Source organism: Brachycentrus maculatus, unplaced genomic scaffold, assembly GCF_059751285.1.
Source record: "Brachycentrus maculatus isolate JH-2025_06_01 unplaced genomic scaffold, ASM5975128v1 h1tg000199l, whole genome shotgun sequence".
In the NCBI taxonomy this organism is placed as follows: Eukaryota; Metazoa; Arthropoda; class Insecta; order Trichoptera; family Brachycentridae; genus Brachycentrus; species Brachycentrus maculatus.
Genome location: NW_028280950.1, coordinates 2204372 through 2276460, shown reverse-complemented (window position 1 = coordinate 2276460; position 72089 = coordinate 2204372). Strand labels below are relative to the sequence as shown.

The window sequence follows — 72089 nt, the reverse complement described above, 5'->3', positions numbered from 1 at the left end:
CGTTTTGAAATATCTATTATTATTTCTTTATCTTATTCGATGCGTTAAATATATTGCCCTATAGGAAATATTCCACACTTACAAACCAGTACTAAAATATTTGTGATGTTAATATGCTGATACTTTTAAGATCTTCAACACGTACTCGATAAAGCATAAAATAAAGTGGAGTATTTCAGATAGAGTTTTGTTTTATTATTTATTTGTTAAACAAATTAGCCCCACGGGTTTGCTTGACCCCTCTAACTGAAATAGACAGGTTTTGTGCATCATTAATGCTTATATGTAGAGGTGAACGTAGAAAACTTGCGAGGAAAAGCAATGACCAATATTTGGCCTTAATATTTGGTTGTACATATTATAAGCTCTATTTATGTTTTAGATTTGCTTTAGCAGTTTAGATTAAAATGTAATATTTTTATAGGACATATTATTAAACAAACGGTTAATAAGGTATACAAAAGGTTACTTAAATATTTTTTAAGTGAAGCATTACTATGCACAAAATTATACTAACACAAAAAAAAGGTTTGGTAATATTTATAGGATTTCAAGATTTTCCCAGATCTGATTCGGAAAAGTACATTTACATGTATGGAAGAAATGATTCTCATTGACTGTTAGAAATTGTGCCTTTTCAAAATCATTAGACAAGAAATACATATATTTTTTAAAATAAACGAATCTCGATTAAGGCATGTGAATTTACATGATTGCTTGTCAGATTCTACATATGTAAAAGCGTTTTCACAGTTTCATACTTTATTAAAGGGAGAGAATATTTTTTATAGCAGCAACCTGATAAATTACACAGGTTGAATATTTTTATTTAAATCGATTCATGTATTTTGTAATACTTATTTGGAATAACATTATTATTAAAATTAGATACCTTTATTAAATATTTTGTATTGGAAATAAAACATTCAAAGCAGAATAAAAAAAGTAAACTTTTGGACAGTTAGAGGTGTTTATTCATTTGTTGTAACGGAAATAAATTTACTCCATTATAATGGATAGGTGTAGTAAATAATGGTGAGTTTGCAATTCATATTTATAATTTTTAAACATGTTTGGTCATTATGCATATGCTTTAGTTGTTAGCTTTATCTGTGATTGTTCACAATGTAATAAAAACATATTGAAATATTGTTGTTTTAATTTACCTATGCACCATTTTCCTTTATATCTGAAGAACTCCACTAAACAATGGCAAAATAAAAGTAGCACTTCATGAAATGTTTGCAAATTTATAAAGTTTAATCTTTGGAGTAAACATGGATCTTCGTACTAGTATTTGTACTAGATAGAGGTTCATAACAATAGTTTACATATAAAAACTCAATTTTATGATTCTGCCCCTTACCATCCCTTAAATTTGTACCTCTTGTTTCCTATGAGGTTCAAGATAAAATATATAATTTTGAGAAGAACCAATTTGAAGATCTGAATCTTTTAATTCTTTGAATTACTGTACAAAATAAATTTTAAAAGCTGATTAACCGCCCTACCCATACGAACATAGGTAATATGTCCACTTTATTATCGTCCGAATGCAACAAGCCGTATCCCGTACGTACGGGAACGTTCAGTAACAAAAAGTATACCCCCAACCATACCAACGTTCGTCATACATCAAATTGTTTCTATTCACCCTACGCTTACGAATACGGCATATGGCATATTTACCATTTCGAGGTTAATATCACTGGCTACCTATTTTCCCAATGTTTGCAGAATATGCCGAGATTATGTTGGTTGGTAGATTACATTCAATACAAAATATATTTCTAAGACAAAACAAAAAAAAATCCAGTGACATCTTATGCTGAGAACCTGTGACTCGCAAAGGCTCTGTGGTGTCAACGACGTTCCTGTATACTCTACATATATTTGAAAATTTTAAGCACAATTAATTCAAAATATAAAACAAATTCAAAATCGACAAATCATATAAAATTAGTCCCAAAGGAACATATGCAAAATGTTGCATATTATAGTAAAATTGCTTTTTCATTCAAAATAGGATAAGTTTTGCATATTAACATTTTGAAGTTTATGTAAGTACCTACTCTGATACTGAAAAAATAAATGATACATAGTAGTATTCAGTTTCCATTTTCATAATTTTAAAAAAGGTTTGAAAAAATAAAAGAAAGTACATTTTTAAATTTTGTGTTTGGCCTGCACCAAAATAGGGTTTTAGTAAAGTTACAAAAAAATGGTAGAAAATTAACAAATTTCAGTAAAAACTTTTGATGATATTAAATTCAAGTTTTCAAAATTTAAAAAAATGTAAGTAATCTTAGTTTGTTGAGTAAGTTTTGATTACCTACCTAATAGATTTTTGATTATTCAAGAATGTTTTAGTTATTTTACAATATTTTTTGTTTTTAGACTTCATAAATAGTTCTTATACCAATCACTCAAAATGGAACAAGGGGACAGAAAATCTATTACAAACATCAAGTCAGTGGGTCCTTCAAGGTAATACGTTTGATTTTATTACTACACACACAATTTTTATATTTATATTCAATGCCCAGATCTAATGAGTCACTGAGCTCAATGCTGCAATTATTGTTTTTCTCATAAAATAGTATTTCTATTTTCAATTTTCTTGGGTTTTGATTATATTAGTTGGTTATAAACTTTGTGTAATTGTAGAAGGTGTTCTTGCGAGCATGTGGACAAGATTTTAAGGATCAAACATACCATCATGACGCGGTCTACAGACATCAACCCATTAGCATTACCAGGCAAGAGATATGCTATGAATAGTTGGAGACAAAACAACAACATGCTGGCTCCGGAAATGGTATATAAAATAAAATACGAATTCACTAGAAAACGTAAAAATCAACATGCACTTCTGCTATTTTAAACATAGCAATGTCCTACAAAGAGATAATACGGGAGTGATCAGATGTGTTCATTCTTAGTACTCGCGGATATAACATGTTCAACTTGTCCTCAACCCTGCCCCTTGCTGGAACATTATTTTCTTATAGTTGTTCTTTTTTTGGTGTAGAAAATTACCCGTTCCTTGTCACCTTTTCCATATTTATTTAATTTCTGTTTGTATGACATTTTGACTATTTATCTCCAATGATAAATTTAATCTCCATTGTGAAGAATGCAGGGACTGAAAATAAAAGGTCATAAATTTTGCTTTTCTATTTGCCATCTAACTCTTGCGCATGCCGCAAAGGCAATGCGGGGTGAGCGAAACAGAAAGCAACATGGCATGAGTCAGGTCCGTTTAGTTTACTGTGTACTGGAAAATTACACATTTTTGCTTTACTTCATTGAGATTTGTGAATAAATAAAGAAAAATGCCATTATATACAACACTTTACTGGCTATAAGTCTAGGTTGTTATTTCACATCTGGGGCAATGCGTTCCTCACTGGGCAGTGGAGATGATAATAAGGAGGGAAAATAATGGAGGTAATAATAGAGGCTCTAGGAAACAGAAAAAAGAGGGCTGGTAGGTGGGTGATTTTTTATCTCTCCTTCCTGTGAAGGAAAATTCTGTCTATTTCCTTTCCCCTGACAGTGAATTTTTACCTTAATTGACTGAATGGGATATGTTCATGGTTGTTAGAACACCAATGTCCCGACATATTGGGACGAATGGCAATCCTTGTGAAGATTAACAAAACGTAATTTGCTCTGTGGTTTTCACTTCTAGTCAATTTTTGACTTATATGGATAAGGTGTTCACTGTGTTTAATGTTTAAAGTGAGGTAAATATTTGAGTTATGTCCATTAATTAATCCTGCATTCCATCAAGCATTTTAGAGTGCGCAACAATCTTTTATATATTGTGCATAAAATAAAATTGTACTATGATTAATTAAATAGAATGATGTAGTAAATAATTATATCCTTAGGTTGAACACTTGAAAGGGATTCTTCATGGTGAGTACATGGGAGTCAATGTCACGAATTGCAAAAAGTCAAACAAGAAAAAGACCCCAAAAAAAAGGTACTTCGTTTTTTTCACCTTAATTGGTTATTTCATTCAATGTGAAAAAAGAACTTAATAAAAAATACTAGTCAATGTCCTAATAAATAAATAAAAATATTTTTTCATTATGAATAAATAATGTTTAATTATTGTTCTGTAGTAAATGTCCACCTAATCCCAAAATCAAGGAAGAAAAAAAATGTTGCCAAAATGAGGGTGGAAAAAATTCATGTTCACTAATATCAGCACTATTGAAAAAAATCAATACATATGACATGAAAAGGTATGTACTAGATTTAATACGAAATTAAAGTAAGATCAGCTGAAAATTACATTTGTCCATTTTCATATGTAGCGTATTTGGCTCATGTGCATCCCGGGTTCGACTCGAAGAGAGGCCAAAATAATATTTCATGTGGTTTTACAATATTTTTATAAAAAAATAATACTTGGTATAAAAATTAATTCAAAGTAAGCATAAAAAATACAGAACAAACTGACATCTGAGATCTGACAAAACTAAAGTATTTGCAAATATGTATACTTATACATAAACATGGTGTTGACAGTTGGTTATATTTCTTCTTCTCCATAGATGGCAGTCTATCAATGTTGTCATGCACTTTCATACGAAACTGTCACATTTTAAAATAATATACTTAATAACAATTAAAGTAGTTAATAGTATTTTATTTGTTTAATTTTTGTAGGGGATCCAGTTTGACATGTATTATTTACAATGAGTTATGCTGTATATCTAATGTGGATCCCAATAAACCCAAGGAACCAAAACAAAATTCTCTTATTCTTATGGCAAAAAAGGTATGTTATTTTAATATTATAATATTAAGTTTTGTAAGTATAGTAAAATTTAACATTTTTTCCTGAAGGAATTAGCAAACTAGCAAATTTGATTAAATGGGTTGGCATGAAATGGTTCCTTTACATTAATGTTCCTTGGCATTAATGGTTTAAACTACATCTCCCAGCCACATTTTTCGAATTGAGTTATTTAGAAAAATATCAGCATGCCAAAGTTTCACCTGAAATATTATAAATTGTTGAAAATAGAAATGGAACTAAAAAATCATCATCATCTTCTAAAGGCAGCGCCTTGTTGTGTCAGCCACTTGTCTCTGTCAGTCGCCATCCTCTTGAGCTGCGAATAGGAGGAGACGTCCATGAGCCGCTTCAAATCCTGGAAGTATGAAGTTCTTGGGCGGCCTCTTGTTCGTTTTCCCAAGATTCTTCCTTCGAAGATGTTGAAAAAATCATATATTTCAAAATTAAATTAAACATGTCTGAAAAGGGGAAAAATCTTATTTTTCTTACTCCTAAAATTTTAAGAAAATGGTTTTACTGTAGACAATTGAAAATTCCTGATAATTCACAGTTTCAAGTCACAATGCGAAAAAGAAGGTGATGTATTTATGAGATAAAATATACGATCGAACCACTTTTTTGTAATTTTGTGAATCAGTTTTTATTTTATAAGACGTAGAAAAACGTTAATAAATTCCATTCTATACAAAGTTAGTGAGGTGCCTGTAAACACACTTTAAGATGTTAAAAAAATTGTTACGATTGTAGCTAAGCACCTGGGTCCATGAGATGATGGAGAAGAAGGGATCAATTCAGTGTGACGAGAAGGCTTTGGCAGGTAATATTACATCGATTCCCAATGTGGTTATAACGATGAACTACTTTATGTTTAATTTATACAATTCCCAACATTTTCAGAAATCGAGAATAGCATAAAGTAATCCAATTTTGTATGAAAATACTTAGAAAATTGTAATAAAATTTACAGAAGCGGATGATAAAGACTTGAGAGATCAATTGGAATGCATTTGTAATAAAGAAAAGGTAAAATTATTGATAACCCGTTTCTATACAATTTAAAACCATTTATGCATGCAGTAATTATGAATGTTTACTTATTTTTAGACTCCCAAATTTCCACAAAATAAGCCAACAAGTAAGTACAGTTTTATTTTCATTAGCTAAAAATCATTGTTTATTAACATATTTGCATAATTACTTACAGGCAGTGAATTATTAGCGAGATTATTGGCAGGGCAGAGAAGTAATTTACAGCAGCATAATTTATGTAAATTATTTCAGAAAACACAATTGCATTGTTCTCGCAATCCTCGCCAATATGTATGAATAATATATTTTAATTATGTACCTTTGTCATTTTTTCAATAATATTGCGAATAAATATTATATTTTAGGAAAAAAAAAACCTAAACCACCGAAAGAAAAACCAAAGCTACCAGAACCACCGCCACCACCGCCTGTCCAGAAAAAAGAAAAGAAGTCTAAATCAAAACCGAAACCAGGTAAAAAGCCACCGAAGGCAAAACCTGAACCGCCGAAACCACCTGAACCACCTAAACCTGCTGAATCAGTGAAACCCGGTGGTTCTGGGGAACCTGCTGAACCAGTCAAGCCTCCTGAACCAACAAAAGAAGAAAAGAAACCCGTAAGAGTTTTATCTTTATGTGAGAAAGCATAAATAGAGGAAAAGGGATTTTTTTATTGTCATACTTTGTCGTTTTTAAACTAAAATGAAGTAAGCGCAAATATTTACAAAATAAGAATGTGCAATCATTTATTTAACAGACCCCCAGTCTGACTATAAAACAGTGAATCCTAAAGTCACCGTTTTTTCACATAATTTTTATTGTCTATAAAAAATTTACACAAACCTTATTCATTTACCCTAGATGACTAAACTATATTTTTAGATGCATAGTAACTAAACATTAGTCATGTGGACAACGCAATTAAAAACGTGAAAATTATCAAAAGTATTTATTAAAAATAGCCACTGGTTACATGACACTTAACTTTGGTTTATTAGGACTTAATGTAAGAGACATTTCACAATAAATCACTGTTCCGCACAGCTACTACATATGTCAATATTGTGCGATCCACAAATGGCATTTTTGCATTTCATGCATCAATGTTTTGTCATCCTACGAGCCTTTGATGGACAAAAATAAAAGATTTTGTTCACATTAGTCACATAATAAACAGGAGTTTCAAGGTGTGAAGACTCACCAAGAATATCTTTTATCGTGACCTTGATGTCATAATAATACGTAGTAACTAAACTCCCATCAACTGGACGACAATTTGGCCGTAGGTCACCTTCTAATTATCGTGTGATTGCAATCGCACCACCTGATGAACTATTCGCACCAATCAGGAAGGTAAACAAAGCTGGCGGGTGTGGGGCGCGGGGTCGTAAGTGCACTTGACTTTCTCGGAGATGCGCGTCGTCGCGTGGATGAATGTTTAGTTATCTAGGGTTAAACATATATTATTGTTAACCAATATTATTACTGCTGTTAAGTGGGAAATGATTGAAACATAATGTGCCCTATTTTGGATCCGAACACAGATGTTACTTTGGTGTTAAATTATGGTAAAACTCGTCCCATGAATTTTTGACTCATGCCACTGTATTTTTTATTTCCCCTTATATGGTCAAATGCATTTCATACAAGTTCTCGGTTTAGGATTAATAAAAAGCATTTTTTACAGGTGCCCGAAGTCAAACCACCTCCACCAGAACCAAAAGTAGAAGGTAAATTATGCAAGGAATCAAATCACCATACTGCACTGAGTGGTGCTATATTTTCCCTTTGATTAAATACTTAAACAACATTAAGAAAATCATATATAGAATATATAGCTATACTTTTGATATTGACATGCTTTATGTAAAATACCAAAATCTGTTAATTTAACAGAATTAGTTTTGAAGTTTTTTATCATAGTTTTTCCATAAATGTGTTATATTTATGATAGAATTTTGACTCTTGCAAAACAACATATACATTTTATACAGAGAACTACGATAAAAATAACTTCAAATCTAATTCTGTTAAATTAACAGATTTTGCTATTTTACATAGAGCATGTCAATATCAAAAGTATACCTATAGTTTTAGTAGCAACATATCCCACTTTTAATACATATTTAACTAATCCAAAAATTTAAAAATAATCAATTATGTTTACTTAGAGGTATCTTGTATTCTCTAATCTAATAACTAAAAAAGCTAATGCTATTGGATAACATTGTTTTCATCATAGATACATAAAAGGCGTTACAATATGCATCTGTGTACATATAACTTGATTTTTATGGCAAATCTTGGATTTCTTACTATTAGTGTTTGCGATATGTATCCTGGAACCAGTATTTAGGCATATTAATTTCTCGCAATTTGAGCCCAGTAAATTTAGTGCAGGAATCATATGAAGATTAAAATGCATCACACATGGTAAGAAAGGGTCCATTCTTTACTTAAGTCAAAATATAAAGAAATTCTTTGATCAGTCCTCCGATACAACCCAATCATACTTTTCAATTGGAATATGAATTGATTTCGTTAGTTATGAATAATGTGCATTTATTTTTTTAGTTCTGAAAGTACATGAAATACCCAGAGAGTTACCCAAAGAAATACCAAACCCACCACTAAAATCAGAGGAAGATACGGGGCTTGACAAAGATAAGGGAAAAGGAAAAATACAAAAACTGTGTGTTTCCAGTAAATTACAGAAATGCAAGAGTGCCGGAGTAGATCTATCTCCCGCATGTGTTTGCTGCGCAGACACTAAATTAAATGAAATGAATAATATAATTGATGCTATTATCCCGAAAGATACGTCATTCGATCCAAGTAATTTTTCCAATATATGTCATATTATTATTTAAATTAATTTATAAACAATAGATTAAAAAGTTTGGTAAAATTTCATAGATGTTAATGCGATCAATTTTATGATTGGCACGTTTCATTCTTTGAAGTGGCTCAAGTAAAATTTCTACCAGAAGCAACGCATTGTTTACATTCTAGAAATATTACCGACAAAACTAGCAGTTCCCAAAGTAGCAATAAAAAAGCATATAAAATAAAATTATCTGTCAATGATTTATTGCAATCCACATGACTTTTTGGAATCAATTAGTAATCGAAAGCAGTATAGACTTACTCTCCTAATCACATATCGCTCACTCCTTTCAAGAACATCATAAATCAAAAATCGTCAATTTTCAGTTGTGCATGTTTTCGGAATGCCCAGAAAATGTACTATATCCCAGCAAAAGAGGCATATTTTTAACTTAATATTTACACGCTACAGGGCAGAAAGTGTTGTTTTTGCATTTTGAAGAAAAGGTATTGTTTAATTATTTTTTGAAATAAACTAAATATTTTTCAAATGGAGAAAGAACCTTCAGGTTTTAGCTAAAAAGATCTGTTGCACAGTAAAAAGCTCAATAAGTGGCTTGATATTTATTTTTAATACATTGTATTGTATTTTAAAAACGTTCTCCTGAAAAATCAAGTTTTTTGATTTATGACGTTCTTGAAAGGAGTGAGCGATATGTCAAAATACCAGTCAAACATTGGTTAGAAAGAGATGAAAGCGCTGAAGAGGGCTTTCATCACTCAAACTTTTACTCAAATATGCTGTTTCACTAAAACTTTTCACAAGTCGACAGGGCTTTCATCACTCAAATTTTTACTCAAAAATGCTGTTTCACTAAAACTTTTCACAAGTCGACAGTCTTGATGGCTGAATCATACAAATAATTAGGCTTTTAATTGATTCCTTACTCATTCCATCCTCTGAACATGACCCCACTGTGATCCTACCTTTTTATTGTTAAAAAGACCCTGGAAAGGAGTTCTTGTCAGATCAGGATAATGTCATTGCTACTGTCACTGCTTATTTTTCTCCGTTGGCAGTTTTTAACTAATCAATGTATAATGAACAAAAAAAGTTTTGACAATGGGTTTTATTAATACTTCTTTATGTTTTACAGACAAAGTAACAGAGTTTAAGCAGTGTGCTAAAGTTTTACACTGTTTCTCAGTTACTCTGGAAGTATGGAATCAATGGTTTTACGACTCAGTGGAGAAGGCACAAAAGAAAATTGCTGCAGCAGCAGGTTATACCTTATTTTTGTAAAAAAAAGTATAAAGTCTTCATATAGACTGTAAAATTTTATGAAATGCAATTCGATATTTCATGTATGTATCAGAGATGTCAAAAATAACATTTGTTTTTATTTAAATCCATCCATTAGTAGCTTATTATGTATTATTCTGTATATAAAAAGACTTTTTCTATAATAATTTATCATATTTTTTCAATAAAAATTTTAATGTGATGAAGAGATCAAAGCAACATTAAACTAAAATGTCAATATTAAATTTAATGTGGCTTAATAAAAAGATCCCAGAACTGTTAAGGTGGAGACTGACCGGAGCATTTCGTCGTAACATAACGTCGTAACATCGCTCGCGGCGAGCATCACCGAGCATCCGAAACTATGAATGGAGCGCTTGGCTCGCTGTACTGACTGCCTGAATGCTCGCATCGTAACGTGTTACGTTACGACGAAATCCTCCGGTCAGTCTCCACCTTTAAGTATCTATTATTGGGTGCGAATTTGAAGTAGCAAAAATCAGTTTTTCTTGCCAGTGTCAAAGTGGGGATAAAAAAATTTAAGGTAGGCAATTATATTTTTTTATGATTGCGGCTCTATTTGATAGTCAGTTATACTTTTAAATATAATTTAAACACATTCAAGTATTTTTGGTCCTTATAACAAATAAATAATTAAACTTTGGAATGTTAGTCTGTCTAATCTATGATAAATCATATATAATTAATATTTTTTAAAGTATTTTGCTTACCTATCCATTTTAGGTGCAATATATTTTTATTCTCCTTTTAAAAAAAAACATTATTATGGCTTTCGACTGAATATAACTTTTAAGACCCCTACGGTTTTTTAAATATGTATATTTTTTACTATGAAACACAACCTAACTTTACATATTGGCTTTTACCCCCTTATCCTCGTTTTATCCCGCAGCTGGCCACTGCTTTTGCTATGAGGCATCTGCACCCTATTTATTACATATTTTGATTTTGTAGTTGTATTATTTTAATCTTGTTATTGTGCACTTTAATATTTCTATTAGTTTAAAATGCATCACAAAAATTAATAACCACTCAACTTTCAGGGAACAAAAATGACATTTTGATGAAAGTGGACAATGATTGGACAGACTTTAAGAATAAACTAACCGCTGAAACATTACAATGGAAATACTATAATAAGTTTGCACAAAAATTGATTAATAATATGGAAAATAGATGTTCTTGTGATTCAGTAAGTCTCAAATATTTGGATTTTCCTATCCACCATACGCAAATTTCCGTAAACTAATAAAATACTTTTTTAATTTCAGGATAAGTCATACGTGCCTCCTACAAAACTAAGACCGATTTGTCCTTCAAAATTTTGATTGGATGAAATAATGAGATTTGTGAAAGATGTTTGTTTTATTTGGATTTTTCGCTATGTTTATTTACAAATATTGGCTGGTAAAATTTTAACTAGTTTCACTACTCAAATATTTTAAGAACTTATCCATCGCATTTTGTAACTATTTTGAATTTTTTTACTTTATAATAAAATAAATAATCATAGTTTGAAAAATATTTTTTAATTGAAAGTCAAGATTTGGTTAAAAAATGTATCTATGTACTTCTTTATAAATCTCAGAGGTATATGTATTTACCCAAGTCTGCAAATTGGCTGTTTTTGGATGAAAAAATTTGCTCTTCTCGGCTGGAATTTTTATGTCATTTTGTATCTAGATAAGTTGAGTACAGATAATTTTAATTACGGACTCATTTTCACAGTTATGCTATTTGAAAATCGGTTTTCAATCCATATTGTCAAAATGTTTTTTCTTCTGAAAAAATGGGTATTTGCTTTTGCCAAATAGAAGTAAAGCTAAATTTATGTTCATCTGACTTGTTTTTGTGGATAACGTCTTTGTAATTCCAGTCATTAATAAATTTCTAAATGTGATGATAGTATACCTACTCTGAGCAATGTATCATCTTGCTAATTCCAATGAGATAAATAAAACAAAAAAGGTTGAATGTTTCTATTTTTTAATAAATTAGTATTTCAAATAATAAATACAATAACTACAATAAAAGATGTATGACATAAAATTCTAAACATTAGCATCTCAAAAGAATGTTTTTGCGTGTTCCCCACTTTGGAATTTATCCGATTTTTTTTATTATCATATACTTATATAAAATATATACAAAAAATCTGTGAAACTAAACTGTACATAACAATATTATTATCATATTTATCAAAATACACCTACACCTGACACTTTTTTTTATAAACATGTATTAATTATATATGTAAATATATTTTTTTATGTGCACTGGATATCAAGTCAAAATATAAAATCAAGCTGTTTTCTCTTCCACTTTTTGCAATATTCCTGAAGTAGCATCCAGAAGAACAGTATCTCCTGTTTTAAAAACATCCGTTGCCCCTTGAGCGCCCACTATACACGGGAGACCATATTCCCTCGCTACTACAGCTCCTGAAACATCAAATTAATTATTTATTCTTGTTGTTAAGTGCAAAATGATGTGATGAATTGCAAAAAGGGTAGCACGAAAGATTCACGCCTGGTTTTATTTTTCTAGATTGTAATAATAAAGAAGGCCCCCTTGGAAATGTTTGGACCACGTTACAGTAACTATGAACTTCAGGCCAGATGATTTTGTACCATATTGATATGGATACAAACAATATTTAAATGCATCAAAATATGTATTTTTAAATTGCATTATTTTATCTTTTTTGTGATCTTTTGGGAATTAACAAAATCAAATAGCTGAGCAAAAAATGTAGGACATAATTTTAGCATGCTTAAGTATGTATTTTAAAATTCATCAATTCATGAATGTTTTATTAGAAAATTAGAAGACAAACAGCAACATGAAATGAATGATCATTTGATATTGTTTTGAGACACTAATGTTTGGATATTATGTTTGTTTGTATGTTTAGATATTGGTTGTATGGAAATAGTTACAATTCTCAGTGAGCTGTCGAGATATTCATTAGACATTTTGGATATTATGTTTGTTTGTATGTTTAGATATTGGTTGGATGGAAATAGTTACAATTCTCAGTGAGCTGTCGAGATATTCATTAGACATTTTGATTTCCCCTCACAAATGTAGGTGCTTCCAAATATCAATGATATGACAAAGAAGCGTGGGGTGTTCTTTTCTTGGAAGAGATATATCATAAATTATATAAAAGGTAGAATTACTGACTGATATTTTTCTGCTGAAACCAAAAGTTTTTGGGCCAAGGACTTTTTTTTAAGGTCGTAACAGAATTTTGCACGCAATTGGACATCAAAAATTACCAATAAGTAACAGTTGTGTGCCATACTCAACAGTAATATTAATATTACCTTGACAAGTTTCAAATACATACTTTGTGGAAGCAAGCCATAATTCAAAGTCTAAATATAAATATCATACCGTGGGATATAAGTCCTCCCAATTCTGTAACCACTCCTCCGATAAGTGGGAAATATGGAGACCATCCAATATCAGTGCTGTGGGTAATCAGAATATCCCCCGATTGAAGCTGATCAATCTGAAACCATGACAGTACTATTATTACTACTATACAACAATTTTAATTTGTTTTTTTGTAAGAACTTGACGTTTACAATATATGAGTACACCCATAATAAACATTTACCTCGGATATCGACTTGATGACACATGCCCTAGCTAAAATTTTACCCGAGTATACAGGAGTACCCGTCACTTTCGTATCGCTCCGCATCTCCCTCATCAGTTTATCATCAGCTGCTGTCAATGGTTTTGGGAATCCCCACACTAATTCGGGAAATTGCAGTTTCTCCCAACGAGGGAAGAATCGCCGTCTTAACATTGCTCTGGAGACAGACAAATTTATACAAAACATCAATACAATATAAAATGATAAAAAATATATTAACAATAGTTGAACATACATACTTTGTAACGTAACTAGGATTTCTGGTTTGAATGTATTTTCCTAATTCCAAATGAGTCATGAAAAATATCAATTTTTTATCTGGCAATCTCCATTCCATCACCATTTTCTTTCCTAACTCGAGATAAGCCATTCTCAACTTATTGACACATGAAATCAAAGCTGCTTTCGTTTTCTCTCGCCTGGCAACCGATTTCTTACACATTGGAATCACGTATTTCAACACTTTTCTGTAAAAGAAAACATTTATTTCAGATTCACATTTATTACCCTGTTTCTAATTTATCAACTATGAAACTCGAGTCTTACTTTGTTTTATTATTTATAGGCGATACCAGATGTTCTATAAGTTCATCCGTTGTTTTAACATCCGCAGCATCAGTTTTTTTGGGAGGAATTTTAACTGTAGCTTGTAGTAGCTTGATAAGTGGTGTCGGTTCCAGGCTCCACGTGTCAGTAAGAAAATCAAACTGCAAGTGAGAATTTTTTTTTATAAATTTTGTAACATAAACACAAATAAATTTCTTAAATTATATTTTTGAACAGATTGCGTGTCTCGTGTAAACATCTAATGGCAATTACTCGTATCTCAACATGGGTGACTCTATGTGGACAGTACAGATAGCATAGACGAGTGACGGTTGTTCCTCATGTGTCATCGTGATTGAACCCTTTTTTAATGTATACCAGAATAGTGATAACTTTAGAGGTTTTTTTCAGTGTAAATGTTTTTTAACTCTTTATTGCCAGGACTCTTAGGGTTACTATGCCAGAAACACCGCACAAATCTTTAATAATTCAAAAGTAAAATGTATTTGATCATTTTTAAACACTGTGTCATTGAGTACCGAAAGCCGACATATCAAATTTTGGTAACCAAATTAAATGGATTTACCTCTTTGATGCATCTATGGCCATGTTTTTCTAAGAATTGAGATAACAATTTTGATATATTTGGGGAATTTTTATCAAGCCACTCCAATACATTTGCAGGTTCTTGAGTGAGAAAATCCTGTGCTATCTCTGAAGACTGAATAGCAACAGTCAATTTGTTTAACATTTCTGGGATTTCAGCCGAAATGACATCTGTGCAAGAAGATAAAATGGTTCCAATATCTCGATAATTTTCTGTTGAGAAATCTGAAAGGAGAGAATCATCAAGTAGTATAAACACCAATTCAAACATAGAGTTGAATGACTTATTATTTTATTTTATTTTCTAAGACAGATAAAATAAAAAAAATATATATTACCGCTTCCGCCTTCCAGAAGGATTGAGAGGAACACTATTTGAGAGAATACACTGGCTGAACTAGATAGTCCATGATATGCAGAGTTTTGATAGAGTGCACCGAAACTTTCAGTTATCGAGTTATATATTTCGAGGGATGTTTTTTTATTGGTTAAATCAATAGTAAGATTCTCAGCAACGGTAGTAGCTTTTTCGCTATTTGACTTATTTATCCATAATAACTGAAAAAAATAGATTGACAAGTGTATAAAACAATATGTAAATAAAAATCATTAAGAGCTGTTTTATATTTTATAGTAAGAAATGAAACCCCTCAAGTGGGAAGAAAATAGTGGTATCCTGGAGGTTTTTCAATCTCATAGATCCCAGGATTAGGAATTTCCAGTTTCCAATATGGAAAATATGTGAAAAAATTAAATATTTTGTATATAAATATAAAATTGAAAATAAAAACTTACGTAAATCATGTCCTTTACGATCATTAAATTGCGAATAAAACCCATTGGATTATTTCGATGAATTCCAATAGAATGTATTTTATCATCTGTTACAATATGTCCAAATATTGCCAAATCCATTGTTTTTACCCGTATGGTAATATTTTTTTCATTTTCTTTTAGAAATGTCTGTAATTTTTTTTTAAAACATGCAATTAAACTTTTGTATATCCAAATTTAGTTCATTAGAACTAGGTTATTAATTATATTATTATATATTCTTATAATTCTCATGGTGTGGATAGCTAGCATAGAACAGATCACTTTTTTTATAGACATTAAAAAATAATAAGTTATAAAAAGCTCACATTGAACACATTTAATCCTATGTGGTAGCAAGTGCTTGACAATGTTCTGAAATAATATTTAGGTATTGGACCACCATTTGCTTCTGATATGGACTGATCTAATTGTTTGGAAACAACGCTCACTGTCATAGGTGATAAACAACCCGGCAACACCTAAAAGTATAAGTTTTTCAGTATATATACAAATATGTTTTGATGAGAAATTTCAAAATTGATCAGAAAATGAGTACCTCTCCCGTGTTGGCAAATGTAAGTAAATCATCTTCTGACATAACAGCTGAATCTAATTCATGAGCCAATTCAAACTCACTCCAACTGTTTAAGCTGGTAATAGGTCTTGCTTGTAATAAATAAATTCTATCCTGCAAAAGTTAACACAAACATTAGGATTATTATTTACATAAAATGGATACAGTAATATTCTGCTTAACGCTATTCCTATTTGTTTAATTTATTGTCTTTCATTCACTTTGTGGTAAGACATGATTATATTGTTAATATAGTTTATATTTAAACCCGTAGATGGAATGATCTGTAGATTCCGAAAATAGTTGTTAAAAATAAATATAATACTGGACTAGTAATGAATAAGTGTCTTTATTCACCATTTAATCCCTTTTTATGCTGTTTCGCTATAATGCTGTTTTAATAGCGCGATTCAGTGATTCACTGAAGAACCAAAAAATGCAATCTTTTACACGGGGATTTCCTAACACTTATTCAGTTGCGTGTACGGCGTGTCGACTCCCAATCAGTTTATACCGTTTCGGTCATATGTAAGGTATGTGCATTCCCAATGTATATATGTACTACAACACTGTTTTTTAGTTTTTTTTTTGTATATAAAATCGCGATGATTAAACATTGCATATAAAAATAACGGACAACGAAGCGTCATTTTGCTGTACCATTGTCATTTATATATGTGAAAAATAGACCCTGCGCCATTTAACCGGCATGGATTACCCTTAATACTGTATTTATTCATCAGTAAAATATTTTTGAAATAACTTTTTTGTTTACTTTTTTTTTGTCCGCCTCCGTAGTGTAGGTCAGCACGCTCGGCTACCGTTCTGGAGGGTTTCCGGCTACCCAGGAGGGTTCGATTCCCAAGGGGGGTAAAATAAATATAAGTGATTTTTTCACTGTAATATTTATTCAATATTACCATCGACTGGTACCTGAAGCGGAGGGCTAATCACCTTTCCTTCATGTGTAAAAACGATCAAGATAACACTGCGTTTATATGATACAGTGCCCTATACACCATTCGGGTGCGGATAAGGGTTTTACAATTTTTTTTTTTTTCATCAGTTTTGACACATTGCCTTAATTTTCTATTTAAAATTTGCGGAATAAATGAAGACTTATCTTACCTGGACTATAGCCCACTCAATATCTCTTGGTAACCCCCAAAGCTTTTCTTGAAGAATGGCAATTTTACCAAGTGAGAGACATTCTTCTTCTGAAATGCTCAATGTGCTTGCTAAATTATCGTCGGTTTGTAAAGTTTGAGTTCCAGAGTCGTCGGGTGTACGCGACTTTTGTAATACTATTCTTTGACCCTTTTTTCCAACATCAATACTTTTTATTTTAATATTATCATCGATGTCTCTTTCGATTATGATGGTGTCTGGGTCCACTTCTCCAGAAACGACACTCTGAAAGTGATACAGTTATTATCAATTTTATCACTATGCATATTTCTGATGCAACGATTGTTCAAATATGTTTTACAATAAAAAGGTTATTATACTATAAATAAGTTATACTGCCATGAAATCAGGCAGAAGAGAGTCCAGATTGACTACTACAGGTAGTGATATTTTTTTATGATTTCAATTTTTAAATGTTTTAAATTTTTTAACCATTTATAAATAAATTTAATTGTAAATACAAAATCAAAATAAATAGAATAATATTTATATACTAAGCCATTCTGTTCAATCAATAGGTACATAGCTGAGCTTATTATTTATAAAAATAAAAATAATAATAGTAATACTAATTAAAAAGTAATGTAAGTATTCCATCATCAGGTTAACTGTAGACTTCACTTGTTGTGATGATGGAATGGTCATTCTGAAACCGGTAGTCGTGAAATAGAGTTTTTAAGTAGTATTATACAAAGTGATCTATGAATGATAAGGAGAGTGTTAAATAAATAAGGTATTAATTTACAATATTTTGAGTGTGTCCAAATACTTGTTCACAAATCTGGATTATCTCCAATTATAGGAGTTATTTTTCTTATTATTTTTTGACATCTCCTCAAAGATGATGATGAATATGGAAGTCTGGGAATTTACGGGGCTGACGAACGTCTTAGGCTGGTCTAAGTGATCACTTTACTCATGTGTAACATTCACCAATTTTACCTATTATTGACAACCACACTACTCAAATTCTTGGAAGTTCTATATATATATTCCATATTCTTCATCATCTTTGATGAGATGTCAAAAAATAATATGGAAGATATTAATTAATTCTTCCGATAATTGATAAAAAATTTAGGATCTTTACCTCTCCAAGCCCAAAATTAGATGTTATAAATATATTAGAGGGATTCCCCGTATTAGGATGTCTCGTGAACATCACTCCAGCAGCCCTCGCTTCCACCATTATCTGCACCACGACACCCATTCCACATTGCACTGGCTGTCCGTGCTGTCTGAATTTGAAAAATAATATCAGAACAATGCTATCAATTTGGAAATAATTTACTAAAAAATCTCCATACAGCACCTGCGATATTCCACACTTTGAAATGTAAAAAGAGAAGACCAGCATTTTTGAACACCTCTAAGTACATCGTCAACAGTATTACATCCTAAGATTGTTGCATTTTGACCAGCTGCAGAAAGCTCCTCAGAATCTTCCCCAATGCCTGAATAAAATGAGAATTGTAAATGGGTTTGAAAAATATTACTTTTTAAATTGCCTTTAGTTTCATAAAAAAATACGTACCTGAAGAACGAACAGCAAAGAAAAGGTCTTTAGCAATTAAGTTTACAGTTTCAGAATCGCATAAATTGTCGAATGAACATACAATATGTTCTTTTACTAAACTGTGAATAGGTGTGCTTACAAATAAAGTCGTGACTCTGAAAAAAGATTGAAAGAATAAAACATTTTTTTGTTACTTGAATTGTTTAATGGTGGAAAAGACTGATAATATGGTAGATGATGAAAATAACAGGATTCAAATATATAAGACTTAAACAAGATATTTGCCTATAACCTGTCAACGCAATACAAAATGTGGACACATCACAAAAGGGAGGGCTTAATGTGAATACTGAGAGAATGGACCAATTGATGTAAAAGAAATAATACTCACCGTTCGCAAGCGTCTTTCAGTGATTTCTCACTATAATTGATATTGACATTTTCTATAATTTTAATAGCTTCTTGCAGTTCTGGATAATGTTGTAAATGGGATTCCAGAGCTCGCGTTGTTATACAAAATCCTTTTGGAACATCATACTAGAAATAAATACATATTCTGAGGTGACGTTATACGCAGGAAATATTTGGAAAACCCGGAGTGTAGATTGTTTATCTGTGTCTTTTTTGCACATTGTTATAGATTTGATTGTATAATAAGAGAAATAAAATATTCATAAGAATTTTAACAATGAAATATTGTTAGGGAATTATAAATGTATGGGTCAATTAGAGCTGTAATAGTTTTCATTATTTTTGTTTATTTAATTATCTATCCTAAAACTAACATAAAACATATTTTCCTATTAAATCATAGATAAGTTTGATTTTTCATTTCACAGTGGCTAAATAATAATAAAATACTTTATTCATTGCAGATATAGCGTGAGATAATCTATATTTTTTAAAAAATGTCTTTGTTTAAAAGGTCCCACTTATCGTCTTTATCTCTGGTCGATCTTCTTCATATTTTTCTCTAGCTATTTGCTAGTTTGTGACAGTCTGTTTCCATTTCTTTGTATTTTACTCTCCTTACGTGACTTGCCCTAGTCATATAATTCATTTGATTAAACCATTTTGCAAAAGGATCACTCACCCCATCTTTAATCCTTATTAATTGAATAGTACCTTGTTTGAAGCTACTGAAGCCAGTAAACCTAGAGAAGCTCCTTTTCCCCCGACAACATCAGGACAATATGAGGCTCGTTCTTTAAAACTCACACAAAAGGGAATTTTACCATCCAAATTTTCGAGACTTAACCATTCCAATTGCTTCATCACTATATTATGTTCTTCTATCAAATAATCACCTAAAAATAAATTCAAGTTACAAATAGGGAAAAAAAATTACCAACATGGAGAAGTTTTGAGATGGGAACATAAAAGTCTAGGTATTTACAAGGCTTAACATCTGTCGTTGACTTGTTTGATTGATTAATTATACACTGTATTAAAGTGATCACTTCAACCAGTCATATATTGTAGTTCTGCAACATTATACAATTTTTCAAAATTTAAGTAATGTTGTTGTCAATCATGGAAAAAAAGTGGTGACTATTGTACCGTGTGTAAAGTGATTACATAAACCAGCCAATGACAGGCCGCAAGTTTTGCAAATACCCAGACTTCAGACAGAACTTCTAAGTGGAGTAAATCCAGGATTTGTCAACAAAATTGTGAAATATATAAAATTTCCATTTTAAGCATCCTACAATAGTGTTTTCTACTTTAGATTTGTTGTAAAATAGGAGTGCAAAGATTAATAACTTAAGCAGTTATACATACGAAAAGTCAAAATAATATTAACTAACCTTTATAAGGGTAGGTTAGCTGCAAAAATCCTGAACCTTGATAGCCATTGATTCCAGCTTGAAATGGTATTACAATGTTTTCCCAATTTCTCTTTTTAAAGCTGTGGCTTAGTTTATTTTCTGGACTGATAAAGAGTACAAAATCCATGGAAAGTGCTGCAAGGATAATTTACAAAAATAAATACCTTTTATAATACACAATAAATGATAAAATATTATATCATTATAAGGGCAAGAGCGCTAATGAAGAAATATAAATTTGAAAAGGACATATTGTAAAATACAATTTTGATGTGTTATTAAGTGTCATTTTGAATAAATGTCATCCATCAATTCAAAAGAAATGTAATGCAAAAAAATAGTCTTCATACTTGAGACTTTAATGGTGAATGATTTTGGCAAATCCATATTATTTTCTCCAATGGTAGATAAATCAATATCAATATCTTGAATAGGTTCCACATCTCCATTAGCTAATCTGATATTCCCAAATTTAACCCTATAATAAAAAAAACATAAATATATTCATCAGTTATTACTCTAATTAATAAAACAATAATAAATACAGGAATTATAAGTGTAGTCCGTAAATTCATTTATCCCATTATTTGCATCCATTGCAGTTTGGGCATGAAATTTGCTAATCCTCGCATTATGCTGATAATTAAAAATTAAAACACTTATCCTTTCCTAAAAGTGTATTCCTGTTTTAATAAACAAAAAAATAGTAAAATACTGAAGTAAATACTCCAAGCACTCAATTCCTTCAGAAGATAGAAAAAAACTAGTATCGAGTTAACACATTAGATTAAATAAATTTTAAAAAATGCTCACTGTGTAAGACCTCTGCTAAAGGATTCCACTCCGATATTATAAACAGTACCATCGTAGGCAGCTCCATAAATAACTAATGATCTTCGCAAAGAAATCCTTTCTGGTTCCCATTTTCTTAGTCTTAATCCATAAATAGAAGTTGATAAAGGCGTTTCATTCTCATTTACGACAATGGTTCCACACATACTTCCATACTGTTCATATCCCCGCTTTGGTGAATGTGTACTAAAAATAATCATTTTTGTAATGGATATTTATTACACAGCACATTTTCATAAAGATATACATATGCAATTATGATTTTTAACCTCTCCAGTAATAACATAACTCCCTAACTGTCCATCTCCTCCTCCCCTGACCCCTCCTCTCTTCCTTAAACTTACTACTTGATTCTACCTATTTATCATTAGAATCCTAGTTTGTTATTTTTTTTCCATTTTCATCTTTTTGTTTTTTAGTTTTTTGATAAAATCTATTACATCAGACAATAATGTGTATTAACTTTTAAAACGTCTGAGACATTACTATCTGTCATTAGAATCCTAACTGTCGATCAAACCTCCTTCCTCTACCTCCTTCCCTAAACTCCCTTCTTCCTTTGCCCTCCTTATTATCGTCTTTTGTTAATTGGTAATTGGTATATGTAATTTATGTTTTTTTTTTTAATGTCAATTTGTAATTTATGTTTTTTAAATGTTCAAGTACTATCTACCCTCTGATTGCAAACGGCCATATATGGTATCAAACGTTTTGATCAATATCACTAGTCCGTCTTTGGTCGGTTGGAAGATATTGCTTTTTAGCAATAAGCCCGCCAATGTACTTTTTATTTTCTGTACATGAAGTTTAAATAAAATTAAAAAAATAAAACATATTAATGAAAAGGTTGTACCCTGCACAGTGAGTTTTTTATACGAATTTTAAATTTTAAAACATTTTTTTACATTGAATATCAAAATTTTAAACATATGCCACATATATCAGCATTTTAAACATACACAAAAAATAAATAAATATTGTCAATTTAAATAAATAAATAAATGTTGTCAATTTGAAATAATCACTATGCCCCAAACCTGGGGGCATACGCTGTCTGACCTGGTATTTTATGGCCCCACAGTTGAAGGGGTACGTACGGAGAGGTTAAAATATATATATTTTTTAAACTATACAATATACAGTGGTGTACTATGATGTAAAGGTGATGTCAAGTGATATTGTCACCAAATTTGCCAAATAATGATGATGAACAGAGAGAAGCTCAGAATAGAAGTGAAAATTAAAATGATTATCTTAATGACAAATGGCATTTTCAATGTCTATAATAGGTTTTTAAAATATTTTTATGATGGTAAAAGGACTTAAAGCTTCTTACAATACAGATACCGTTTTTTTAAATTGAATTTATCGATTTTAGATCACCTAGCTACTCCATGGTAAACCGCCCCTCGCCTATAATAAACTACACAAATCAGTAATACCTCAAGAATATTAAAAAAATATTTGTTACATTTCATCCAACCAATATGGATCCTTCCATGGTTCAGTTGCTATAGCCTCCGCCATCAAATTACAGCTGGAGTCATCTGGCGTTCTAACTGGATCTGCTGCTGCTATCCAACTAGAAATATATAAATATATAAAACATAATTATCAAGTGTGTTTTTTTATTATTATTTATTTGTTAATTATTTATTTAATATCACCCTGGACTGGTACCTGAAGCCCAAGGCTGATCAACTTTCCATCATGTATTAACGATCGCAGATAACACTGCTTCTATACGATTCAGTGCCCTATACACCATTGGGTTCAAATAAGGGGTAGAAGAAGAAGAATTTATAAGCCTCCACTTGCTTGCGAGTGATTTTGAATATCAAGTGTATTAGAACTTGATATATTTGTTTGTAGTTTTATCTGCTTTAAAAAATAAATAATTTTATTATTATGCTAAATTTAATTCTAAAAAAACATATTTTTATTGTCAGTGTTTTAGAAGATCACTTAAATTAGGCAATTAAAATCCTTCTAAATAGCTAGGCTTCTATATTCTCACAAAATCTGCATGAGTATGCTGAGGTATGAATCAAATTTAAATAGTTTTAAGATCAAAATTCAATTTGTTCTTGCTGTTATAAAAAAACATATATTTATTACATTCTTATTACATTCTTCAAAACCGTTATAATCACATATTGTGTAAAGATATTATTGTATCGACTGGAAATAAATGTGACGTGAATCGGAATAAATATGAATATAAGTTATTATAAACTTACATAAAGTTAAACCTCACATGTTGAAGCTCTTTGATATAACTACTCCGATTGCAAAGTATTCCATTAAAGATAATTCGCCATCTCATGAAAGGTTCCAATAGAACTAAAGATAGTCCTCCTGCCCTCCAGGTTTCTGAAGAACCATCATATATCATAGTGTTTTTTTCATCTAGAAATCAAATGTACCAATTATAAATCTAATAAATTAGAAGAAAGTGCATAAAATTTATGTTAAGATGTGAAACGGATAATATAAATGCACCATGTCCCTTACTAGACTCAGGATTAAAGTGTTTAAACTGATTATATATTATATTCTATTCAGATGTGACACTAAGCAAATGTTTTGCAAGTGCAAATGTCTCTATTTTTGGTGCCCTTGGTGTCCAACTGTATTGTCTGATTGTGGTCAACTTACATATGGGCTGACTAAAACAGTATATGAGACTGCTCCCATATAAAATATTTTAAAAAATACTTGTTTTTTTTTAAAGTAACTTACTTGGCATTTGAAAAATGGATCCATCTGGCAATGTCAGCATCAGAATCAACTCTGATATCCTGTGTGACTTTCTTGTAAATGTGATGAGTAAAGAATATCCTTCTCTATTAGTCCCAAATATTTCTTGGGTATCGCAGATATCATTATTTAACTTAAGAGGTTCTTCAGTAGATGGCACTAACTTGACTTCTTCATTTTGTCTAGATTTTTTCCATTTCTTTAACATGTAACAGGCCCATCGTTTCTTTAAGAAGAAATTCCAGTCTATAATGCATAAGGAAATGTGATTAACAGTTGTAATATTTCAAGAGAGGAAACTCTCTTCTATAACTAGAAAACTTTCATTTAAAAATATTATCTGATATCGGATTTGTAGAATCAGTTTGATACTCTTAATGCCTTGTTGATCAATAAATTAATGTTTTGCTATTTATTTATTATTATAATAATTCTTTTTATTCAAATACTTTTTTTGTGCACTGTTTTAAATCTATGTTTTTCTTGTATTGTTAATATATTGTATTGCAAACAATGCTTTAACTGTTAGTAAACTACAAATAAATAAAGTCACTGAAAATATTTTAATACCTGGAAGAGAATAGTGGCCATTTTTCTTTTTCCCTGGAGAATTGCTAACTAAAACAAAATATATAGCACTTAACACACCCAGCGCTATAATAGGCTCTAGCAAGAACCCTGTTACATCCATGGCTCAGTCTTCAAGGTAATCCTAGATTCATTGAAAAAAATATAAAATTTCATAATGTGTTTGTTTCATAAATTAAAATAAAAAATACTTTTACACAGTTTTTTTGAAAGTAAGTTTACATCGTTAGAGGTAATTTAATTTTATTTGGGATACTATTTTTTTAATTTATTTATTTAAAAAAATACATAAATTTGAGTACTTTAATGTTTTAATAAATTATTTGGTTATAAATTTCAGTACAATACTCAACATACTAAAAAAGGTAAATTAATTTAAAAAAACTGAAAATCATATTTTCAAGCATTTCCCACTATGTGAAATAATTCGGGAAGGATCTTGCATACATTTAAAATTAGGGTCTCTGCTAAATAAAAAGCTTATTCGAATCTACCATAGATGCTGCCGAGAATTCACACATAAAAGTGAATTACTTCCAAAAAAATGAGGAGTGTGGTATTCAATCGTGGGTAGAATGATGAATGTAATACGTGTATAAAGTGATCTTTTAAACCAGCCCATGACGGGTCTTAAGCCCTGTAAATACCCAGACTTCCATATTCTTCTTGATCGATGTTGAGATGTCAAAGTACAAAAAATAAGGCTAAATGATTAACACATTTCTACGATCTTCATGATTTGAGAAATGATACTGATAACCGAAAGGTTAATAATATAAGTACTTACTTTCAATGTTATTTATTAAATTCATTATAATAGGTACTAAATACTTAATGTAGGACATACTCAAATTGAAAATAAGATATAAGCCGTTCATTTAAACGATAAGTCCGTTAGTAACGTATTTAAAAAAAAGGGCCTATGTACTTGGAAAAATCGCGTGATTTTTTTTCTTCTTTTTATCTTCTTCATTTCGAAATATCTACTACTGCCATTACTTAGAATAAACTCTGCTGTTTAAAAATGTTTATGTTTTAAAATATCATTTTATCAATTAATAACTAATGAGAAGAAACAATAAATAACTAGTATTATCAACTTGTACCTACGTAACAGATAAACGAAATAAAATTCAACCTTCAATAAAACTTCGCCAGTGTTGGTTGTGTGCTGTATCTTGTACATCCACTTCGCCTACACTTGGCATCTTTATACAAATAGTAGAAGTAACTCAAGACACCATTTCTGTATTGAACGTATTTTATTTGTATTGTATTGCAAGATTGGTACACGCAATATCATCTGTAAATATCTTTAGGCGGCAAGCGTTCCGCGCGAAGGAGCGCGATTTACTGGTTCCCACAATATACTAAACAAACAATATACTACTAAATGTATATGACTGGCTCAATCATAGCACTCAAACACTGAACATGAATGAGTTCGCACAGTGAGTACTACTATATATATATTATATATAGTACTACTCACTGTGCGCTACAAAAAAAATTGTACGATCAAACACAACATACTTTTATAGTGCTCGAGAGTATTAATACTGTGTAGTGCTACGTTTTATATATGCAACATCTATTTTGAACACTCAAGGAACTCGTACACAACCTAACTTCGTAACTTCCCTATCCTTACTATCCTACCTGCAGACAAGCATCTAAAATAGACGCTTTGCGGGTTATTCCTTTTAATAAATAAAATTAATAATTTAAAAAAAGCATCAGTGTATAATTTACGCAAGTTAGTACGAGTATGGGGATCTCGAGTGCTCTTACGATATGGAGAACCTTTCCCATGTTATGTAAGTGATGTCACCCTGAACTCCTTAACTTTCTTCATCTGTATCCACAGAAATGGATGGAGCGCCCTATGTACCATTCGAATGAGGATAGGGGCCAACAAAGAAGAAGAAAGAAGATGTTCAACCCTACGATTGTCGTGTCTGGTGTAGAATAATGTAGTTTGCGCAAATTAGATATATGGAATAGACAATTGGACATTCCACTGTCGGGATTCAGTACTACAAAATGTATGGTGTATGGTATTTTTCGATAACCTCTATTTTGTTCGTTGGTCGTTGTGTCGATACGATTCGCACTGAAAATTCCACCCCGACACTGACGGTCGAATTTTGGAAAAGTTTTAAAAAAGGTAGCTACAAAATTTCGGAACAAAACGTTATCATGAGATACTAAAATTTCCCAGTACCAATTTTTTCGGTCATCGGTTATATCGTCATTGATATGCGAACTAAATTATCTCTTTCCTGACGATATTTTTGGTGTTCATTTGTTTTGTGCGAACACTACAATTGTAGCGTACTAAGGTTGTACTACAAACGATTTGCGAACACCATATTTTTATCGAAGTATTTCCATCGCTACCACAAACCGGTTCAAGAACTGGAAACTATATTGTGCCAATTCAATTGAAAATCAATAAATAATGAATGCTCGTAACCCTACAACACTAAACTGAAAACCCTCGTATAGTGCATAATAGACTAATAAAATAAGATTAATGATAGAATCAAATAGCAATTATGTTAAAATGTACTTGGTGAACTTTCACTTGCATGTTTGATCAATTACCGCTGGACATCTTCAGACTGTTCTGAGAACTAGAATTGATGTTTCGCTTTACATTATGACTTCCATTAGTACAGTACGTAAAATATTTGTAGGAATTTTCCAGTGCAGAATAAATGGTCGTTCCGATCCCACGATTTTAGTCAATGAAAAAATATTTGAATTCAGCCGGATGACCTGGCGGGCTATCTAAATATGAGATAAGTAAATAAGTATATAATTTATTTTTTCTTTTTTCTTAAATACCTAGTACCCTCCGTCCATGGCAAAAGAAGGCGGCAAATCTTCAAATAAAACCAAATTACGTAAAGGAAAAACGAAACAGTTATTTTGTCCCTTTTTTCGGTAGATATTTATTTTAAATGTGTCGGGTTGTGGTCCCTTGGTTAGTGTCGCGGACTCAGAGTTTCAGAAGTCAGAGTTTCTCGGTTCGAACCCCTCTACCTCAATTTGATACCTATTTCTAACAATGACCCGCTTAGGCTCACAGAAATAGTATGAAATTGAAATATTTGTGAAAGTAATAAAAACACTAAATAATTCGTACAAAAATAAATAAATAAATAATACAAAAATTATTCGTCTGTAAAATGTGGGTTATTCTAGTTTTAGTTATTACTGTATTATATTTTCCGAACCGAACTGTTTTCAAATGCAAACTGACGAAAATACTCATGTCAGTTGGCCTATTTTTGTCCAGATATCTATAGAAAGATGGAGTCATTAACCCATTTGTTTTGAAGACCTGGATCGCATGTTCCTTGGGTGCCCGTTAAACGACTGCTGCCCGAGCTCCCTGTCGGATTTTTCCAGCACTAACATTCCATTACCTACTAATATCTCAACTTTACTAACCTCAAACTTGTGTAAAATTATTTTGTAAATTTCTTAAAATTATTAATTTCACATTTTCCCGCCGATGGCGTGTAATTCAGTCCCGATATATTTTCGAACATTTATTTACCCGCATTTACGTTTATTTTGCCCAATTAACGTCGAAAATATCCTGTCATTCGATTTTTGACTCGATCTGTAACGCTTCTTTTTTTGACATTATTCGCGATCATCGTTTACGTGGATTTTTTACGTTTTATGTTTGTTTTATCCGTTAAGTCATCACAATTTAAAAAAAAAATATTTAGTGTTTTTTTACAATACCCCCTAATTCATATGTTTCCTCCATTCAGGTCCATGCAAAAAATCTCATCTACATGAAAATAAATAAAACAAAATAAATTCAAAACCTCATCAAAAACTCAACTATATGAATTTCACAAAAAAAAATCCAATACCCCCCATTTAAGTTTTTTCTCAGTCCCTTAAAAAACGTAAACTAGGGGCTTCACTATATTTTAATAATAAATTAAAAGAGTATAAATAAAAAATACCTTATCACAGCCTAGAACACTCTTGAAGGGTAAAAAGCCATAAAAGAATAAGGACCTTATTGCTTTTGTAGGCCAAAAGTTCTGGTCAGTAAGTATATAATCTTTGTTCTGGTCAAGTCTTCAAAGAGTTGTTTGGAATACAACTTCTATAAAATAATTTAAATTTCTGATGAATTAATGTGGATATTGGTTCGATTGTCTCTTACCACATATCAATTGAACATTATTCTTATCTTTATTATTCTTAAATAAAATGATAAATCATAATATAAATGCAGAGATACACGTATTTTCTCAAGGTAACCTTGGCGTCTACAGAGCTAAGTATTCTTGTTGAAAGTTTGACCCTGTAAAAGTCCACAAAAAATATCAATTACATAGATTCTCACTTTTTGTATTCTAACTTTGTTTGTTTCAAATCACAAATTTTCTAGTAAATTAGCGTCACTCTGCACTCCGTGTTTAAAATCAATATAAATGAAAACAACATTTTGAGTGTGTCCAAATACTTGTTCACAAAATTACTTAGTTCATATATATAGAACCTCCAACAATTTGAGTAGTGTGGTTGTCAATAATAGGTAGAATTGGTGAATGTTACACGAGTGCAAAGTGATCACTTAAACCAGCCTATGACGGTCGTCAACCCCGTAAATGCCCAGACTTCCATATTCTTCTTCATCTTTGATGAAATGTCAAAAAGTAATATAAATGAAAACAATTTATTTGTTTTACAAAATTTTAAATGACAATATTTATACAAAATAAATTTTTATATACTGCTTAATTTCTGCACATTCTCAATGCATAAAACATACACTAAAGAATTTTGTAAAAGAAACATAATTTTTATAGTGGTATTTGTTATTAAGCGAATAATTGCTCAATATATTTAGCTTTTTTCGATTCCTGATCAATTTTAGATATAAAAAATATTGTTTTAATATCTTAAAATAACAAACGCAAGAGATTTTCTTCTTCTTCTAGCTCCTGTCCGCAAACAGGTGTATAGGGGACCGCATGTAATCGGAGCAGTACTCGAAGGTGATTAGTCCTGTGCTCCAGATTTGTGGGTATAAGTGTGGATGTGTTTGATAGGACGCAGATATTATAAGTGAAACCAGCATGACAGTTATTGTAAATTTACATGAAAAGTATGATTTTTGTTACCTTTCTGGGTTTGAAAAAAGATAACTTAATATAACAATGAAAAAACACGCACTCACCAAAAAACTACACATTAACATTACATAATCTTAAAATACAACTTTTTTATCTTATCAATTTTAATATCAAGTCCAAAAATCAGAAAAATGGATCAAAATGTATGTACTTGCGGCACCAAAGAAATATTAACCCATTAAGACGACAAATCATCAATATTATGTGAACACAGTAAGTTATTAGTTTCATTATTTTTTATAAGTCGCAGTTTATTTCTTTTTATATGTGACCTTTAGTATCAAGATCAGACATATCCAATTTTAGATGAGAATGTGTTATGAATGCAGCTAGTGAAATCGGGATAATAAATATCAGGATTTTGAGTATTTTGAATTTTAAAAACATACGACTCAAAACTGTGACGTATCCAACCAATCAACTGCAGCTCGGCTGTCCAAACTTAAAACACAGTAAGGGACATTTTTTTGTAGTATGTTTGTTTTGCATTTTTGGACTAAGTAGAATCTACTTAGTCCAAAAATGCGAAACAAACGTATTACAAAAAATGTCCCTTACTGTGTTTTGAGTTTGGACAGCCGAGCTGATGGTAAATTTTTTATTGTTGTAATATATTCAATGTTTATAAGTATAAAAAGGCAACAGATCCATGTGTTAGTTTCAAAATGGTTCATATTTAACTTTTCCGGGAGTATAAAAATTGATATAATTTATATTTGAAGCACTTACTTTGTGATTTTACATTTTATAACTAAAATGTTACTTTGTTTTAAAATCAATATAAATATTTTATTATAACTTAATTATAATGTCGTCCAACTTTCTCTAGGGAGTAGGTACTTTTTACATAATTTTTTTTGGACGTACTTTGACTTTTATCAACGTCAATACTTCTTTGAGGAAAATTCGCACTGACATTCATTTACATCTATATTCCCGGAAAGGTTAAATTAAAAATGCTTATAAAATGTAGACGTTGGCTCATAGATAAATTAAAAAAGGGCAAAATGAACAAATTCACTATCTTTGATACGATGTTTTTTGTTTTTATATTTGTCATAAATTTAAAGATATAAACATTTCTATCACTATGGAAATTTCAGATTTTGATACTAAACGTTACATATATGCAGGGTGAGGCAGACAAATGTAACCAATTAGAGTTGTTTTTGGAAAGCATTAAGGTGGAGACTGACCGGAGCATTTCGTCGTAACAAAACGTTGTAACATCGCTCGCGGCGAGCATCCGAAACTATGGATGGATCGCTCGGCTCGGTGTACTGACTGCCTGAATGCTCGCATCGTAACATGTTACATTACGATGAAATGCTCCGGTCAGTCTTCACTCTTAAATTTAAAATTGGACCTGGCAATGCCCATTCAGTCATAGAATATTTATTTATATTTATATAAAAAATAATTTAATATTTAATTTTTAATCAAATATTAAATTTTTTCTGAACAAATCAAATCCTTTGACCAAAATTCTAGATTGCCTACATTGACAACACAAATTCTTTCTAATCATATAGAGCACTCTTCATGCTTCTGTCGTTAAAAAAAAATGTATGGTATATATTTTCACATAAGCATCAAGTATTTTATATCGTAAATTAGGAAAGGTTTTGATTAATTCAGAGGATATATTTTTAAAATTTGATGTATTTGCATTCATGTAATGTATTTCTACTGTCCAAACAGAATTGTGTAAATTAGCAGTCAACAGGTAACATACATAATTATGATAAACACTTATCGTTATCATACTACATATTATAAATTATTAGAAGGGATAACTAATCTATAATTATTACGTTTATCATTTATCAAATAATGAGGTGTAATTTAGAGAAACTGGCACCTTCACTTAAAAAAATAACTGAGAATAATGAACATTTTCTTTTAATGAATAAGGCCCTTATTTTTTGTGTATTTTTTAAAAAATGTTACCCTAGTGATCATTGGACATTTTATCTGTACATCAAACCCCATAGATATGACTAGTGATTGTCGCTGGCCCCATGTGAACACCTAGTAGCAATTAGGTCTAGTCACCGGGGACCTAGTCACTGATACTTTGCATTTGTGTAATTTAAGAACAAGGTATCAGTAAACTAATAGCAACACGGAGAAAGATTGTAATTTCATACTTGTATAATACACTAAAAAGGTGTTCAAAGGAATGAAAGTAAACATTTTTCAATATAAAAATAATTTATTATCAAATCTCAATAAATAAAACAGTGAAATAATTGTTAACATAATCAATAATCACATAAAATTAACATATATGCACCTACCGAGGTATTTCGCAACAGTCAGATATAAATATATTTAACCAAACAAACATAAAGACATAATTGATATATTCAGAGTGCATGAAGTGCACACTGCCTTTATGAGAATATAAATGGAACACACTTGATGTGCGGAACACACTTGATGTGCGGTGCACACTGGGCCTATTGTACGAGCATGAAAGTTGTGTTCTCAGTAGTGAACAATGTAAATAGCATTTATATAAACATAACGGTGTTTTTATACAAACAAAAACAACTTATAAATAGGAATGGGTGATGTTTTCTTACAGATCAAATAAATTACATGAAAATATCAAGCGAAAAAATTCATAAGAGTGATTTTGACTTCACAGTATCCAGCTTCTATTTCATATTTTAAAAAACACAATAATTTCACTTTCTGTAAAGAGAAGACAAAATCAACTATAGGTATGTGAAAAACGGACTCTAAGTTAACACTTGACTACATAAACACGGGACATACCTGATTTGAGGACTGGAGTAAAGCAATTAAACAAAATGGTGGTCAATATTTATTTTGTACCTCTTAAATATTTATTTACTCGAGTATAGATTCTTGTCAACAACACTTCATTAATCATATTGTGTGTCAAAAGCATTTTGAGGGTGATCGTGGAGCTTTTTCCTCATAAATAAAGAAATATTTTTACAAACTGAAAGTCCATTATTTTACAGAGGTACAATGTAGGTAGAATGATGATCGTACAATCACATGTAAATGATTCTGAACCACGTAAAGAAAAACTCCAATATGTACTAACCCAGCACCAATTTTGGGCACTTGCTGCCTGGAATCAATATTATACTTTCAAAATATTTTAAATGACAAATTTTAAGCCCTGTGATACCTTCTATCAAGCGATGAATTTTTTTTGTGCAGTGAAATAATTGTATAACATAGATCTGTGAGGCATATTACTGATTTAGCATAATTAGTGGTACATACTTCCGTGGACATATTCTCTGCAGTCAATTTTTCCAGGGGACCGTTTACTCTACACATTCCACACATTCACTGTTTCTTAATATCCATATTACCATCCCTTGCAAACATATTACCTAAATATTAAAATTGCAATCTTGCACTTGTTCCAAGCATTAATCATGTCATTGCATTCTGTTACTTCTCTCTCTCTTTCAGCTCATTATCCAAACATATATTAATACATTTTCAACATATATGTTGCAGTGTATCCACATACAGCAAGCAGTTAAAACACATATTTGCCATTCTCGCTCCAATTTCTGCATAATTTTTTTTTCATATACAGATTAAACAATGACGGTGACATTACACAACCCTGTTTTACGCCTTTTGAAATTGAAAACCACAATGTAATGCCCCCATTAATTCTTATACTAGCAGTGCTGCCCTTGTAGAGAATCAACTGCTCGTATTAATTTATTGTTTACTCCGTATATGTCCAGCACGCCCTGCAGTTTCAACCTTGTCATACGTCCTCGCAGCCTCATTCACTCATAAAAGGATCTTGCAGATCCTAAATCCTTTCCTTCGTCACTGTTTTAACTTATTCATTTATAATTGGACTATAGAGTTTACCGACAGAACATAATAGACTTATCATATAATTCCAGCACTTTCTGCGAGAATTATGCATGCAAACAGTTCGTCAGTAATCCAGGGGTATAAATTCCACCTCTAGCCATAGATCAAATAGTCTGTGCAGTGACGTGAGAACAATCTGTCCATCACATTTTACATACTCTCAAGTCAACCGGCCTCACTATTCCGCATTAATTTTAAAGCATTCATTATTTCTGACATACTTATTTCATACATCATACCCTCATTCATAATTCCCTCTATCGACACCTCGGTGAAAACATTAACATTACTGACATACACTTCTATGAAATATTCTTTCCATCTTTCTCCTACCTAATTTTTATTTGTCAGTGTTTTTTAAATTTTTTAATTTAACAACTTTCATACTTCCACTTTAAGACGCATTCTTTGCATTCTCTACATATTTCCAGAAAAAGTTAACTCTTTTTTGGAAGTGGATAGACATTTTCCATACCACCTTCTTTTTTTAGATGATCTTTTAGTTCTTTCACTCCTATTTTGACTTTCCTCTTACATTCATTATATCTTTCACTCTTTTATGGGCCTCACTGTTTATATCTCTAATTGCTACAATATTCAGCCAGACGTTCTTATTCTCAGTTACGAGTTCTTTCATACCATCATCCCACCATGCACCTCCTTTCTTTCTACTTTGGATGGCAACTCCACCCACACACATACACGCTTTGCTGAATTATAATTACGCAACTTGATGCGTTCCTAAGTATTGCTTACATTCATATCCATTTTCTTTCTATTCAAGCTTTCAGTTACTTTCTTTGCATACGTCCTTCTTGCATGTTTAATAAAAAAATTACATTATTTTTGTTAGTAACATTTGTTGCATAACAATATAAATATTTTACCTATTTCTACAATACCTTAACAAATAAATGAATATAGTTCAGCGAAATGTTTATAAAATCACTTTGGAAACAATGAATTACTTATGTTTGGCTCATGTTTACTGGTTACTAGGCACTTATAAGCGTTCTATTTCCTTAATTTTGGCAAAGCACGAGAGACGCCAAAAAACATTGTACAGACGTGAACTGGGTCTGCATTTACTTGTGATTAGTATACTGAGGGCCGGGTGGCGACTGTCTGAGTATAATTAGGGTCGGGGTTGATGAAAAGATCGCCCGACAACAATGTGTTAAGACACTTGTTGGGTTCTCAATGTGAACACCTAAGGTGGCGATATTGAACTAAATAGTTGTCACGAGTGTAAGACAACTCTATGCAAAAATACTTCTGTATATGCATAATCTGGTGAAAGTGATACAGTTTGGGAGCTCCGAATTGAACAATTCAATTTGGAGCGCCCAAACTGTATAATTTTGGGTAATATAATCTAAAATTAGAACTAAATGATCATTTTTGAAAAGCAGTTAAGAAGTGGCTTTTTGATATGGGACACGGCAATTGTTTAAACTTGATCAACGATTATTGGTTGCTATTGGAGCAAATTTAAAATACCAGACCTTAGTGCTTGTTTGTCCTATTGCCCGTTTTTGACCTACGACCTATAAATGCAGCAGGCCTAAGGATCACATTCCGCACAGTCTAAACTATGAGAAACACATATTTGGCCAGTACAGTTGATTTTCAAAACAAATGTCTAGGGTATGATGTATTGAGAGGAATTCTCTTCCGTGGAGGGCGGGGCCCGGAACAAAACAGTATCATCAAGAATCAAAGTGGAAAATTTACAAATCGATAATGCAAGAAGGATCTATGCAAAGAAATTCTGCGAAAGATTGAAAAGAAAATATGTATAATGGGTATGAATATTGACAATACTTGGAAACATATCATGTCGAGAATGAATTGGCGTATGCGCGTGCGTGCATATGTGTGTATGTGTGTGTGTATGTGCGTGCGCGTGCGTGAGTGTATGTGGAGTTATCATCCAGGGAAGAAAGGAAGGAGATGCATGGTGGGATAAGGGTATATAAGAACTTGTCACTGAGAAGAAGAACCCCTGGCTAAATATGATCGTGATTAGGGATGCAAACAGTGAAGCCGATAAAAGGGTAGAAGATTTGATGAACGTAAGAGGAAAGTAAAAATGGGAGTGAAAGAACGGAAAGATTGTCTAAAGAGAGATGAAGGTATGAAAATCTTGACCCACTTCCGAGAAAACGTAAAACTTTTCTGGGAACAGGTAAAGAATACAAAGAACGCGTCTGAAAGTAAAGGTATTAAAATTATCAAATAAAAAAATGGAAAAACACTGACAAATAGAAATAAAGTAACAGAAAGATGGAAAAAAGGTTGAATATTTGATGGTAGCGTATGAAAGTAATGTCAATGTTTTCACCAAGGTGTCGATAGAGGGAAGTACGAATAAGAGTGCGGTGTGTGAAATAAGTATGGCAGAAATAATAAATGCTTTAACATTAATGCGGAGCGGTAAGGCTATTGGGCATATTATTCCTGTAGAGTTACAGACAAAGGGCAAGTCTCTTTTTCACGACATTAACTTGTGAGCCGGGACTTCCGCACCAGTCAAAACATAAAATGTTTCGCTTAACGAGTAAGATTCTGGAACGAATTATGCTCTTTATGAGAGGTTCCACTGTATATGCAAAATGTGGTGGACACTTTGTTCTCACTTGGCTGCATAACCTATCTAGAGGAGGAATATATACATCTCTAGGTTGCTGGCAGACAGTTTGCATGCCTTTATTAACCTTTCCCTTCCGGTGTTAAAATAAAACGCGCGTCCCGGTGTTGGGTAGTCACTACACAATAAAAAATTTGCGACTTTAAATTGGAAAAATACGGACATTCATAGCTAATCCCCTTAATTAATTATAAATGAAGTAAAAAATTATAATAATTTAGATTTATTTGCTGAAAACATTAAAAAACAATCTGACAACTCTCACGAAACAAGCAAAGTTCCGCTCTTGTTGGGAGCTCAAGAGCAACTGACCGCTATCTAGAGAACATTGAGCTTTGAGCTCCTCACGCTCACACAGTGCATGTATGCAAGAGTGAGATGTGAATATAGTGTCGCGGTTCCCGCACACTCTTCACTCACTGTTTATATGTATAATACCTCTGTACCCGATAAATTCTGGTTAGCATTAATATTATTTTTTAAATCAATGCGTAAATATGTTATGGAGGAATACCTAAAAACTTAGCCTTGTATTTTTTATATTTATAGAGATATTATGGTTATTAGAAGCAATGTGTACTAGGTACACAACACCGGGAAGGGAAAGTCAAAGAGAAAGGGGTCCCGCGCTAAGTGCGAGAATTATAGGGCGGTAAGTCTATTAACTCCTATCAATAAACTCTATAGCAAAATTACAAATTAAAGAGTTAGAATGGTGACAAAAAAAAGGATTCAGGATTTGCATGGTCTTTTCATGAGTGGACGAGGCTGCGCGGACCAAAAAACAAATTCACAAATGTTTTTGGAAAAAAATAAATTAACGGAAACTGTTCCGCGCATTCGTAGATCTTCAAAATGCATATTATAAGGTTGAAAGAATGAAACTATGGGGCGTGCTGGACAAATACGGAGCAAACAATTGACACAAGCAGTTGCTTCTTTATACGAGAGCAGCAGAGCTAGTAAAATACTTGTGGGGCATTACACTGTGGTTTATGATATCAAAAGGCTTAAAACAGGATTGTGTAATGTCACCATGGTTGTTTACTCCGTATGAAAGAGATTATATGTACAGGAATCGGAGCGAGAATAGTAAATATACATGTTAACAGCTGGAGAATAGTTGTAACACATAGTGATAAAGTGAAACATGGAATTAACAAAAGGATGAAAGCAAGAGTGAATGCCGTTGAAATGCGATGATGAAGTGTGGAAAAATTTATGCATGAATTAAAAATGAAGATATTAGAAAGGAATGTAAGAAGTAAGGGATAATTGAAGATATAAATAAAGATTGTTTGTGGTGTGCATGTAGAGCAAATGGATAATGAGGGAATGACCAACATAGTGTATTTGGTAAATGTGAATAGGAGAACAGACCTAGGATGCTGACTAAATTAATCAGAACCTCAAATGTGATCATGTCAAAAATTTAAGTAACCATAGGGCATGTATCACCAGACATATAGATGTAGAGAAAGCTAGGAGTGTATGTCAGTACAGATAAATATGGCGCTGGTAAAGGGCGTTAAGATAGGATATGAAGTCAATGGCCCCAATAGGTGCTCAACAAAATTCATATCTCGAAAGGAAAAGCTTTAAAATGTTGTAGCAACATTTGGACATGGATCGTGTGTACACTGTGTTTTATCTCCAATTGAAACCAGTTTGTTTTGTAAAAAGTAAAGTCATTTTGCTTGGTATGGATTGATACATGTAAATTCTTCTTCAAACCCTCATCCGCACACGATGGTGCATAGGGCACTGCATCATATAAACGTATTAATATCTTGTTCGTTAACACACAAAGTAAAGGTCATCTGCCTTCCGCTTCAGGCAATGTACAGGGTAATATTGAATAAATATTAAGAGTGAAAAAATCACTTGAAAAATCATTTGACCCCTCCCCTGGAAATTGAAACCAGAACCTTTAGTACTGTAGCCGAGCATGCTGACCATTACACTACGGAAGCAGACAATGTAAATAGAGATAATTAAACAATAATCTTGTGATATGCCATTAACCTTTTAAACGCATTAACTTTGTTCCTAAGAGACGCTCGTGCGCGGCTGTATTTCGCCGTTTTTTAAATGATTACTTTTATCATGTATTTAGTTATGAAACGATTTATTTTCCCAAACAAAAACGTTCAATGGGATTCATTGTGCCTTTTTGGTACTCTATAATACACGTGTGTCACATTATTCTTGAAATATATCGTAATATAAACAAATTAGATCATAACATAAATAAATCAAAGCACGCATCGTGTGCCACTCTTACCCAAAAGCGATGCGTAGCGTCGAGAGTGAGACAGATATAGGGCATGATTATGGTGCCGACTAATTACCGACCGCAAGAAAAATCAGGGATCTGTTCTTTTATTTATCCTTGTGATGTTACAAATTATTAGTCAGATATTTCAACAGATGTCATAAGGCCGAGGATTGACGTATTATTTTGTCCAAAGTTCCACACCATGAAAAAATCCCTCCAAGTTGAACTGAGGTTCGAAACTTGGAGCAAAGTGAAAACACAAACGCTTATGTCAGCCGCGTATGGGGCACGTCTTGTTAAAACACATACGGTTATGCGAGCCGCGTGGATCCGGTTAAACAACATTATTCCTGTAAAATGACATCGACGGTAGATAGGACAAACAAGCAATGAGATGGTTGCCATTTTAGTTTTTCTTTATATTGCAGGGTATTCATTTCTTTTAAACATCCATAACAAATACTGATCACTGTATAAATAAGTAATAAAATTAAATAAAAATATAATCTAAGTACTCATTAATATGCTTATTGCATTTTTATCACGTCATGATAGGTGTGCGCACAGATCTTCACATTTTGATAAATAATATATAATTAGATAGCTAGCTTAATAACTAACTTGGAATGTTTTATTTCCACAAACTCAACCATTGTTAGTCTTGTTTTTCGCGAGTGTCCACAGTCTGTTCGATGCTAACTGCATCATCGATTCTGCTACTGTCCACAGGGTATAACCTGAAATTGAAATAACATATTAATGTACTGTTTGTACATTATTAGATTAACACCAATATTTTTAGATTTTTATTTGACCAGCGACCGGGTTTCGTCGTTACCGACATCATCAGAATGGTTAGACAGACCAGTCTGATGATGTCGGTAACGACGAAACCCGGTCGCTGGTCAAATAAAAATAAAGTGGAAAAGCTAAAAATATTGGTTTTAATCTAATAATATATTAAAATGCAATTCCATCACGAAGTGTCAGTGGATAATATAAATCTATTAAAAAGTACTGTTTGTCTTCCTGTAAAGCTTGAGAACACTTATGTAGCGATGTAGAAGTAGCCGTTTAACCTTTCCGGGAGTATGGATGTAAATGAACGTCGGTGCGAATTTTCCTCAAAGGAGTACATATCAACATTAATGAATGTCTAAGTCCGTCTGTCAGTTGGTATGATGTAACTTGTACAGCAATGACATCTGTGGATATTTGTTTGTAATTTTGTCATAAAATAAAACCTAGAGATGGTGTTACATAATTTCTATCTTCATAATACATAGAGGTTGTGATAATTTATTTTTTCATGTAATAAGAACTCACTCCCCAAAGAAAATTGGATATCAATAATTGTACTCCCGGAAAGGTTATAGTAAAAATATCTATTAGAATTGTAATAATAAAAATGATCTAAATGACCAATTGAAAAATAAATAAATTTACAAACAGAAAACAAAACTAAAATTATAAGTTATACATAAAAATTAAAGTTAAATATAAAAATTAAAGAATATCTTTAAAAATAAAAATGTTAATATTCTTTACTCAAATCCTTAAGTCTGAAATTTTGACGCTGTGTTGCATTAGAATACACATGTGTTTTTTTGAAATCTACATGGCTCCAGAGTATCTTAAGGAGCTGTGTATTCCAGATGAATTGGTTGATAGACGTCTCACGCTTCGATCGGCTACAACATCTGCAATGGGCAAAGTGATCTAACCAGCTCGCAACCAACGCACTAAATTTGGCGAGCGTGCCTTTGCTGTTGCAGGACCGACGGCGTGGAATGCTCTTCACCAATGATTAGAAATAGTGAGAGTGATATGATCTTTAGAAAAAGATTAAAAACACATTTGTTTGCTAAATCATTTCCACGATAATATTTTCCCCAAATCATTCGCAGTGAAGCGCCCTTGAGGTATTTTTTTTTACGAAAATGGCGCTACAGTATCTACTCAATGAATTAGGGCCACCCATTATTTTTTTGAATACTCTGAAATCTTTTGGATTATTATATTTATTTTACATAAATACTTTAAGTTTTCTATTGACATCTAATGTCATGTGTATTACCTTCAATAATATGTAAAATATACCTGGATTTTTTAAGCCTTTACAAAATTTCAAACCCTTTTTCTGAGAAAGGTCCCTAATTAGCACAGGTAGACTGAGAGTTGAAAGTTCAAAAAATAGTCCTATCTCATTTATTAGTGAAGTTTCTTGAGTTCTGGTTGTTGTTTTGTTCAGAGAGGTTATATAGTTATCGTGTCTTGTGAAAAAAACTTAATTTTTAATTTTAGTTCATAAAGTATAAATTTTTTTTGCAAACACAAGTGTTTTTTTTGAAAAGGCAAAATGGGAAAAAGTAAAGACATTTCTGAGGAAAAAAAGTCTAGTGTTATAGTGATACTGAAATTAGGAATACTATCTAATAGAGAAATTTCAAAACAAGAAAACGTTTCTCGTCAAACAGTGGACAGAATTTCAAAATCAATAAAAAATCAGTCACCCGCCACCAGCAATCGGCGAAAGAACTGTCGTAGGATTAGAAAAACAACACCGAGGACTGATCGAAAAATCGTTCAAAGTGCCTTAGAAAACCGTAGTGCATCAGCAAAAACATTAAAAATAAAATTGGAAGAAGAGGGTTTAAATATATCGGTATCAACACTGAGGCGACGTCTTTGCGAAGTAAATCTGAAATGCAGGCGCCCTGTAAAAGTACCAAAATTGACACCACGAATGAAAGCGGATCGATTAAAATGGGCCAGGCTACATCGAAATTACTCGGTGGATGATTGGAAAAAGGTATTTATTTAAATTTAATTTTCAACATATCATTTTAGTAAATAAACTTATATATTTGAATTAAACTTAAATTTTCATTATTTTTCAGGTCATCTTTAGTGATGAGTGCCGGTTAGAAGCCGTGACAGAGAGCCGTCGATTCGTCAGGAGAACACCAATGGAACGTTACAATGAGGCATGTGTGGTAAAAGTTATCAAACACCCCCCTGCAACAATGATATGGTCATGTATTATTAACAATTTACCTGGGCCGTTGTTTTTCGTGGAAGGAACAATGAACCAAAATTCCCATAAGCAGGTCCTCGAACGAATTTTATTGCCCTTCTACCATACACTCGACCCAACAGAAGGTCCATACACCTTCATGCAGGATGGGGCACCTTGCCACCGGGCTAAATCAATAATAAAATTTTTGTCTAACAAAAATCTGCCTTTGCTCCCCTGACCTGGAAATTCTCCGGACCTTAATCCTATGGAAAACGTATGGAGCATGTTAAAAAATAAGGTATACTCATTTCCAAATCCGACAGAAGACTGTCTAAAAAAAAATATTCAAAAAATTTGGTCAGAAGACGAAGAAATAAAAAACATGATAAAACAGTGCATTTTAAGTATGCCAAAAAGAATTGAGGCAGTTATTTCTGCCAAAGGTGGAAATACTAAATACTAACTATATTTATATGAAAATATATGCATTATTTAAGCGTAATAAAGTGTTCATGTGTAAATAAAATTCAATGTTGTTTAATTCAATGTTTTCTCTGAGTTATTCCTGATTGAATTGAGAAATTGCGCGAAATTCTGGGTGGCCCTAATTCATTGAGTAGATACTGTATGTAAGTTATCCAAATTTATTATTATTATTATTATAAATAAAAATGTAAGTGTTCATTTGTCAAAAATCTCAAAACTCCTAAACTCTATATAAATAAAACTGTTACAGATGCAACAATTATTAATAAAACTATAACAGCCATATGTTGAATGTTACTGGAAAACACGCATTACTAAACATTGATCATGTCAGACAGCACGTTTTTTGACAGTTGCTGTCACTTAGCATTTTAAATTGCTAAGTGACACTTAGCGTTTTCAATTGCATCGTAGCCTCATAGATTTTTGATATTTTCATTGGTTCACAAGTGTTGGGAAATTATACATGTCTGAAATGTGTACTTTCTGTTTTCTTTCTTTTTCATTCGACCAGACTGAGCCGGTAACTCATGGCCGGATACAGCCAATAATAAAAAAGTTATTCAATGTACATTGGAGGTACATAATCGGACTATTTTGATATAATGTTTTTAAATCACTGTGGAGCCAAGGCAAATTAAAAATAATAGGAGTATAATGAGTCCATTTCTGGATTAAAGCCAACAATAATTTAATTTTAATTTCCTGGTCATCAGCAAAAACATAGCTGAGGAAGTAAAAAATTTAGTGTGTATAAAAAAAGATAATGTTCCATAAAATATTTGATTTTATATAATGACAAAGTTATTAAATCTGATAATGGGATTCATATACATTTGTAATACCGAAGTAATCATAATTATTATTTCTGAAAATGTAAGCCAACAGTGATACATGTGCCAATTCGTAATCTAATCTAAATAAAATCATTAAGGTATAGTAAATATAGTGTCATACAAAACTTAATCAATGACATAAAAATAAACAGACTTAAATAGAAATAGCTAGAAACGCTTAAATGACAAATTTGCAGTAAAATTGATTCCATTACTGATTACACAATTTTGTCTAGGATGAGCAAGTCAGCTGTAATAACTCAATCTGTTTATTGGCCGGCCTTAAGATCTATCATTAGTTCCTCCACATCTATGTGGGTATCTCTTTACCAAGCCTAAGGTATACTCTTATTTCGACAAACAAATAAAAAAAAAAGTAACAACTTCTTCACAAGAAGTTGTTATGACATCCCGATCGGAAAACTGAAAAAGTAATAGTTACCCATTAGGTACATTTAACTGATATATTTGAAAGAGTTATTAGTTTTACAATTAAAGCCCGCAATACATATCGCTCACTCCTTTCAAGAACGTCATAAATCAAAATACTTGATTTTTCAGCAGAACGTTTTTAAAGTTTAAAAATATAATACAATGTATTAAAAATAAATATCAAGCCACTTATTGAACTTTTTACTGTGGAACAGATCTGTTTAGGTAAAACCTGAAGGTTTTTTCTCCATTTGAAAAATATTTAGTATATTTAAAAAAATAATTAAACAATACCTTTTCTTCAAAATGCAAAAACAACACTTTCTGCTCTGTAGCGGGTAAACATTAAGTTAAAAATATACCTCTTTTGCTAGGATATAGTACATTTTCTGGGCATTCCGAAAACATGCACAACTGAAAATTGACGATTTTTGATTTATGACGTTCTTGAAAGGAGTGAGCGATATGTTGATTGAAAATTTTTCTTTTCATAATAGTTGCTTCAACTTATCTGTTAAAGTGTTAAATAATGTATTCCTATATAAAAAATAAAAAAATAAAAAACTCTTCACCCATCGGTTACACTGTGGCCACTGAATATTATTATAAAATGCAAAGGAACAACAAAGTTCACATTTTCTTCTATATTTATTGATATTTGAACATTAATATCCCCAGTTTCAAATGTAACCATTGGAATGGTATCAAAATGGCAAAAGGCAAGTGCATCAAAGGGTTGATTTTAGTTAAGTTAACCCCTGATCAATTTAACAACTAAGTATCAAATGTTCAGTTAAAAGTTCACAAAATGGATTCTCCTGACACTTAATCCATAATTATTATCATTATGTCTGGGTACAGTATTAAAAAAAAAAGAAAATGTATTCAGGTCAACTTTTTTTGAAATATTTTTATTTATTTAAATACGAGAGGGTGTCGAAATGCAAGTGTTCTTTTTCTTAAAAATATGAAACACAAATATGACCTTTAAAGCTCTATGTATTGTTACCATATTCCTGTACTTTTTGTTGTTGTTGAAAAACAAAAAAAGGAACATGTGCATTCCGACACCGCGAAGTGTAGAACTTACCATCTTTGGTATAAATAAATGATGAAGACTATGTCGTCCCTGAAGCAAGCAACTCTGTGAGCCACCGGCATGGTTATGATGAAAGCGAATACGTCGTCGATGAAGGTGTTGAAGGCTTTGTACATGAAGGCCCTCCAGGGAAGAGCGGCTACAGACTTCAGCTTGTAATTGATAAATAACTGGGGAAGCATGAACAAGAATCCAAAGGCGTAAACTCCATTCACCATACTGTTGAGTGTCCAGGAATACCAACTGCAATAAAAATGTTTCCATGTTCATAACATAAACTGCAGGTACCTATATTGTTTCATGATTCGAAAAAATGCATTTAACAATATAATATATTACAATTACAAAAATATTCTAAAAGATATCTCTCTGATAGTTGAATGTTGAAATCGGCTGCCGAAGTCCATTATAAAAGTAGAAAAAAACTATGTTTTTTACCACTTTTATTTGGTACTATTATTTTAAAGTGGTTTTAATAAATAAATAGAAGAAGAAAAGGCATTTGTTGAAATTGGTTGGAAAAATTTACCAAATAAAAACTAAAATTGTACTTTTGTCAAGATTTAAATCTATACAAAAAGAAGGGAAAATGTGTGTCAGTTCCCTCAGATTCTTTTTACCTTATTTGCTATTTAAACAATTTCTAATTTAGCTAAAACTCTAGCAGAGGCAGTATACATAAATTCATAAATGATATGTATATTTAAACAAAAGTACCTACCCATAAAAAAACAGAGATAAAATCATATGTAGATTGCATTATCAACCAACAATGATAACATTTTAACCTAGAGCCATAAAATTATTTTTGATTTAAATGTACCTAAAGCCGTTATCAAGTAAAAAACAAAGCTATAAGGTCATCTGTATTTCAAATGGATTTTATTTCATTATTTGCAAAAAAATATTAAAAATACAAGAGAAAAAAGCTATTATTTATCTTTTCCAAGTAATAATAAAAGATAAATTGATGTATTTATAGGATGTTATTTTAAATAAAACTGTGCAGGTCATTTTGGTTGGTACGAGAGCGCAACTTAGAAGGTATTATTATAGATAGAACAATTATTTAATTAGATAAGGATTACTAAGAGTTTTTATGAGTTTGTTTTAAATCAGTAAAAATATATGCTCATATTTTCTATATTCAAAGATACATATAGGGTAAACCAGGTGATAATGAAACCACTGGTTGATTGATTTCATATGTGAATATTATCTGATATTACGCAAGTATTTAAATTTAGAATAACTCATCTTTATGTCATGAACATACTGCCAGTGGCGTGCACAGAATTATTAATCATGTAGGCAGTGGGGTTGGGAAAGAATAAGGCATAGTAGGCACTGGTTGTGTTTCTATATGGAACGCGAGTAATCCCGGGTAGGCACTACTTTTCTGCCTATATAGAATGCATGCCTCTGCATACTGCCTACATTAGCAATAATGATTTTGTCCAATTGCTATTCTGCTAGTTGAGTGAACACAATTGTTTTGACTGATTTTCTGATATTGTGTGTGTTTTTTGTAAATAATTGAAATAAGCAGCATTTCCAGTAATAATGGTTGCAAAAATATAATTTTACCATACAAATAAAAATGATAATTAAATTTTTTAATTTCAATTGTTATATTTGGAAATGTTTAGGGATGGCAATAACTGGCATATTTTATTTCTTTATTATATTTTTATAACTCTTATTGCCAACGTGGCGAAAATCATTGAACATAAGAAACAATTTAAAATGAATGCTCATAAAAAAATATATTGCAATGATTAATGGTTCAAATGAATATTAATACATTGTTGTTGGGCAGTTTTTTCATCAATCTTGAACCTAATTAGCCAACTAATTAGGGTCGTATACTAAACACAAGTAACCACAAACCCAATTCCGGTCTATACAATGTTATATACAAAGAGTTTAAGCTTTTAAGAGTAAACAATGTGTTAACGGAATCAATCTGTTTAAAGTAATCATACCTGGCTTGTCACCCCTGTCTATTCTTTTTAAAGGCTAAGCCTGATAAGAAAATTTACGCTAAAATAATGTAGACTTTTAACTACTTTTGAACAAGCAGTGTTCGCAGATGGCGCATATTTCATATCATATCTGCCCGCGATCTTCCACTTGTTTGCATTACATAAAATAAACAACTGAACTAAGCTCGCCAGTTGCCACTTAATGCTTTTTATTGGAATTTTTGGAAATTTTCACCAAACGACCAAATTGTATAATTTTTTAAAATTATATGTTACTATTATTAGACTTGTTTTTTTTTATTTATATAAGGTTCAGTTTTTTTTTTACATTATTCATTGCTCGTTTTGTTTTTGTGAATTGGACAACATTTAAATTATATAAAATCTTTAAATAATACATAAAATAACCTGATGCTTTTAGTTCTATTTTTGTGAGAAAAAAACCTACACATCAAGTGGTTAAGTGAAGAGGAATTAATCTTTTTCTGATCGTTTCCCACACCCGGTGTATGCGAAAATGCATCATTGAGTGCAGTTAATGGTTAAGAAAAAAAATCAAGTAGAAAATTTTAATATGGAAAAATAATTTAAAGTACATACCTCTTATGGGGCTGGTATAAAAGGGAATAAATAGCTCCGATGATACATATGGGATAAAGTAAGTATGTGAGATATCTCATTGCTTCAGCATCCACAGCTCTGGTCTGCAATTCCATTTTATTTGTCCTGTCCGAGGCGAACACGATCCGGGGGAGTCTTCTCCCATCCCAGTCAAAAGTGATGTGTAACATTTTTTTAACTTTCCATAGCTGTAATAAAACATTTCATTTGAATAATAAATGTGTGTATGATAACATGTAACTACAAGGTGTTCGCAACAGCAATATCTCTTCTCCAGTTTTTTTTTACTTTTAAGATTTGCGCATAGTCAGATCCTGGTTAATACTGTTCCGCTCTTAGTATTATGCAGTTTTGGTATTGGTATACCATAGTACTTGTAATGATTAAACGCGTGAATTGACCTGGATTAAGCTGGAACTTACCTGAATATCCTCTACGTTAGCTGCTCTTACTGTATTTTTTTATTATTCACATCAATCTCGTTTTATTTTCTTTAAATTAAAATATGTTAAATAGTTGACACTTACATTTTACTTGTAATCTTATTTATTTTTTAGTTATTATAAATCACCAAAGTGAATTGAAAGTTCGCTAATTTTAAATTAAGGTAAAAGAAACAAATATTTATTTACTCGTAGAATTGGGGTCGAATATAATCAAAAGACTTACATACCTCTATTAAAGTTGCGATTCCAGTGGGAATGAGAATTATTAAGGATGTGTTTTCATCAAAAAGATATAACAAAACCACAGTTTGGGAAAAAGCCCTCCACAGAACGGTCCGAACTGATAACCCTACCATCGATTTCTTAGCTCTCCAGAAAGATATATCATTTTTGAATGCCAGGAAATCAAATAGTAACTGAAAAAAAAACTCTTATTTTATTGATTGATACTTTTAAACCATACAGTAGTATGGTTAGTACAGTAGTATGACCTGTGATAACTTCATTTTATCATCAATACTTTGTTTTTTAATTTTTTATTATAATTTTAATTTTGAACTTTGATCAAATATAATATTATTACGAAAATATAACTTACATGGAAACTTGAAATAATAATTGTTGCACATAATAAATACAGATTGGTATCCGCAAACATTCCCTTAACGTCATCAATGTTCTTCTCATTAAATCCCATTGCACTCAGTGAGTGGAACGCCATCGCGACCTGCACTAAGAGTTTCATTTTCCCAATTGAAAGAGGAGAATAATCTAAAGAAACATTGAGGGCAGAAGAATTTTTCTTTATTTCAATCATATTTTCCATCCTACTTTTTAAAAAGTTGTATTGCAAAATAGGTAAGTATTCATGATTATTTGTCAATCTGAAAAAATATCATTAATGAGTAAATAAAATACGAAAAGGGCTAAAATAAAACATTTTAAAATTACATGATTTAGTAAACAAATAAAGTGTGTGGCGTAGCGGGTTCGATTCCCGCCAATTGCAAAATGAATTCAAGAAAGATTTATTTTCAATTGGTCTGGATGTTTGTGATGTATTTTTCACATTTACCTTCCTTACTATCTTACTTGCAGTTAAGCATCTAAAATAGACGCTTTGCGGGTTATTCCTTTTTTTTTAAAAATCTTTTGAGAACTAACTTAGATGATTATGAGGGTCTTGTATTCCAAACATTTCTTAACCCTTTGCCCATACCACATATGGGCAACAATAAAAAAAAGCGTTTGCGGATTTGGCCATACCTGGTACGGGCACCCCGGCAAAGAAATAGCTCAAACTGATTTTCCCATATTATTTTATGAGGTATTTGAATGTATTCTCGCAGGGTCGCTCTATATGTAGCAGATTATGTCGTCAATGTCAGTATTATTTTGAACATATCGGAATATCATATAATTGAAAAAAAAAAATGTTCCCTTTTTTCAAGTAAAAAAAAAACACAAGTCAAAGGGTTAAAAATTGAACAACAAAAAAATACCAAAAAATCTAAACTCGAGGTGGATGAAATTAAATGTCTGCGTGTTATTTTAGGTTAAAAATTAACTTCGGCTGCAAACTTTGTGATGCAATAAAATAGTACATTACGTTGCACATACCTCATCCTGTTGATGAGTTCTCCTGGTATCGCTTTAGCTGGGAATTCAATGGGGTCTGCCAGTATGGAAAAGGAAACCAAACCTTTTAGATGGGCAACAGGTTTTTCATCCAAATTCTTCGATTGATGATCTTTTGACTGAAATAACATTAGTTATCTAAAAATAATGATTATAACTTGGTAGTGTAAAGGCAAAGGGGTATATCTGTCTCAGACCAAATTTTACAGGAGAGCAAAAACAAACTTGTGAAATTGAATATTTTGTTCGGATGGCATATGTACATATCTTAATAAAACTAAATAAGTATTGCAACTACAGCTATATCCTTTTGCTAGATTATGGAATACACTATTTTAGACATTTTGTGGAACAAACTTAGAAAATGAAAAATTTGACAGATTTACCCGTTTGCCATTACACTGCCGAACTATAGAATGAAATGTCCAGTCATCAAATTCGGGCAGATTCTTCAATTTCAGATTTCTATTTCAATTAGGCAATTTAAAGCAGTCTTTATTTTTTTGGCCAAATGTTTTTCAAGACATGTTTATTGGATTTTTGTGTTTCATCTAAAAACATGCATTTTTTTCTTAAAAACTACAATTTTTTTTTAGCTGGTGGTATTTCAAGGTGTAAACTTATTCAAAATGACATGTTCTAGTGATAAATATAAAAATCTTATTCAAAGGTGGATTTTTTTGAAAATACTGTTCAAATTTTTGTGAACACAGCCAAAAAATAAGAGCATATTACTTGTTCCACATTTTTCATGTTATTTGTTAAAAAATAAAATTTTAAAAGAAGAATGTCACTATCTACTTGATGATCATGGGTCATTTGCACAAGGACAATGGTTGACCCGGGCCAGATACAAGTCAGAGCCGTGGTACGAATGTGTTGGCTAACCATTATCACATATAAGTGTAATTTGGGGGGCACCTTGAGTTCAAATTTAAATATTTCAGAACTGATTATTCAAATTATGATGAATAAGCATCGCCTTTTAATTTCAAATGTCACTGAAATTTTTTTTTTTTTAAATAAGCAGTGATCAAGTTAAGACAATTACACCAAACTAAGTCTAAACTAAGTCCGCCTCCGTAGTGTAATGGTCAGTACGCTCGGCTACCGTTCTGGAGGTTCTGGGTTCGAATGAAAAATTACTTATATTTATTTGACCCTCCCTGGGAATCGAACCCGGGACCTCCAGTATGGAAGCCGGGCTGTAGCGACATACTACAATAAGGTGCACCAAATTCTTAAAAATGGATAAATCAGGAAGTTTTACAAATGTTGTTCACAAGGTGCCTGCCGAACGGTTCTATGTTTACTACATATATGATTACCTCGGATTTTAGCAAGTTGAATGTGGCGGCTTGAGGAAGTGCATATGCAACGAGGGGTATTCTCTCTATAGACGCCTGTGAATTCAGCTCTTCCCAACTCCATTCTCTTTCCCTCGAGTCTGCCAATGCCACGTGCAAATATAAAGTTCCATTGTTTCGAGTTTTTCTGGGTATTTGTAACTCTAAATTTCTGTTAAGATAACAACATAAAGTTCAATTAAAACAAGAAGTTAAGATTTAGAACAAAATAAGCAGAGCCTGCTTTGAGAAAATGATGGCAAAAATCATGTTTTATAAGAAAAACAATTACAAATTAAAATTCTAAACATGTAAAAATATTGTTTACAATACATACCTTTGAGATGAGGTGTGATAGTCAAAATTTCGTAAGGTGAGAATTTTCTTCAAATCACTATTACTGGGATTCTTCCGAACAGATGCATAAACATACAGATCTTGTTTAGGGTGGCTAATAAGATGAGAGGTAAAGCATTTTTCGCCATTTTTGCATACAGGTGGAATGAAAATGTCAGCAAAGTTTTTCACTATATGCAACGTGTATCCCAGAAATATCACGGTGAATATTACATTAAGGGATATGTACTTCATTTTAAACAGTTAAATAACCTACAATATAAAAAAAAAACATACATTTATGCAAATAATTATCGTATCGAAGACTGCAAAACAATTGGAGTGTGTAATATATTAAATCGGAATATAAATTTAAAATGTGTCCATAAATCAAAATTTACAAACTTTACTAGCCTTAACATGGTCAAAGCTCCGCTGTTCTTTGACTTCAATACTTAATAAAACGATAAAATAAAAATACAAAAAATAATACTGTTAGTAAACGTCGGCGACCAGGCGACAAAACACGGCGGAAATGGCGAAAAGCGGAAACCATAGACTTCAAACTTCAAACTTCAAATTACGAGACAGGCATATTATGGTAAGATTTGAAGGGTGTGGAATTCTTAATCTCAACAAAACATTATAATTAAATCATATCCGCTCCCTTGGTAGAGCATATGGAGTCCACAAACGGTGTACAGGCTTTTCTGTCGTCTGCCAGCTCCCTTGCATCCTCCCAAGTCAGTCAGTCGAGAACTGCCGACGAATTGACAGCAGTGGTCGTCCTGGGCGGCGCAAACCTGATGCCTTGTAAAAGAGGCAAGCTTGCTTAAGGCTCTCAGGAGGCATGTGGAGTACATGGCCAAGCCAACTGAATCGCCTTTTCTTGACGACAGTTGTGACTTATCTCTTCATTCCTCACAAAGTCAAACCAAACCATAGGTATCAAGTAAATAATTATCGATAAAAATATGCATACACAACATAAAGTAATTTCTAAATAGACGAAACAAGCATCGGCGGATAATTTATAGTAGGAGCAGGTACTTATTTTCATTATTTATATTTTTCCCTTATCTTTTTTCGTTATGACTTGTTAAAATACTCACGTGAAATTAGGCTTTAATGTCATTATTCTAAGAGTGAAAATTGTATGTATTTGTTTATGGTTCTTGAATATAGACAGATATCAGGTAGCCTCTCGTAGTAAACGCAACCACTGATAATTACTTAGTTAACGAACCAACATTCCATCCGAGTTGTCAAATCGTAGTGTTGTTTTGATTTTTGACACTGAGTTTATTTTGTAATAGGTAATTATCCTCGTTTTATAACTAATTCTAAAATGTATAACATATTAAATTGCATTGTTATGCTGAAAATATAGCTAATTGTCCTCTCAAAAAGCATTAAACTTTAGCTTGAATGTGCAGATTAAATACTCGAGTATAAACCATGAGTAGTTTTAGTAACTATTTTCCTCATTTTTTTCAGAGTATAAATTATTTTATTTCTGGGCACATCATTCCAAGGATATAACTTGGAATGCGAGTCTAAAACAATGGAAATCTGTCATAATAAATACAGTCAGCAATGGAGGAAGGCTCAACTTCGAGACATCATACGGTAAATCAGATAACGTCGGAGGACACCAAGTTCAAAGGGTCTTCCGAACCTCAAAATGTTTCCGCCGCTTCGTATCCATCCGAAAATGTCTTTAAAAAAGATAATTATGTGTCTCGACCATGTGCCATAATTGGTCCCGGGGTGATTCCTTCATACCACAGGATCGAAGGTTACGTTCCCCACGGGTGGTCTCAATCCAGCGAAGGCGCCCACCCCTACTATCGCCAACCTCAAGTGCAGTTCTGTCCGGAGCGCGTGTATCCAACCAGAAATATATCCCCCCGACACACCTTCCAGGAGAACATGAGCAGAATAATAGTGCCCTCACCGACAGAGGTCAAGCTCAGGTCCGAACACTTTGTATCTTCTCAGACTTCTAGAAATTTAGCGGAGACTCCAAAGTCCAGTATTTCTCAAGATGCAAAGTACTGCGACAGCGCCGTCTTGGTGAATACTCACTCGGCAGATGTTTTACGGCCCCAGTACAACAGAAATGGAGACTTGCAGCAGAGGTTGGAGGTGCAGGGGTCCCCCGCAGCGCAGTACGCCATGCACACATATCCCTCCAACAAGGTACACACTGCCGCTATAAGTCCGTATCCTAATATCTACAATTATGCTTCGGAGCTTCAGAGATATCCTTTGGATTATCACAACCCCGGAATACAAATAGTCAAAAACAACCAAATTTACCAAAAAATAGCCGAGCCATCTCCGTACATAGTTGCCAACGAATATCCGGTAGGCGGCTATTCTCGAGTAAACAATGTCCGTCACGAGCCATACCCGATCTCTAAGGAAAAATACGCGCACCCACGCTATGACTACCAGTATCAGTATCCTAATCAGTACGCTTCGGGATACACTTCCATACAAAAATGTAATGAATATCGGAAAAGAAATGTTATTCATTCCGAATTGAAATACTATCAAGTACCTCAGAAATATGTAGATTCTCATACTTTCTCTCCTAACCCCGATATTCGCAATAAAGTTTCAAGCAGAAAAACCCAACATAATGTCGCATACCACTTGAGCGATGTCCACGGCCATTCCATCGATCCTTATGGTGGCCAAAAGATTTACGGGCTGAATGTCAGCGACAGAACTAACCCGTACCCGTCTAGTTCTAGACCTAACCACGAACCTGCTAAATTTAGGATAGACCACTTTAACCACTACAGAACTTTACCATATCCTGAAGCGCATCTCGTTCCAGACGGTTTACAGAATCAGAATTATAATAAATCTAATATCCCTACTTATCCCATGAAACCACCGGATGTGAACCATTCCTATTCTTCGGTTACCAATGGGGTTTATCCAAAATCAACAGATGAGCAAAATGAATGGATAAGTGAATGTAATACAGCAAATAAATTGTATTGCAATCAGAGATATGCATCGTATAATCCTCTCGCTAAAATACCTACTGAATTTTCTCCTAATATCATATCACCAACTGAATCCAGTACGAGCTTCGACAGTACTCATACCGTCTCTCACCAGCTGTATCAAGAAGACGGTGGCTACGTGAGTCAATGCTCTAATGCAAGTGGGAAAAGCGCCGAATATCAACTCGGCAAGAATACAAATGGTAAACATAACGTTTACCATGAATCTACCAATATTCACATGAATCATGTGGCAAGTTACCCTTCTAATACAGAAATGGGAAATGATAAACCATCCCTTAAGGCATCTAGCGCTAAAGCCTCTATGGATTTGAGACAATTTTTGCAAATATGGGATGAAGAATTTGAGGATTCCAAAACCGCCAAAGTTCCGATAGAATCTAGTATGCATTCTGAAAATTTGAGTACTTTTACACAAACAATTACTCCCGAATGTCCAACATTGCAATCAGAACAACTTTACGTTCTGGATAAGGTTAATATTCCCGTTGATGATTTGCATAAATACCAACATCTTCAGAAGGTTACAAAGCTTCCTGATAATATCAAAGATTACGACCACGCCGAGAGTTTAAAAAGAATTTATTCAAAACAAAACCGTCAAATTATAAGTGATAATTTACATTATGATATAAATACTAATAAAGATAAATTCAATGGCAAAATTTCTGTAACAAAGCCGCCAATCAATGTTTTACAAGAATCAGCTAATGAACTTGTCGATGTGGAATCAAAAATTAGTCAGTCCATTATACATAAAGATGTTGGGTGTAATTTTGAGATAAGACCTTGTAGTCCCGGACAATCTTCCGAAATGAAAATGGACATCTCCCACAGTTTTAATAATCGTATTGTTGAAACTGAAAATATAAATAAAAAGACAACAATATTGACAAACATCAAACATGGGAGTAAGAATCTTCCTCCGAGTTGTTCATACTCAAATGAAACTAATAATGGATTCAAAAGTAATAATAATTGCAAGTCTACAACAGATATTAGCAAAACTCCCATCACATCAATGCACAGTTACATTATACAAAGGCCGAGTATTGTTGAAAATGCTGTACCTTATAGAGAACATCCCGGAATGTCAAATCAGCTTACTTCCATGGAAAGCGTTAATGCTTCATCATTGGAAAATGAAAAACGGGAAACAGTGCTGTATAACGCCAATCAACGCATGGACTTTTTACCAAAAAACAATGATAGGTGCACAAAACTTTCTAATAATGAGAAAAAAACTGTAGATCAAAAAAGTGATATGGAACATGCAAGTGGAATGAATAATATTATCACTAAACATAAAGAATATGCAGTAAATAAGGTGTGTTCAGAAGACGTTCCAAAAGAAACTATACATGATAATAGTTATTGTGCAAATTCAGAGTTGAATACGCACTCGAAAGTTATTGAGCAAGGGATAACTGTCCACATAAATAAAGCCTTTACAAATGTGGAAGTTATTCAATCTGGAAAGGGACATGGTAAAGTTTTACCTAAACTTGGTGATTCTGATCATAAATCCCATAATGAACCGTCAGAGGAAAGACATATTATAAATCAATCGAGTCCTGTGGTTTTAGATTTACAAAGGTTTGTGCCAGAATCTGAATCTTTTAATAAATGCCAAGAAATAAAGGCACTTGACCTATCACCAGTAGATGAGCAAAGAAAAAGCAGAATTGAGGATTTTGTTCAAATAGATATTCCTACATCTTGTAATAAACCAGACTTAACTAATTTTGATCAATATTCACAATCATCCGCTACTACAGCTGCAAATGTGGATGAATTGGTTTATTTTGATACTAAATGTGAACCTGTTGATTTTTCCATTGAACAAAAAGCTCAATATTGTGTTTATAATTCGGATAAAAATAAAATAAATGTTAACAATGATCAAAATCCAGTTGATAACAAAATATCAATTGGTAATAAAAACACAGGATGCATTAGTAACATACTAGCTAATTGTACAATCAATATAGCTACTACTAATTTAACAAATGAAGCACCATTTGAATCTGAGTATATATCCTATGATAAATCACATTTATCAACTCAAATTTCTGATACTGCTCTTGTTGAAAATTCACAAAAATCTGTAATAAAAATAACCCAGGAACATGATATAAAAGGTTTTTCAACTCAAAATTCTGAACTCGCCTTAAATGAGAGTTTAATTGATACCCTTGAAAGTTCTCAGGAACATAATGAAATGGTAACAAATTTATCAGTTTGTATTCCTGAAGTCACCATAATCGACCATTCACCGATTTACAAAACACAAATATCCCAGAAACATGATGTAATCCTGATGAATTCACCAGTTCCTCCAAAAACAGTAAATGAAATATTACCTATTGATAAAACAGAAGATTCTCAAGATCACGACAAAATCGTAACTGATTTATCAGTTTCTCGAGTCATCGAATATGATAATTTAATTAATAATACGCAAAATTCCCAGGAAAATACTGAAATCGTAACTGACGTAACAGTTTGTATTCCTGAAGTAACTGTGTGTAAAGTTTCATCAATTGATAAAACACACAGTTCCCAAGATTGCAATGAAATCATAACAGATTTATCAGTTCATATTCCTGGAGTCTCTCTAGATGTCAGTCATTCACCAGACAAAATACAATGTTCCCAGGAATGTAATGAAGTCTTGACAAATTTATCACTTTCTGAAGTCACCGATGGAAGTTTATCCACTGATATAACACAATGTTCTCAAGAGCACAATAAAATCGTAAAAGTTTTACCAGTTTATATTCCTGAAGCCATTATAGATGACAATATATCAACTGATAAAGCACAATGTTCCCATGATCGTAATAAAGTCGTAGCAAATATATCAATTCCTGAAGTCACTAATGAAATTTTATCGGCTAGTATAATTCTCAGTTCCCAAGAAAATCATGGCATAAAAAATATACCAGTTTCTGATACTACTGTAAATGGAATTTCATCAATTGATAAAACAGAATGTTCTCAAGATCAAAACAAAATCATAACCGATTTACCAGTTCCTGAAGTCACCGAATCGGAAAGTTCAATTGGTAAAATACAATGTTCCGAGGATAACACTGAAACAGATTTATCACTCATTTCTGAAGTTGCCGCGAGTGAAAGTTCATCCATTGCTATAACACAAAGTTCCCAGGAAAGTAATGAAGACATCAAAGGTGTATTATTTAAAATTCCTACAAACATTACAAATGAATCTATACCGATTGAAATAGTGCAAGATGTTAATGATAATAGTGATGTTAAAATGCATTCACCATATGAAGTTTGTGATCGTTATATTTATAATCTTAGGGATTCCGAGCGGCAGGATGAATTTAAATCTGGTTTATTGATTCCCAAAAGTAGAATAACAAATGCGACATATCATGATAAACCAAAATGCTCTGATGGAAAAAATAAAGCTGATACATTAGCTGATTCATCAGTTGAAAAATACAATATTATTGAAAATGAACATTCATCAAATGAAAATGTGAAATGTTCCCGAGAACAGGAAGTTAAAACAATTGAAATATGTGCAGTTATAAATGAAATTTCAATTGATAGCGTTCAAAGTTCGGAGAAAATAAACGAAATTCACAAATCTGAAATCATCACACATGAAACTTCACCAAAGGAAAAAGATAAAAACCATAGTAAATCCATTCCAAAAAATGATGGAAACTTAGAGAGAGAAATCATCATAAATGAAAGTTTGCCAAATTGTACTATAAAACATTCCGATGAAATTAAAACCAATTTACCAATTGATTGCCTTCCCATTCCGATGGAAATCATTGAAATGAAAACTGAATTGATTGAAAAAGTTGAAATTATAAAAAATGAAAATAAACCAGTCGATTTTGTCCAGAATTCTAAAAAGATTACAGATGTTGAAACCAGTTTACCAAATAACAATCCCGAAATCAGTACAAACTCAACCCACAATTTAGAATGTTATCAAGAAACATATAAAATAAAAACTCAAATACCAGCCATTACTGTAAGTGAAAATGAGGTCACCACCCAATGTGTTTCAGAAGAAAAAATATATGAAAATGAAGAGATAAATATTGAAAAGTTGGATGATAAATTAAGCTTTGAACACGATTCACCTTCAAAATTTGGTGATGAAGATGATAATGAAAGTGTGAACTTGGTGTTATATAATATACCTAAAATTGACAAAGAAGACAAGTGTCATAAGGAAGATGTTTTTAATAAATTAGAAACAGTTGAAAAATATACATCACCTTTTAATATTATTGGTAATTCCAAAATGAGCAGTTTAGAATGTGTACCAATAGAAGTGACAGGAATTGAGAGCTGTAGTTTTAATGTTGATAGTGAAATTACAGCAGAAAATAATGAATTTATATATAATGAGACTCATTCAAACGAAATCACCAAAATTGAAACAAAACTTTTAGCTTCAACCTACACAGAATCTTCAAAAAATGAACATAACTTATTAGAGAAGTCCGTAGAGCTTGATAATATTGAAAATGGAGAGAAAATATGTGATGTAGTTGATCAGGCTAATTTAATTTGTTCCGATGATGTTATCGGATCACAATCTCTTTCAGATGTACCGACTATTGTGAATGATATCAATTGTGAAACAAATAATAATTGTGAAAAATTTCAACGCAACACAATAGAACCTTCCCGCGAAGAAAAAACAACTCTTACTTGTGAACAAAGTGAACCTATTGACTCTAGAGATGATACATATTCAATGATAGAAGTATCATTTTTAGAGACTTGCAAAGATGAGAGTCTATGTGATGTTGAAAACATTTTAGAGGTGGAGTCAGTTGAACTTGAGATACAACCGGAAGATGAAGTTTTAGGAGAGTTTGAGACGAATGGAAATATCATAGTTTATGAATTGCAATCACCTATAACTTCCCATTGCGAAGATTTAATAGAAATTTCAAAGACTGATGACATTGATGTTGACAATTTGTTAAATATCTCTATTCCGAGTAACTACGATGAATGTACAATGGAAAATAGTAGAGATGCCCTTGACAATACAAACAATATATCAGAAGAGTTCAAGATAGAAGGAAATACCGTAGAATTAGGAGGGTGCTGGATAGAAGATATTGCTTGTGTAGAGACAGTGGTATCGGAAGATACCATATTCCAGTGTGAAGATGAAGTTGAAACTGTTTCTCCAGGAACTACTTGGGGACCACACTCTTCAGATAATGAAGACAATGATTCTGTGCCTTATTCCACACACGATATACAAGATGTAAGTAAGGAGTCCAACAGCAATGATGTTTTGAAGAATTGTGACACAATTGAAGTTATTGAAGCGTTGCCATCAGTGCCTTGTGAAATGTCTGGTGAAGATATAGAATATTTCCCTGATAAAATATTTGAAGAAGCTGCAAAAATACAAACAACTTCTTGTATGAAATATAAAAAAGATGATTTAATATGTGATTTGAATCCGCCTGTTAAAAAATCTGCTCAAGACAATTTGTTACTCGATGATATAGAAATATCAGCAGTTCAGGATGTAAAAACCAAGGAGAAAGAATTTTCAGATGATAATGAAGAATTTATTCTTAAAAGAAAATATGAATTGAAATTACATAAAAATACTGTTAAAAAATACCATGTTTCTAAAAAAAATGGCATATCTGAAGAAAATTTTAACAATTTGGTAAAAGTATCATCGGATTGTGATAAAAAATCCTATGCTCGAGATTTTGCACCAATTGCAAATAAAAAATATGGAGAATCATCTATCGTATCACGGTTACCTGTCAAAACATCCACTGATATTAAGTCAGATGTAGATTGCTGCACTAAGGAAAGAGACCATCCCACGACTAGTACAAATAATAAGAGGAGAAATTCTTGTTATATTCAAGACTCTGAGCGAAATTATAGGTTGAGTAAAAAAAATAAGCGTGAAGAAAATATTATTGATGAAAAGTTGACCGAGAAATTTGTTGCTAACTTCAGTGAGGATATTTTGGGCAGTAAAGTTAATCACTTCTCTGAAGGGAAGTTAATAACCAAAGCAGCCAAAAAATATATTCCACCTGATGATGCCTATCAACATAACTTAAAATGTAAGTTACCACTTCCTGAAAGCATACTAATGTCGTTGTCAGGTAACAAGAAGAGTTCGCGGAGTAAACAACGATCTAAGAGTAACACAGTAACTGTACAGCAACATTCTACATATAAAATAAATAAGTTACCAAAAAGTAAACCTAAGAAAAATTTTGAAGATGCCCTGAAACAGATCGATGAGACTAATATTTATCGATCCAAGAAGAAATTTAAAAAATTTTTCAACCCCAACCCCATTATACCAAAGATGATTATTAAGAAAAATGAAACGGGGTCTCACTACATGAGTGCACCGATAAAGCGCTCGCACACTCCCGACTTGACCGGGAACAAGTGGCAGCCGTGGGTAACATTGCAAAGGAATATATACATTGAAAAAATGATCAAATCTAAAAATTGGAGGGCAGCGTACGTAGACCAATCGTTGTTGAATAAAAACTCGATGTCGGCTGATGATAGTAAATCATTCCAAAAGAAGAAAGATGTTGGTTCTAAATATCAACTTCTCAAAATACGCACTAGTCAAGTTTTAGACCAATACGTTTTATAACACTAAATAATAAATGGTGATGGACCATCTTGAGAAGTGATAAATTTATCCAAAGTGTAAAGTGTATCGCATAAACGGTGGACAGATGGCCGTGCAGCAGCAAGGGTGTTGATATTTAGTTGTTTACCATCCTGTGTGCATTGTCCGCTTTCCTTGATTTAAAAGCAATTATTGAAATAAGGGTTGGTGCAAATTTAGGCTTAATTACTCCCACCTATTCCAAAGTAACATTCCCTACATAAATGAAAATAAATTATTTAAGTGTTTAAAAGATGAAAAAAATATATAGCAATAAAGCAATATGTATTTATCAGATACACAGATTCCTAAGTAAAATATTTTTTTATAGATTTAAACCATTTCTAGTCACTTAAGGTTTGAATTCCACTGCCCACTTTTGATGGTTTTTTCAAAGAATGCTGATGTCTTTTGCTTCATTCAGAACATGAAAATAATATTTTTAGATCATTATAATTGCAATACTGATATGTTTCTAAAGAACGTATATAAGATAAGTAGGGTTACTTAGCTTTCTATTTATCATATCTATAGATATGCAGAGTTTACCCTTTCTAAAATATTTATAGTTAAAATGTTTTTCTTTATACATATTATATTTCTACATAAATGTTATTCTGTGTTGAATGAATTTTTTTAATAAGTTACTATTTAAGTTATTATTTTTAAATAAATTTGTTACCAGTATAAAATACTGCTTTTTGTAAATGTTTTACATTTTATTATTACATAATTATTGTTAAAGTTACGTTTTTTGTGTGATAATTTTAGAAGTGAGTTGAAGGGCATTAAAATATTTATAGTACCTTATAGGTAAAAATAGGTTGTAAGGTTATAAAAAAACTGTTTTGGTTCCATTTCAAGGCAGAAGAAAGGGGTATTCAAATATCCTTCTAAATCATAATTTTTCAATATACAATTATTTAAAAAAAAAACCTACCCAATTTGTAAAAATATTATTTATAAAATGTTACCTATTGTTTTGTTATTGATTTCATAGTTATTTAAATGTGTTGTACATACTTAATTTGTTATTTATGAGTTGTACTCAAAATATAAAGTAGGCAATTGATTTACCAGGATGTGCCTCTTACCGCTCATTGTATTGAGGTTTTTTTTATACATAAATGTACCAGTAGGTATTTATGAGATTTTGCATAAAATTATTTTTTGCTGGATTAAGTTAACCATCCATCCATCCTGGTAAATCGAGAGTCTTCTGTACACACATGTAAGGATTTATAATATTGGGATACCATATCAAGACAGCACGAGTGTGAAAAAATAAAATAAACTTGAAAAGTTAGTGTGGTCCCGTGAGAAATTGTAATTAATGTCGTGTTTATGTTAAAACCAAAGTCTATAAGTACAAATGTTAACTCGGTATGCATATCTATAATCTAATATCTTTCCATAAAAATATACATATCGCTCACTCCTTTCAAGAACGTCATAAATCAAAAAACTTGATTTCTCAGGAGAACGTTTTTTAAGTTTAAAAATATAATACAATGTATAAAAAATAAATATCAAGCCACTTCTTGAACTTTTTACTGTGCAACAAATCTTTTTAGGTAAGACCTGAAGGTTTTTTCTCCATTTGAAAAATATTTAGTTTATTTAAAAAAATAATTAAACAAAACCTTTTCTTCAAAATGCAAAAACAACACTTTCTGCCCTGTAGCGAGTAAATATTAAGTTAAAAATATGCCACTTTTGCTGGGATAAAGTACATTTTCTGGGCATTCCGAAAACATGCACAACTGAAAATTGACGAATTTTGATTTATGACGTTCTTGAAAGGAGTGAGCGATATGTGAAAAATTTTAAATCAAGGAGACCATGTCCACTACTGGATATTGAGTGTTTTTCCCGTTTGGTCTATTTATACTCTGAAATAAAGAAGCAACAAATGGTGTGCTTATTGCTATTTTACATAAATAAAACTATATAAAATTTAATTTAGACATTTTTTTCTAACAAGGTCAAACATTGTATTACGTAAGTTGTGTTTTTACAAAAGTGGATGTGGTCGACTTGTATTTTCAGGTTTTACCTCTTATTGCATAGCATAAGTCATTTATATAGGGTGTGACCTTGAAGGAATTGTACTATGACGGACTGGCTAGTAATTTTTTGTTGTTATATTATTTACTTGTTAATTAAAAATGAATTAAATTGTATTACTTTCTAATTTAGAATGTACTAATATTAACTGAGAATTTAATCTTTATAAAATGTCATTTAAAAATGGCAATATTAATTCTAACATAATGTTTGCTATTGCAATTTTTTTTTGGAAAGGGTTTTAAATTCCGGAAACAATTTTATAAAAATGATCGACAAAAACATGCAATACGCGTTGTCCAATACAAAAATGGTCCCAACCGATATGTTGGCTACACTTGATGCTGTTTCTAACGTTGTTATTTATTGAAAAACAATTTCTCAAAATTTATGTTGCTTTTTACTCTAAAAATGTAAGGTAACCAGTCCTATTATTGTAGGATACAGAGTTGCATACAAATTTGTAACATTTCATTACATTTCTTGAGTAAATTATTATGCTGTGTCGTGTTAAGTGCCTGTTTACAACACTTAGATATTACATATAATATTGTTATGCGAGTCTACTATCATACTTGAGTGCCTTTATCTCGTGTTTTTATTGGGTATCATTGCACCATTTGATACAAACCTAAATGTTTGTGTTTTTTTTTTCTCCAGTATTTTTTTTTCTGCACAGTTTTAAATTGAGTGCCTTTAACTTTGGCCATCTCTGGATCAATGATAGCAATTTAAAACAATATATTTTGTGTGCCATTAATTCAGGGTGTTTATACAATCAATCTGAGTGATAAAAAAAAACAGTTTGCCTTTGAATGTGATTTAAAATAAAAACTTTTAAACACTGGTTGTTAACAGTTTTGTTTTATATAAGTTTTATATATATATATATATTTATATAGTACCTATTGTACAAGGTGGTGGTTGAAAAAAAGAATTAAGTTTTTTGAATGTCCGTTTATTTTTAAGAGAGGTATCATAATAAAGTTTTGCGTGTTATTGGGTATTTTAAGAATTTATTTTAAAATAGAACTATACTATAATATATGTATATATGATGGTTACCCATATGTACTATTTACAAGTGCAATCAGTTACCTTTCAACATGTTTATTTTCAGTGAATAAAAAGGTAATATTTATAAAGAGGATTTATTTCTTGCTGACTGCAAACAGAAACTACAAAAATTAAATGGTTTGTTATTATATAGCATAAAGGTTGACCAAATAAAGTGTTCTGATTGATATTATTAAGGTGTTTTAATTGTCTTTTCTAAGGTGTAGCGCTATATATTTTCACACATTCCTGTCTTATGGCATTCACAAGGTCTTGGTTGATCAGGAACACAAATCTCAGCCCAGACACCTGCAAAAAAAAATAATTTCACACACAAGTTCATTCCTCAGTATTGAAAACATATTTCAGACCCTAAGTATAAAATCACTAGTTCCAAAGAAGTGCTAGACCAAAAATGTGTAGGAACTAATGTTCTATAATTTAATAAACATAAAAATGGTAGTAAATTCATTATTTTCTATGTCGTCAGTCTATATCACAAGTTATTAATAAAATGTGTGATAAAAGTTGAAAGATAAGTTAGTATGTATCGAGTATAATAAAATGATGTTGACAATAAATCATATCACCTCTATGACACTGTTGTGGTTCAGTTTAATTTTGTTGCCATGTAAAATTGGTCGTCCGTCGACATAGATTGGTCTCTTTCCTTCGGAAGCAAGGAAGAAGTCTCCGCTATTTCTCAGTCTGATAGCCGCTTGCCGTCTCGAGATCTTGCCCGCCGGACCTTCCAGACTGAGATCTATATCCACTACGTGATCCTTTGTACTTCGTCCAATACTTATCTATCAACAACCAATATTTATATTTATATAAATGCAGTCCGAAAATTTTATATATCGCTCACTCCTTTCAACAACGTCATATATCAAAAATTGATAATTTTAACTTGTGCATGTTTTCGGAATGCCCAGAAAATGTACTATATCCCAGCAAAAGCGGCATATTTTTGACTTAATATTTACCCGCTACAGGGCAGGAAGTGTTGTTTTTGCATTTTGAAGAAAAGGTATTGTTCAATTACTTTTTTAAATATACTAAATATCTTTCAAATGAAAAAAAAAACCTTCAGGTTTTACCTAAAAAGATCTGTTGCACAGTAAAAAGTTCAATAAGTGGCTTGATATTTATTTTTAATACATTTTATTATATTCTCAAACTTTAAAAACGATCTCTGGTAGCTATTGAAGTTACCAATAAAAATAGAATTACTGGACAAATATTGACTAACAAATGTTGGTAATTAACTTAAAAGTAGTATACATGGAAAACCACTTATGAATGAAGAAACATGACATTAACAGTAATAAAAATAAAAGCAAATTAATGTTTCTGTATAATAAAAAGGTTCCAATATTAATTTGTTTTTTGATAAAGCTAAAAACACTGCACTAGTGGAAGCGGTAGTTGTCATCTATCCAAATAGTACAGTAAAAGTTCTCTAATCCAAATTTGTAATATTATGAATTTTGCTATAATATAAAAAAATATTACCAAATTTTAGTCCCCACAAGGATGTTTCATACAAATCTTTTGTTTTGACGTTTCATTCAATCATTCAAATAACATTTTAGATGAAATTATAAATAAAAATAAAATATTAAAAAAAAATTACATCTTTGGAGCGCATGAGATATCTCACGAGGCGACCGCGTAGAACAGCCAAGGTTTGTTTGTCGAAGTCAGGACCTCCACCCCCGACCACAGAGTCTACAAGGACTTGCCATCTTCCTAACGAATTTTCCAACAGGCGTATTTCTTTCTTTGACCACCTAAAATAAAATTGAAAAAAAATTATTATGTAATTTAAATATTTAAAAAACCATCTCACATTATCACAAAATAATACTTTTTAATGTGAAAGAGTATCAAAATTTTATCAAGCTATACGACCCATCGTGACATTAACGTCATTAACTTATCCGTAACAGATTACATGATTGGACATCAAAATAATATTTATTTTTATAACACTTATTCCCGAATATATGTGAAGTAGTACATCAATTTATTTTTAAGAACTCTGGAGATAATTAAAAAGAAAACTCCACTATGACCTCTGTGTATAAACATTCGAGATACGAACCATGATCCGCTATACTTGCATGCGTGGTGTACCTGTCTTGTTTGTTGTTAGTGTCGCATTTATCTAAACAAAATTTGTCCTAAAAGAGGATGAACTTAGTTGCACTTGTGCTTATAATACAAGGGCTATTAACACCTTAACCTTTCCGAGGGAATGGACGTTAATGAACGTTGGTGCGAATTTTCCTCAAAAGAGTATCAACGTTAATGAACGTCGAAGTCTGTCTGTCAGTTGTTACTTATATAGCAATGACATCTGTGGATATTTGTACGTAATCTTGTCATAAAATAAAACCTAGAGATGGTGAGTTTTAATTTTTCAAAATTATTTTTACGTAATTTTTATCTTCATAATACATACATAGATTCTATGAAAAAAAAATGTAAAAAGAATCCACTTCCCAAAGAAAGTTGGACATCAATTATTGTTTTTTCAATATTGAAAGCATTTACTTTGTGGATCATATTGATACATTATTTTGAGAAATAAAAAGACTTTGTTTTTTGATCCACTCACATTTTTATTAACCAACTAGTTTCGGCAACAACCTGTTGCCCTCTTCAGGGTTTAATTTATGACTAAACATATATATGAAGAAGAAACAGTGTACAAGTTATCTTTTTTATTTATTTTTTATATGTATGTTAAGTCATAAATTAAACCCTGAAGAGGGCAACAGGTTGTTAGTAAAAATGTGAGTGGATCAAAAAACAAAGTCTTTTTATTTCTCAAAACAATATATCAATTATTGTACTCCCGGAAAGGTTAAAGACGGATCCCACGCTATCGCGGATTCGTATATAGTCGGACTCAATGCCATCTCTTGGCCAAAAAAACTTGTTTATTCGGAAATAAATTTGTTTCATTCAAATAAATTATGCTGTAAGTAAATTTTATGTTTAAAGTAAATTTATTTCTTGTTTTATGATTTTGAAATTCGGTCAGTTTTGCCCTTTTCGGATCATATCTTTTGCATTTGTGTAATTTTTTGTGCTCTAGTAGGAGTTTTTGGGTGCAATTTATAATTAGTTGAACTCCACATCAAAAAAATAGTCATAAACCCATTTTAGTCAAATAAGGTTTGTTTCAGTGCTGCAATCGGATTTTTGACCAGGTTTTGTTTTTATTGAGCAAATAAATTTGGACAAAAATCATGAAAATTTAATCTATTTATTAATTTTCTTGGCAATTCAATGAATATTGCTTATTTCACATACCTTATTGTTGAGCTAATTTACAAATCTGATTACTGTGACAAGATTACGGTTCAAGATATTTTTCATTATTTACTAACTAACTAAGTAACCATCACGCCGCTTCTCCGCAGGGGTAGGCAGAGGGAATAGAACGCCACACCACTCTTTCTTTGCAAACATTCTTCACCTCTTCCACGTTCATGCATCTCCTCTAATTATTATTGCATATTTATTAAACCTTTTGTTTAGTATCAACTAAAATGTTAAATATTACCTGTCTGCGATGGCTAATTCTGTTTCAGTGGCTTCATCCCGGGGCTCCTGAAGTTCTGAATCGTTTACCATGTCTTCAGCATCAGAGAAACTCAATGCATTATCACCTATTTCACACAATTATTATTCATATTAATTACAATTAAAGAATAACGATAATCTTATTATCAATAAAATATATTTCCAAATAATATTAACCTCTAGGAAGAGCTTGCACAGATTGGTCTGGAAGTAGACTATATTGTTTTAGCAACTGCCAGTGGTTGAAAAGCGATTTTGCAGTTCGTGTAGGATAGAATATAGAAGGATGTTGTTCTAATAATTCTTGAAATTTATCAATTGTCGGTTGGGAGTTCTGAAACAAAGATATTTATCGTTTAAAAACTTAAGGCTAGGTTTATACAATGCCTTTTTTTATGTTAAAAATACAAATAAACAATACATTTTTTGACGATACCTACGCAACAACCAAACCTCATACTGTAAATTATACATATTTTCGCATGTTACATTTGTTTTAAGCACGAGGCGGTTAAACGGTTGAACAATGTATTACCGAATGAATTTATGTTTAGTTTCTATAACTCCAAACAATGTTTAAAACGAGGCCTGAAACTCGTTGGCAAATGATATCATTTGTCATTTTCTTTATGTACAAATTTTATTGCAGTGGCAAATATAAATGTCAGCGACTGCCTTTTTCTCTCTTCGACGTTGTGGCAGACTTTTTCGCTTATCGCTGTATACAAATTTAACCTTAATTCATTTATGTCAATGTTACGCTTTGATGCCAATAAGGATTAACTGTAATTGGGTGCACAGAGTCAGAGGTGCAAAATATCAGAAGACATGAAGATATATAATAAATGAAGTATTTGTGTAAAGACAGAGTGATATGTTTATCCATTCTTCCTATATTTAAAGGAACACTGCATGGTAATCAAATAATCGCTACTGCTATGCTCAATAATATTATCTGTTCCGTATGTCTAAAGAGGTATTTCCAAGCGGGATTCTTCTACATCTTTAACGCGAGTGTTCTTGCTTACTTCAAAATTCTTATCATAATATATACCCTTTAAATTTTTTGTTTGTAATGTAAATGTAAATTTTTCTAAATAAATTGAATTGAATTAATATTAAGACTAATTTCTCAATGATATGAAATAAACGAAAAAACTATACTCACGCTTGCAATGGTCGCAAGTAATTCTTCTTCTCCATTTGAGAATAATGCTTTACTCCTGATGGAAGCGATCAGATCCGGGTGAAGGTTCCTCATGGCAGCCACGGCAACTCGGCTGATCTCCGCATTGTACAGTAGCGCATACCAGCGGGACACGATCTCGCTAACAGTAAACCGACAAGAGAACTTGATGCCGCGGTGCACCATGCGCAGGTCATTTGTCTACAGAAACAGAGAACCAGTATTACTGCGGACATAAAGTAAGAAACAAAGAGACTTTCTTTTTTTTCTTCTTCTCCGTCTTAGTCCTCTATACTGAGGGTTGTAACCCTTGTCGAAGCAATGACTCTTCTCCAGCTATCCCTTGACTGTGCTGCACGTAGTGCTCCAACCACCGAGGTGCGTGCTGCTGTCTTAACCTGTTAACCGGATCCACGCGGCTCGCATAACCGTTTGTGTTTTTACAAGACATGCCCCATACGCGGCTGACATAAGCGTTTGTGTTTTCACTTTGCTCCAAGTTTCGAACCTCAGTTCAACTTGGAGGGATTTTTTCATGGTGTGGAACTTTGGATAAAATAATACGTCAATCCTCGGCCTTATGACATCTGTTGAAATATCTGACTAATAATTTGTAATATCACAAGGATAAATAAAACAACAGATCCCTGATTTTTCTTGCGGTCGGTAATTAGTCCGCGCCATAATCATGCCCTATATCTGTCTCACTCTCGACGCTACGCATCGCGAGTGGGTAAGAGTGACACACGATGCGTGCTTTGATTTATTTATGTTACGATCTAATTTGTTTATATTACGATATATTTCAAGAATAATGTGACAAACGTGTATTATAGAGTACCAAAAAGGCACAATGAATCCCATTGAACGTTTTTGTTTAGGAAAATAAATCGTTTCAAAACTAAATACATGATAAAAGTAATAATTTAAAAAACGGCGAAATACAGCCGCGCACGAGCGTCTCTTAGGAACAAAGTTAACGCGTTTAAAAGGTTAACCGGGCGGGACGCATAAATACGTCAAACGTAAATGATATTGGGTACGGGTAGGACATATGATTACGTCCTTGAAATATATGTTGCGCCCTGGACCGGGCGGGATGTATGTTTTTCGAACAACAAAGGTATTAGTCATCCATACATGAATTTAAGACACTTTATTTATTGTTTCGGCATTAACTTTGTGGTAAGACATGTTACAATGATTAAAGAAAACACTTGTTTTTTACCACTTGAGTTTTATTAAAGACTACATGTTTCAGAAGTTAAACTTCCATCATTCAGGTCTGTATAATAACAGTTATTATACAGACCTGAATGATGGAAGTTTAACTTCTGAAACATGTAGTCTATAATAAAACTAAAGTGGTAAAAAACAAGTGTTTTCTTTAATCATTGTAATTTAAGACACGGAGTGAATCAGTATTCGCGCCCGTTACAAGTTGCGTAATTGGACAGCAGACCGCCCGGTTAACAGGTTAACTTGATCGGTTCATTGTGTGGGGATCTTCTTTTCCAGAGATTTTAATTACACTTAATAGTTTTGATGGCTTTGTACCTACATAAAATGAATAATTACATTTATGACAAATGTAATTATTCAATTATTGTGCAGGTGCAGCATCGCCTTCTCTAAATGTATGGTCCCACGGTGTGGCCATAAAATACGCGGCCAGATACTGTACGGTTCTACCGTTGGGGCTTGTATTTATTTAATAATTATTATATGTAATTAGTTTACTTCAAGATTTGCTCTACCAATGACATCACAGCTGTCCAAATTTAAAACACAGTAAGGGACTTTTTTTTGTAGTACGTTTTTTTTGCATTTTTGGACTAAGTAGAGTCTACTTAGTCCATAAATGCAAAAAAAACGTACTACAAAAAAATTGTCCCTTACTGTGTTTTAAATTTGAACAGACGATCTGTTGATGGTACTACACAGTGAAATCGACAATAATGATTGATGGAAAATGTTTTAAAGTAAAGTGTGGTCCAACGCACAATGTTAATTGTGAGTCACACCTTATGTCAAGTTTTTTGCCCAACTTTATTTGACATTTCTTTGTTTGAGTCTTTGAAAAATTCAACCATGGAGAGGTACATAATCGAGTAGCATGTTAATATATTTGAAGCGTTTTATAAAAATGGGCGTTCAAATCAGAATGCATTTCATGATTTTGATGAGGCACAGTTTCACCTCAGTGGATTTGTTAACAACCAAAATTGCCACATTTGAGCAAATGAGAAATATACTGAATTACATAGTCCTAAAATTTGTTATTTTTCCTATAATCTTTGTTTAATTAGCATCAAAGGCTAAAACGTTCTAACTTCTGCAAAGTTTTAATCGAAACGCAATAGATGCAAATATTAAAGGTTGTATACCTGCTGAACACCAATAATCAGAGCCAGATCATCTGTTGGTTTCCAGCGACCCAGGTCTTTAGTACTAAGTTGGCTCATCTGAGCTTTTTTCTTGGATCTCTTGCTGGAGCTACTGGTACCCGGGGGTTTGCCAGTGCTCCTTCTTTTACTGGGCTCCTGGATGGGAGGGGCCGGGGGCACTACGGCTGCCTGCATGTTTCCCGCCGCCAGCATCTCCGAGTACGGACTGCTATAGGACTGCGTGCGTACGCGTCTATCCATCTTGGACATAGATGCGCCGGGAAGGCCCAAGCTGTATTCTACTAATTCATCGTCGAAGCGGCGCCGTTTGATGGAGCGCGAAGAGCTGAAAATACGTTCAAGCTTTAGCAAACACGCAACTGAAATAAAGTTACAAGACAGCTTATTTTATAGTTTATGTCACCTCCTGCGTTTTGTTCCATCTTGTGATGTGTCAATATTTGAAGAAAGGCCTCCATAATCATGATTATCACTTAATGCGGTCGCGGGAAGTGAAGAGGATGAGGAAAAATCCATTTTCACGGATAAATGTAACTTTTTAATGAAGAATAAAGACAAACAATGGCGAAACGGAGAATGTAAATGTCAAAACCGCTTACTACATAGATAAAAAACATTATGGACAATACTTGCAAATGTGCCATAGACAATAACTAAAGAAAATACTATTTCATGCATTGCAGGAATATTGCGATAGGCACCTACTTCTGCCCAGGCAAGGGGCAAAAATTTATTTAAATTATCTCCGTCAATATCCGAGAAACTCTGGTTCTCCCGAATAACTATAAGCAAGTTTGAGACAACATCAACATACAGAATACATACATGTGTTATAGGTAGAAACAGTAGCTGTAAATGTGAATCTGTAGAACATGC

The 72089-nt window shown here is 32.1% G+C and overlaps 5 protein-coding genes and 1 long non-coding RNA gene across 10 annotated transcripts; 3 read left to right on the top strand and 3 right to left on the bottom strand.

Moving 5' to 3' along the window:
- The first annotated feature begins 2139 nt into the window (after positions 1-2139).
- LOC148307430 (uncharacterized) lies at positions 2140-11516 on the top strand. Of its 2 annotated transcripts, XM_088263508.1 has the most exons (15): positions 2140-2295; positions 2398-2487; positions 2668-2818; positions 3897-3991; positions 4134-4256; positions 4684-4795; positions 5564-5633; positions 5784-5839; positions 5921-5951; positions 6211-6461; positions 7532-7574; positions 8419-8679; positions 9828-9953; positions 11038-11186; positions 11266-11516. In XM_088263508.1, exons 2-15 carry the CDS (start codon positions 2432-2434, stop codon positions 11320-11322), a joined length of 1581 nt encoding a protein of 526 aa, XP_088119634.1. In that variant the 5' UTR covers positions 2140-2295; positions 2398-2431; the 3' UTR covers positions 11323-11516. The 2 variants fall into 2 exon arrangements, with proteins under 2 accessions (XP_088119634.1, XP_088119635.1); XM_088263509.1 differs by lacking the exons at positions 2140-2295; positions 2398-2487 and having other exon boundaries at positions 2774-2818; positions 3897-3990; positions 4132-4256.
- Positions 11517-11963: 447 nt separating this feature from the next.
- On the bottom strand, positions 11964-26376 carry LOC148307429 (uncharacterized). 3 transcript variants are annotated; one of them, XM_088263506.1, is made up of 24 exons: positions 26075-26376; positions 24919-25060; positions 24331-24594; positions 23829-23997; positions 23060-23170; positions 21550-21774; positions 21087-21214; positions 20716-20871; positions 20033-20214; positions 19299-19444; positions 18926-19062; positions 18704-18845; positions 18482-18629; positions 17332-17616; positions 16186-16317; positions 15956-16108; positions 15609-15776; positions 15152-15371; positions 14794-15038; positions 14208-14368; positions 13901-14128; positions 13620-13818; positions 13394-13511; positions 11964-12435 (listed from the first exon to the last, which is right to left on the bottom strand). In XM_088263506.1, the coding sequence occupies exons 2-24, from the start codon at positions 25037-25039 to the stop codon at positions 12296-12298; spliced, it is 3978 nt and encodes a 1325-aa protein (XP_088119632.1). In that variant the 5' UTR covers positions 25040-25060; positions 26075-26376; the 3' UTR covers positions 11964-12295. The 3 variants fall into 3 exon arrangements, with proteins under 3 accessions (XP_088119632.1, XP_088119631.1, XP_088119633.1); XM_088263505.1 differs by having other exon boundaries at positions 26047-26355; XM_088263507.1 differs by lacking the exons at positions 23829-23997; positions 24331-24594; positions 24919-25060; positions 26075-26376 and adding an exon at positions 23269-23447.
- Positions 26377-39336: 12960 nt separating this feature from the next.
- LOC148307427 (lipid scramblase CLPTM1L) lies at positions 39337-51726 on the bottom strand. 2 transcript variants are annotated; one of them, XM_088263503.1, is made up of 9 exons: positions 51585-51726; positions 51172-51443; positions 50817-51006; positions 49471-49607; positions 48449-48734; positions 48078-48266; positions 47384-47592; positions 44790-45041; positions 39337-39663 (listed from the first exon to the last, which is right to left on the bottom strand). In XM_088263503.1, exons 2-9 carry the CDS (start codon positions 51423-51425, stop codon positions 39582-39584), a joined length of 1599 nt encoding a protein of 532 aa, XP_088119629.1. In that variant the 5' UTR covers positions 51426-51443; positions 51585-51726; the 3' UTR covers positions 39337-39581. The 2 variants fall into 2 exon arrangements, with proteins under 2 accessions (XP_088119629.1, XP_088119630.1); XM_088263504.1 differs by having other exon boundaries at positions 51576-51670.
- Positions 41601-42013, top strand: LOC148307428 (uncharacterized). Its single transcript, XR_015837858.1, has 2 exons — positions 41601-41738; positions 41827-42013. It is a non-coding gene; the product is annotated as an uncharacterized LOC148307428 (long non-coding RNA).
- Positions 51727-52394: 668 nt separating the features above from the next.
- Positions 52395-61157, top strand: LOC148307426 (uncharacterized). The gene is made up of 2 exons (XM_088263521.1): positions 52395-52486; positions 52668-61157. Exon 2 carries the CDS (start codon positions 52767-52769, stop codon positions 60879-60881), a length of 8115 nt encoding a protein of 2704 aa, XP_088119647.1. The 5' UTR covers positions 52395-52486; positions 52668-52766; the 3' UTR covers positions 60882-61157.
- A 2946-nt stretch (positions 61158-64103) lies between these two features.
- On the bottom strand, positions 64104-71806 carry Rcd5 (microspherule protein Rcd5). Its single transcript, XM_088263522.1, has 8 exons — positions 71617-71806; positions 71193-71538; positions 68788-69006; positions 67797-67953; positions 67600-67705; positions 65659-65815; positions 64613-64828; positions 64104-64331 (listed from the first exon to the last, which is right to left on the bottom strand). Exons 1-8 carry the CDS (start codon positions 71727-71729, stop codon positions 64239-64241), a joined length of 1407 nt encoding a protein of 468 aa, XP_088119648.1. The 5' UTR covers positions 71730-71806; the 3' UTR covers positions 64104-64238.
- Positions 71807-72089: the final 283 nt, after the last annotated feature.

What these genes read in the sequence shown, in the direction of transcription:
- LOC148307427 (XM_088263503.1), bottom strand. Translation starts at nt 51,425, where the DNA reads ATGAAGTACATATCCCTTAATGTAATATTCACCGTGATATTTCTGGGA. An exon ending in TCAACTTGCTAAAATCCGAG is followed by an intron (nt 49,608 to 50,816) that starts GTAATCATATAT and finishes ATGTTATTTCAG; the next exon opens with TCAAAAGATCATCAATCGAA. An exon ending in TTATACCAGCCCCATAAGAG is followed by an intron (nt 45,042 to 47,383) that starts GTATGTACTTTA and finishes TTTTTATTGCAG; the next exon opens with TTGGTATTCCTGGACACTCA.
- LOC148307426 (XM_088263521.1), top strand. Translation starts at nt 52,767, where the DNA reads ATGGAGGAAGGCTCAACTTCGAGACATCATACGGTAAATCAGATAACG.
- LOC148307430 (XM_088263508.1), top strand. Translation starts at nt 2,432, where the DNA reads ATGGAACAAGGGGACAGAAAATCTATTACAAACATCAAGTCAGTGGGT. An exon ending in AATACATATGACATGAAAAG is followed by an intron (nt 4,257 to 4,683) that starts GTATGTACTAGA and finishes TAATTTTTGTAG; the next exon opens with GGGATCCAGTTTGACATGTA. An exon ending in ATAGATGTTCTTGTGATTCA is followed by an intron (nt 11,187 to 11,265) that starts GTAAGTCTCAAA and finishes TTTTAATTTCAG; the next exon opens with GATAAGTCATACGTGCCTCC.
- LOC148307429 (XM_088263506.1), bottom strand. Translation starts at nt 25,039, where the DNA reads ATGGATGTAACAGGGTTCTTGCTAGAGCCTATTATAGCGCTGGGTGTG. An exon ending in TTTAGCAGAGGTCTTACACA is followed by an intron (nt 21,215 to 21,549) that starts GTGAGCATTTTT and finishes TTTTTATTATAG; the next exon opens with GGTTAAATTTGGGAATATCA. An exon ending in CCTATAAATAATAAAACAAA is followed by an intron (nt 14,129 to 14,207) that starts GTAAGACTCGAG and finishes TTTCTTTTACAG; the next exon opens with AAAAGTGTTGAAATACGTGA.
- Rcd5 (XM_088263522.1), bottom strand. Translation starts at nt 71,729, where the DNA reads ATGGATTTTTCCTCATCCTCTTCACTTCCCGCGACCGCATTAAGTGAT. An exon ending in GATGGAACAAAACGCAGGAG is followed by an intron (nt 71,539 to 71,616) that starts GTGACATAAACT and finishes ACGTATTTTCAG; the next exon opens with CTCTTCGCGCTCCATCAAAC. An exon ending in ACCACAACAGTGTCATAGAG is followed by an intron (nt 64,332 to 64,612) that starts GTGATATGATTT and finishes TTTTTTTTGCAG; the next exon opens with GTGTCTGGGCTGAGATTTGT.